Source organism: Lolium perenne, chromosome 6 (genome assembly GCF_019359855.2).
Source record: "Lolium perenne isolate Kyuss_39 chromosome 6, Kyuss_2.0, whole genome shotgun sequence".
Lineage (NCBI taxonomy): Eukaryota > Viridiplantae > Streptophyta > Magnoliopsida > Poales > Poaceae > Lolium > Lolium perenne.
In genome coordinates, this window is record NC_067249.2 from 126,827,264 (window position 1) to 126,899,352 (window position 72,089).

At 44.4% G+C, this 72,089-nt stretch overlaps 1 long non-coding RNA gene across 20 annotated transcripts; it reads left to right on the plus strand.

Annotated features, from left to right (window-relative positions):
- The first annotated feature begins 34,085 nt into the window (after nucleotides 1-34,085).
- LOC127334597 (uncharacterized) lies at nucleotides 34,086-40,253 on the plus strand. 20 transcript variants are annotated; one of them, XR_011747233.1, is made up of 11 exons: nucleotides 34,086-34,128; nucleotides 34,228-34,270; nucleotides 34,541-35,733; nucleotides 35,862-36,013; nucleotides 36,121-36,269; nucleotides 36,700-37,129; nucleotides 37,247-37,418; nucleotides 38,289-38,450; nucleotides 39,641-39,858; nucleotides 39,962-40,028; nucleotides 40,118-40,253. It is a non-coding gene; the product is annotated as an uncharacterized lncRNA (long non-coding RNA). The 20 variants fall into 20 exon arrangements; XR_011747241.1 differs by having other exon boundaries at nucleotides 39,641-39,794; XR_011747243.1 differs by having other exon boundaries at nucleotides 39,641-39,781.
- Nucleotides 40,254-72,089: the final 31,836 nt, after the last annotated feature.

Consider the following 72,089-nt stretch of genomic DNA (forward strand, 5'->3'; position numbering starts at 1 on the left):
TCATCGAGTTCTACTTTTCTTCCAGTCACTTCTTTAGTGATAAATTCTTTCTCAAGAAAGGTTCCGTTCTTAGCAACAAAGATTTTGCCTTCGGATCTGTGATAGAAAGTGTACCCTATAGTTTCCTTAGGGTATCCTATGAAGACGCATTTCTCCGCTTTGGGTTCTAGCTTGTCCGGTTGTAACTTCTTTACATAGGCTTCGCAACCCCAAACTTTCAGAACGACACTTAGGTTTCTTATTAAACCATAATTCATACGGTGTCGTTTCTACGGATTTTGATGGTGCTCTATTTAAAGTGAATGCGGCTGTCTCTAATGCATAACTCCAAAATGATAACGGCAAATCAGTAAGAGACATCATACTACGAACCATATCTAAGAGAGTTCGATTACGACGTTCGGACACACCGTTTCGTTGTGGTGTTCCTGGCGGTGTCAATTGTGAAAGTATTCCGCATTTCTTTAAATGCATGCCAAACTCATAACTCAAATATTCACCTCCACGATCAGATCGTAGAAATTTGATCTTCTTGTTACGTTGATTTTCTACTTCACTTTGAAATTCCTTAAACTTCTCGAAAGTTTCGGATTTATGTTTCATGAAATAGATATACCCATATCTACTCAGATCATCTGTGAAGGTTAGAACATAACGATAACCACCGCGCGATGCTACGCTCATTGGTCCATATACATCTGTATGTATGATTTCCAATAAGTCAGTAGCTCGCTCCATCATACCAGAAAATGGAGTCTTTGTCATTTTACCCATTAGACATGCTTCGCATCTATCAAGTGACTCAAAGTCAAGTGATTCAAGTAATCCATCAGTATGGAGTTTCTTCATGCGTTTCACTCCAATATGACCAAGACGATTGCCACATATAAGTAGAATTATCATCAAGTTTAATTCGCTTAGCATCAATGTTATGTATATGCGTATCACTACTATCGAGATCTAATAGAAATAAGCCATTCTTTTGTGGTGCTCGACCATAAAAGATATTATTCATAAAAATAGAACAACCATTATTCTCAGACTTGAATGAATAACCGTCTTGCATTAAACAAGATCCAGATATAATGTTCATGCTCAACGCAGGTACATAATAGCAATTATTTAGGCTTAAAACTAATCCCGAAGGTAGATGTAGAGGAAGTGTGCCGACTGCGATCACATTGACCTTGGATCCGTTTCCAACGCGCATCGTCACTTCATCTTTCAGCAGTTGTCGTTTATTCTTTAGTTCCTGTTTCGAGTTACAAATATGAGCAACCGAACCAAGGTATCAAATACCTGTGTACTAGAACGAGAACCAATTGAAATGAACATCTATAACGTGTATATCAAATATACCTTCTTTCTTCTTCTTGACAAGGCCGCTCTTCAGATCAGCCAGATACTTTGATCAATTAATCTTCCAGTGTCCCTTCTCCTTGCGTAATAGCACTCAAGATCGTGCTTAGGGCCGTTCTTAGGTTTCATAGGAGGCGTGGCAGCTTTCTTGCCACCCTTCTTGAATTTTCCCTTAGACTTGCCCTATTTCTTAAAACTGGTGGTCTTGTTGACCATCAACACTTGGTGCTCTTTCTTGATCTCAATCTCAGCAGCTTTTAGCATGCCAAAAAGTTCAGGTAACTCCTTGTTCATGTTCTGCATATTGTAGTTCATCACAAAGTTCTTGTAACTTGGTGGCGGTGATTGAAGGACACGATTAATCCCTCTGTTAGGAATCACTATTCCCAAGTCATCGAGTTTCTTCGCATGCCCGGTCATGGCGAGCATGTGCTCACTAACGGAGCTGCCTTCTTCCATCATACAGCTGAAGAAATGTTTCGATGCTTCATAGCATTCCATGGCCGCATGAGTCTCGAATATAGCTTTCAGCTCATTCATCAACTCATGACGATCATGGTGCTCAAAAAGTTTTTGAAGATCGGATTCCAGATCGCACAGGATGGCACACTGAACTTGAGAGTACCGAGTTTTCCGAGTCGCGTAAACAGCTTTTACTTCATCGGATTCATCTTCTGCAGGAGGGTCACCTAGCGGTGCATCAAGCACAAATTGCAGATTTCCGCCAGAGAGGAAAATCCTCACATGACGGAACCAGTCGGTGAAGTTGCTACCGTTGCTCTTAAGTTTCTCTTTCTCTAGGAACTGATTAAAATTGATTGGGGACGCCATCTCTACAACATATATTTGCAATAGTTTAGACTAAGTTTATGACAAATTGAGTTCAAATTTTAATTCAACATAATTAAAAACCTAAGTGAACTCCCACTCAAAACAATATCCCTCGCATTGTCTTAGTGATCACACGAACCAAATCCACCGCACCTAAACCCGATCATCACGAGAAAAGGTGTGATTTCAATGGCGAACACTCAAAGTGTTCATCATATCAACCATATGATTCATGCTCTACCTTTCGGTATCACGTGTTCCGAGACCATGTCTGTACATGCTAGGCTCGTCAAGGCCACCTTAATATCCGCATGTGCAAAACTGTCTTGCACCCGTCATATGTACTTATTGAATCTATCACACCCGATCATCACGAGGTGCTTCGAAACGACAAGACTTGGTAACGGTGCTACTAAGGATGAACACTTTATTATCTTGAGATTTTAGTGAGGGATCATCTTATAATGCTACCGTCGCGATCTAAGCAAAATAAGATGCATAAAAAGGATTAACATCACATGCAGTTCATATGTGATATGATATGGCCCTTTTGTTCTTGCGCCTTTGATCTTCATCTCCAAAGCACGGATATGATCTCCATCATCTTCGGGCATGATCTCCATCATCGTCAGCGTAGCGTCAAGGTCAATGGCGCCGTCTTCATGATTGTCCTCCATGTAGCAACTATTACAACTACTTTGAAATACTACTCAACATGAAATTTAAAGACAACCATAAGGCTCTCGCGGTTGCCACAATACAATAATGATCATCTCATACATATTCATCATCACATTATGGCCATATCACATCACCAAACCCTGCAAAAACAAGTTAGACGTCTCTAATTTGGTTTGCATATTTTACGTGGTTTAGGGTTTTCGAGAGAGATCTAATCTACCTACGAACATGAACCACAACGTTGATACTAATGTTTTCAATAGAAGAGTAAATTGAATCTTTACTATAGTAGGAGAGACAGACACCCGCAAAGCCTCTTATGCAATACAAGTTGCATGTCGAACGAGGAACAAGTCTCATGAACGCGGTCATGTAAAGTTAGTCCGAGCCGCTTCATCCCACTATGCCATAAAGATGCAAAGTACTCAAACTAAAGATAACAAGAGCATCAACGCCCACAAACCATTGTGTTCTACTCGTGCAACCATCTATGCATAGACACGGCTCTGATACCACTGTAGGATAACGTTGCATAGAAAACAAAAATTTTCCTACCGCGAACACGCAATCCAAGCCAAGATGCAATCTAGAAGACGGTAGCAACGAGGGGGTATCGAGTCTCACCCTTGAAGAGATTCCAAAGCCTACAAGAGGAGGCTCTTGTTGCTGCGGTAGACGATCACTTGCCGCTTGCAAAAGCGCGTAGAAGATCTTGATCACGATCGGTTCCGGCGCCACGAACGGGCAGCACCTCCGTACTCGGTCACACGTTCGGTTGTTGATGAAGACGACGTCCACCTCCCCGTTCCAGCGGGCAGCGGAAGTAGTAGCTCCTCTTGAATCCGACAGCACGACGGCGTGGTGTCGGTGGCGGTGTAGAAGTCCGGCGGAGCTTCGCTAAGCTATGCGGGCAATATGGAGTGGAGGAGCTTGGCTAGGGTTTGGGAGGGGTGGCCGGCCACTCTATGGGGGGCGGCCAGCTTGTGGTCTTGGGGTGGCCGGCCCCCTCCCTTGGCCCCTCATTATATAGGTGGATCCCAAGTGTTGGTGTCCAAGTCTTCGAATAAGACCCGAAACCAAAACCTTCCATAGGAGGGGGAAACCTAGCCCAACTAGGACTCCCACCCAAAGGTGGGATTCCCACCTCCCATGTGGGGGGTGGCCGGCCCCCTATGGTGGAGTCCACTAGGGACTCCACCCCATCTAGGGCTGGCCGGCCATGGAGGTGGAGTCCCTTGTGGACTCCACCTTCCTTGGTGGTTTCTTCCGGACTTTTCTAGAACCTTCTAGAACCTTCCATAGAACCTTCCGCGACATTTTATTTCACATAAAATGACATCCTATATATGAATCTTATTTTCCGGACCATTCCGGAACTCCTCGTGATGTCCGGGATCTCATCCGGGACTCCGAACAAATATTCGAACTCCATTCCATATTTCAAGTGCTACCATTTCAACATCCAACTTTAAGTGTGTCACCCTACGGTTCGAGAACTATGCGGACATGGTTGAGTACTCACTCCGACCAATAACCAATAGCGGGATCTGGAGATCCATAATGGCTCCCACATATTCAACGATGACTTTAGTGATCGAATGAACCATTCACATATATTACCAATTCCCTTTGTCTCGCGATATTTTACTTGTCCGAGGTTTGATCTTCGGTATCACTCTATACCTTGTTCAACCTCGTCTCCTGACAAGTACTCTTTACTCGTACCGTGGTATGTGGTCTCTTATGAACTCATTCATATGCTTGCAAGACATTAGACGACATTCCACCGAGAGGGCCCAGAGTATATCTATCCATCATCGGGATGGACAAATCCCACTGTTGATCCATATGCCTCAACTCATACTTTCCGGATACTTAATCCCACCTTTATAGCCACCCATTTACGCAGTGGTGTTTGGTGTAATCAAAGTACCTTTCCGGTATAAGTGATTTACATGATCTCATGGTCATAAGGACTAGGTAACTATGTATCGAAAGCTTATAGCAAATAACTTAATGACGAGATCTTATGCTACGCTTAATTGGGTGTGTCCATTATATCATTCACACAATGACATAACCTTGTTATTAATATCATCCAATGTTCATGATTATGAAACTAATCATCCATTAATCAACAAGCTAGTTTAAGAGGTATACTAGGGACTTCTTGTTTGTCTACATATCACACATGTACTAATGTTTCGGTTAATACAATTCTAGCATGATATATAAACATTTATCATAAACATAAAGATATAAATAATAACCACTTTATTATTGCCTCTAGGGCATATCTCCTTCACTATTAGGCTCCAAAATTGGCCAGCGCCGTTTGGGGCGCGCCGGTGCGAGCCCATTTTCGCCCCCGGCTCCTAAAAAGCTATCGGAGCCGCTATCGGGGGCGCCGGTGAAGATGCTCTAACAAAGAATACCTGGCCAGCACGGGGTGCTATAGTTCCGACAGAGGGCGCCGAATAGTTTTTGTTTTAAGAAACTTAGCAGTTAGCGCTGGACGTTTCAAGCAGAAAGCTTTCCAATTGATATGCTAAAGAAAAAGGAGCAGTTGAACAATGTCGGTTATATAGTTGTTTTTCCGGACTTATGTATGAATTTTTTTTTGTCATGAATCATGGTCGGCCTGTTCATCAGTGCATGAACCGTCACCGTCGCGTACCTCATGAACTGCATCCGCATGGCGCGCAAAGAAAATGGTCAGTGCTGGTGACCTCAGTACTTGCACCTAAACCTGCACCGCCCTCTGCAAGAATAAATATTAGGATATTATTATCAACCCTTTTTAGTTTTAAAATAATTTATTTTTCTAATAACATCATTATTTTAGAAAATCTAGTTTTCTTCATGCTAAAGAGGGTAGAGGGTATTACAATGATGTCCACTATGATCTCTATATGCAGCAGAGGTCACCACCGCACAAAGAAATCAAGCAGAGCCTGATCTCTTCACCCAGCTGTTCCTGCCTTCTAGGCTGATGGGTCTCCCATGGTCTCCGAGTCGAGTCGGGGTGGTCATCAGTGTGTCGTGCCGCTGTTCGCATAGACGGTTTAGGCGTGCAGTCGATGCGTACGACAAACCCTACATATCGCTGACAACGTGCACTAATAGCGCACCCACGCACAGTTCTGGTGGGTTGGGCCGGCCCATTGCGCAGGCGACAAAGAACTTAGGGTGCGCGGTTGCAGGTGTTGGTGAGCTTTTCCTTTGTCCCTGGTCGTCGAGGAAGTTAGGGTTGAGGGTGTAGCTCTACATGAACATGCATGAGGGTAAAAGAATGTTTTTACCAGTACTTATGAGTAAAATGAGGATAGTGCATCACCTTAGGCTTAAATAAATGCACCAGGGAGGCATAATTTCAACCAGCAAGGGCTACAAGCTTGAATGTGCATCAAGGAGATTCCCCCTAACTCCACCCCTATGTGGGGAAGGGGGTAGGGTAGAGGGGAGGGGTGGGAGGCGGCAGACCGGCAACGGTGGTGTTTCGGCCAGGCTGCTGGTGACGGAAGCTGCTGGTTAACCCGACAACGGGTGAAGGCACATGTGGTGCTGAAGTCGGGGGGGGGGGGGGGGGTAGGGGAGAACATAGAGGTATCAGGAGGAACAAGATGGAGACGACCAACTGAAGAAAGGAGAGATATGACATGAGAAAGGAGATGGACCATCAATGGGTTAGTCTGTCAGCTTCTCCTCCAGACGGGGCACATTTCCTGCACATAGGCGCCTAGGGTTCAAAATTTTGAGAGGCCCCGAATTTTCAATTTAGCCTTGTAGGCTTGGAAGCCCATCTGGCTGCTCTACGAGTGTGTCATGCAGCGCAGAAAAAAGGCCGAGTCGTACCGGCCTCAGTTGAGCAATGGACTCCCGATGGGAGCGGGCAATGGGTACTCCTATACACAGACAGGGTCCGTCCGTAAGGGGTGCCACACACCCCCGACCCGGCGGTTGTATAGTGGGTTGGCCCAGCTTCTCTTTTTTCTTTCCATTTATTGCCTATTATTTTTAAAATTCGAATAATTATGATGTTGAACAATTTTTGAATCCGAACAATTTTTGAATTAGAATTTTTTCGAACTTGAACAATTTTAGAATTTAAACAATTTTATATTTGAGCATTTTTTAAAAAATTGAACATTTTTTAATTTGAACAAATTTCAAGATTTTTTTCAAAATTGTTTTTTATTTTTTCTTTAAATCTGCATATTTTCAGAAATATGATTTTTTTAATTCGAATATTTTTCAAAATCTTCACATTTTCCAAATTTTAGAATTTTAATTTTTAAAATATTTAAAGAAAAATAAACAGGAAAAAAACAGATTTTTTTTGAAAAAACAAACATAACAAAACTTGAAAAATGAACACCTAACTGGGCCAGCTCGTACCGCGTCCGGTACGCACCGACTTGGTCAGTGTATAGGATCCACCGCGGACGATTAGTGTAGGCCCTCCTAAATTATGTCGATTTGTTAACTAGCGGCCAACGAGGGCCCTTCCAGTTATTGAGTATACAGAAACGAGACCGGTCGGGGAGGAACCTGCGGTATTTTATTAAGAAGAAATTGCTGGGCACAACACCTGCGGAGCTGGGGCTCGAACGCGGGTCGCGGGCAGCGCGCGGTATAGCCGCACGACACTAGCCGCTAGCCATCTGGTCGACGCCCAGATCCCGTTATTAAAACAAGACCAACAAGGGAGGGGTCCTGCAGTATTTTATTAAGAAGAAACTGCTAGGCACAACATCTGCAGAGCTGGGGCTCGAACCCAGATCCCTCTTATTGAGTAGATGATTCAGTTCAAAAGAAAAAGCTATCAAGTAGACGGTTCAGTTCAAGAAAATGTGTCGGCGTGGTAAAGAGGGCTCATTAGGAGAGAAGGAAGATTGGTGCTGATTAACTCTGTGGTCGCAGCTAGAGCGGTACACCAAATGGTGGTGGTGGAGGCGCTAGTATGGCTACTGGAGGACATTGACAGGTGGATGAGAGCTTTCTTCTGGGCTGGCAAGGACGAGGTACAAGGGGGCTAGTGTCTAGTGGCATGGAGGAGTATCTGCAAGCCTGGAGGTTTGGGGGTGAAGGACTTGAGGTTAAGGCCTTGCACTGAGAGTGCGATGGATGTGGCTAAGACGCACAAATCCGGAGAGGCCTTGGCAGGTGACATAGGCATCCCCAATGGGTCTGCCGAAGATGGTACCCGAGGTTTACTGAAGACCCACGACCCGAAGTTTATGAAGCCCGAAAGCCCTATTAAGAGATAGTTTGGAAAGATAGTTGTATTAGGAATACTCGATTTGTAATTATTACGGGACGAACTCAGAGAGTCTCCCGGACTTTGTAAACTTGTACACTACGAAACCCTCGGCTCCGCCTCCTATATAAGGGGGAGTCGAGGGACAGAGAGGAGATCGATTTCATTGTCAATGTAACCCTAGTTTTCCAGCAGTCGAGTACTTTTCCGGCTGAACCCTCGAGATCTACTTGCGCTCTACTTCCAACTAAACCCTAGTCTACAATCCGTAGGCATTGACAGGTTAATACATTGTCAATTTTCGCTGTCTGTGGGAGTTAGAGGCGACAAGGAGCTGATCTCGATGGCACGTTCAAGATCGTTGACTTCTTCGGTGGCAAGCAACGTGATGGATAGAGGTAAACGGATCGAAACTGATCTAGTCGATTTTTTTCCTCACCCGCCCTCCCGTTTGGATGCATATGCGTATCTGGAGGAGCCTATGGAGATGACGTTCGTAAGGTTCCACTTCCGCGTCGGAAAAGAAGGATCGCATCGTCTCGAGATTCTGATTTCGTCCGGATCGTCAGCGGACGTTTCCGATCTTTCGGAATCTTCGTCATCGTTCGAGACAGGAGACGAGGAGATTTCGCCGCCACACTTCGTCTAATCTACGACAAGCGAAAAACTCGCCAAGATCTTCGGCAACATGTCCTTCGAGTCGTCTGCGGACTCCAGTATAAGCAGCGACTCAGACATCTTCGACAGCTTCAGCTTCATCGACAAATCTACTTCTATTGGAGAGGTCTTCACCGATCTATACGACGGTGTCACCAAACTCGACAAAGGTCAATGTTCAAAATAAAAAATATCATCAAATCTATGCAATTGGAGATACAAGTCGACCATAGGAGGAGACATCAGAGGCTTTCGATGATGCGGGAAATCCGTACATCGATCCCGCTGATCTTACGCGAGGTTTGGGAACCAAATATGTCGGACCTGCAACACGACAGATGGTGCAATTTCCGCAAGCAGTTTGGGACAGAGTCGCAAGAGCTATCGACGGCATGGAGCCGATGACTGTGGCCGCCACAGCTGAAGAGTTACAAGCATACCAATATAGACTCGCCCGTGCTAGGCGAGAACTTGAAAGGCAGAAAGTTGCGATGGATAGGAGGCAAGCCGCGGCTTCCGAGTCAAGCAGGCGAAGAGCTGAGTTGAGTCGACAATCAGGCACTTCGGGAGGAGATAGTCACAGAGCAGCTCGAAATAGGGCAAGGTCTCGGTTGCAGAATATACCTGAGGCCGAGAGGGAGAACCTAGTCCAAAACCTCGACATGTCCTTTATGTCGATAGACACAAGAGGGAACATTATCCCAAAGACACCAGAAGATGGATATTTGGCGACACAAGCTTTCATCCTGGCGTCCAGGCCACCTCCCGGAGATCCAAGAGAAGCATTGTATAACATGGCCATGGCAGGATGCGTAGTCATGGGAACAGCGTTCGCAGGAACAAGCACGCCTCCTGAAGGTTCTGCAAGGCAAAATAGTCCTCGACCTGCAGCAGTGGTGCAAGACCCCCCAAGAACAAGTGGGGCAAGAGATACAGCTACACAGGCAAGGGTCGACAGAGCGCGACAAGAAAGAAGGGAACGTCGGCACTCACCAGAGGTTGACGAGGAGGATTTGTGTGGGCTCCCATGCTTCACACGGCGAGTTCGTAAAACTCGGGTCCCGTCTGGTTTTAAGCTACCCGACAATTACAAAAAGTTCGATGGCTTGCATGATCCTGAGGATTGGTTAATCGACTACCTGGAGACTGTGAAGCTGATGGGCGGAACAAAAGCAATGGCCATGCAAAGCATGCAGGTACACTTGAGTGGAGCAGCTCGATCGTGGATAAAAAAGCTGCCTCCTAGTTCAATCGACAGCTGGGAAAATTTCGAGGACATATTCGTGAAGAATTTCTTGTCGACGTGCAAGAAACCCACGTCGTTGGAGCAGCTATGGGCCTGCAGATAAAAGCATGATGAATCAATGAGGATGTATATACAGAGGTGGAACATCATCAAAAACTCGGCATAAAACATATCCGACGAAAGAGCAATAGATGCATTTGTTGCTGGAATCCGAAGGAGGGACTTCTTCGAGGATTTGGGAAGAACCAACCCGAAAACAATAGCAGCACTCATGGAAATAGCGAACCATTGGACAGATGGAGAAGATGCTGTTCATAACAAACGACACAGGTTGCCTGAGGATGAGCGCAACCAAAACTTTCAAAATAGGCGACGATTTTCTCGACATTTCTATGATTATGATGCTCCCGGCCAGATATCGGCTGGTTTCCGAGGAAACAACGGGGGGAACAATCGAGATGATTATCAAAAGAGTGGCGAGCAGCGAAACGATTACAAGGACGGTTCCCGTCCCAACAGACAAAATAATGGACCAAGATTTCAGAGGCCGTATGTATCACCCGAGGATCTCTTAAACGGACCATGCCGAATGCACTTTTTCCTCGACAACAATGGAAAGAGGCAGTCAGGGCATCTGCAGAAGGACTGCCGAACTTTTCTAGCACTACATCGATATGCAGGGCATACCAGCACGCAGGTAGTAAATAGAAACCCACAGGGGCCGAGGAGTGAAATTCACCTTCCACCTCCACCCGCAATCATGGACGAAAATAGGCACCAGTTACAATTGGTGGCAACTCCACAACCAGGTCCTTATATCGACACCAGTGGTGCGGTCTCGATGATTCAGAAAGGCAGGCCATCTAACAGAGCTCAGAAAGTAATTTCGTGACAAGTTTTTATGGCAGAGAAGATGCCTCCACCAATAATCGAGTACCTGAACTGGTCAGGGCAAGATATCGGCTTCACTATAGCTGACCACCCGCAACAAGTTCCACGACCAGGACAATCTGCTTTAATCTTACTAGCGGTGATCGTAGGATTCGATGTTTCACGAGTGTTCATTGATGGCGGGAGCAGTTTAAACCTCATGTACGCAGGTACATTGAGGAAGATGAACATATCTCTGGCAAACTTATTACCAACTGATACGCGTTTCCATGGTATCGCACCAGAGAAGCCGAGCTACCAATTGGGAAAGATCAATCTCGACGTTCAGTTTGGAACCCGAGAAAATTACAGAAGAGAGAGAGAGGTTGGAGTTTGAAGTCGTGGATTTCCCATCACAATATCATGCTTTGTTGGGACGACCTTCCTATGCTAGGTTTATGGCGGTACCTCACTACACATACTTGTTGTGGAGACTCCCTGGACCCAAGGGCCCAATCACACTAAAAGGCAGTTTCACGCTAGCTGATAAGTGTGACAAGGATTTTCATCGACTGTCAGAGACTTTCGGGATGCAAGCAGAATATATGGCGTCAAGGCTAACAACTGATTATGATGTGTTGCCAGACGTAGGGAGGCCGCTCAAGGAGCCCACCTTTGACACTACTAAAGATTCCAAGAAAGTGCAGATCCACCCGACAGATCCCAAGAAAACAACATTCATTGCAACAAACATGGACCTCGCATAGGAAAGTGCGCTCGTCGAGTTCCTCCGTGAGCGCTGGGAAATCTTCGCATGGTGTCGAGCTGACATGCCAGGAGTACCCAGGGAACTTGCCGAGCACCACCTCAACTTGGATCCAGTGGCGAGACCAATCAAACATCCTTTGCGGCATTTTTCGGAACCAAATCGCAAAGCTATGTTGTCAGAAATCAATCGACTCAGAGAAGCTGGTTTTATCAAAGAGTTACATACAGAGGTCACGTGGGTAGCTAACCCAGTGTTGGTCCCGAAGAAAAACACAAAGGTCCTTCGCATGTGCGTCGACTTCACGTGTCTCAATAAACATTGTCCAAAGGATCACTTTCCCCTCCCAAGGATCGATCAAATCATCGACTCCACGGCAGGTTGTGAACGTCTTTCCTTCCTGGACGCATATTCTGGTTATAATCAGATCCGATTAAAAGAGGAAGATGAGGTCAAAACAGCTTTTATAACACCTTATGGCGTGTTCTGCTATAGAACAATGCCCTTCGGGTTAAAAAACACGGGAGCAACATATCAGTGGATGATGCAGAAGTGCCTTGCCACATGGATTGGAAAGAACGTCCAAGTGTATATTGACGATGTCTTCATAACAACAAAGAAGGGGTCAACCTTGATCGAGGATCTGAAGGAAAACTTTCGTCAACCTCGACAAGTTCTGCCTCAAGCTGAACCCGACAAATTGCTCTTTTGGCGTTCCTGCAGGGGAACTTCTCGGCTTTCTGGTTTCAGCAAGAGGAATCGAGGCCAACCCAGAGAAAATCCAAGCCATCGTGACGATGCGGAAGCCAACAAAGTTGAAGGAAATACAACAGCTGAATGGGCGAGTCGCAACTTTAAGTAGATTCATCGATAGGGTGGGAGAAAAGGCGTTGCCGTTCTACGCTTTGATCAAACAAGGAGAAAAGTTCGAGTGGAACGAAGAAGCAGACATAGCTTTTGAGGACCTCGAGCGCACAATCTCGACACCGCCAATCTTGGTGGTGCCAAAGGAAAAGGAACCTCTCCTATTATACATCGCAGCCACGCCTCAAGTGGTTAGCATAGTACTTGTGGTCGAAAGAGAAGAAGAAGGAAAACTCCATGGAGTACAGCGGCCGGTATACTTCATCAGTGAAGTTTTATCGCCTTCAAAACAGTGGTACCCGCAATACCAGAAGTTAGCATATGGAGTGTTCACAACTGCAAGAAAACTGCGACACTATTTTTGGCGCATCAGATAATAGTGGTCAATGAGGCGCCTTTATCCAATATATTAAACAACCCAGAAGCTACGGGTCGGTCTCCCTTTGGGGAATAGAGCTTTCCCCTCGGGACATCACATATGAGAAGAGAAAAGAAATAAAGTCGCAAATTTTACCAGACTTCGTCGCAGAATGGATGGAGCTACAAAATACGGGACCTCCAGATTTGTCGATAACTTGGACTATGAACTTCGACGGGTCCAAGAGACTAGAAGGAGCTGGAGCAGGCGTGATACTAGTGTCACCTCAAGGCGACAAGTTGAAATACGTGCTACGGATGACGTTTCCAAACGCATCTAACAACGAGGCGGAGTACGAAGCACTTATACACGGGATGAAGATGTCGAAGGCCTGTGGAGCAACCCGATTAAAAATCATTGGTGATTCACAACTGGTGGCTCAACAGGTGATGAATCAATGTGACGCAGTCAATGATAGTATGATAGCATACAAGGAAGTATATAATGAACTCGAGAAGCTGTTCGACGGGTGTGAAGTAAATCATATCAGCAGGGTCAACAATGATGAAGCCGACGTTCTTGCAAACATCGGGTCGCAGTGTTTAGCAATACCACCTGGCGTATTCTGGGAAGAGATAAATGAAAGATCAACCAAGGCGAAGAAACAACAGAAGAAGAAGGAGAAGGTTGAGAAAGCCTCGGGAGCTCCAGCAGTACCAGAAGCAAACACATCGGAAGATGAGGAGGAACCGCACGTGATAATGATGGTACAAATTCCTTGGATGCAGGCTTACGTAACATATATCCTAAGAAAAGAACTACCTGAAGATCCAGTGGAAGCAAGGCGAGTTATCAGACATTCCAAAGCCTTACTGTGATCAAAGGAGAGCTATACAAACGAAGTATTTCGGGAGTACAACAGAGATGTGTCACACCCGAAGAGGGAAGGCTTATTCTGAAGGATGTACACGAGCGGGTGTGCGGAAATCATGCAAGCAGTCGAGCTATAGCAGCCAAGGTTTTCAGGGCAGGATTTTACTGGTTGACAGCAATAGAAGATGCAAAGGACGTAGTACGTACTTGTGACGCGTGTCAGAGATTTGCGGCAAAACCTCATTCTCCAGCAGCAGGGAACTGATGCCAATACCCTTGTCGTGGCCTTTTGCTCAGTGGGGCCTTGATATGGTGGGAAAGCTACACAAGGCATGACCAGGAGGTTACGAGTATATGCTGGTGGCTGTTGACAAGTTTACCAAGTGGATTGAGGGAAAACCAATAAACTCGCTAGACGCGGCTTCAATGGTCAGTTTCGTCAAAGGCATTGTCTTCCGATTCGGCGTTCCCAATAGCATTGTCACAGACAACGGCAGCAATTTTATTTCCAAGGAGTTCAAAGCATACTGCGCAGAGGTAGGCATCAAACTACACTTTGCATCGGTAGCGCATCCGCAAATCAATGGTCAAGTCGAGAAAGCAAACGGTATCATATGCAATGGTATCAAGAAACGATTGATAACACCTCTGGATAAAGCTCGACATACCAGGCTAGAAGAGTTGCCAAATGTCTTATGGAGCATAGTAACAACACCCAATACAGCAACACAAGAAACCCCGTTTTTTCGGTCCATGGAGCCGAGGCAGTGCTCCCGATAGAAATAGAACACAATTCCCCGAGAGTGGTGGGGTATGATGAACAAACTTCGAGAAAGGCGCTAGAAGACGATGTCGATACACTTGATGAAGCTAGAGACGAGGTGTTGTCAAGAGTTACCAAGTACCAGCAAGATTTGAAAAATTACCACAGTCGATGTTTGCGACCAAGGTCTTTTCAAGTGGGAGATTTGGTTCTTCGGCTCTCCCAGGACAGCCATGGAAAGTTCGAGTCGCCATGGGTCGGACCATACATCGTCACAGAAGTAATCGCAGGAGGAGCATACAGGATAAAGGACAAGATGACAGGAGTGCTAGAGAAGAATCTGTGGAACTTGGCGCAACTTCGACGCTTTTACGCGTAGAAGTCAACATAGAAACATACATGTAAACATACATTGTACTGAAACGCCCGCGAGTTTTTAGACGCACTCTTTTCCTTTCAGGGCACCGAGTAGGGCTGGAAGGTTTTTAATGAGGCGGACTCGCGGTGCTGCAATATAATAAAGATATTGGTGATATACATCTTTTTCTTCGATAGGCATGGGGGCTTGCAACCCGCAAAAACAATATATATACATAAATCTTCGCAATATACAGTCTACAAGATATTTGCCTTGGTTCAAAACACCTCACAAACCAATAAAGATAAAAACACTGGCCACCAAAAAAGCTCGGGGGCTAGATGAAAGAAAAACGTATAAGTTGTTTTACAATATACATAGTGCTTACAATACATAAGTTTTCACTATCAAGAAAATTTCGACAGAAAGAAGCAAACTTTCAGTCATGTCTTATCAGGTCGTCTATGTCCACTCTTTCATTGTCAGCAGTGCCACTCATATGCTCAACATAATTACCCTTCACGAAGAATTCAGCATCCAGTCGAAGTAACTCATCCATCATTTCCTCAGCTACAGGGGTTACAACATCGTTGATTTTGTCGATACTTCTCCTCCTTTTCGTCAGTTTGGCTTGAAAAATTTCAACAATTTTGGTCATATCTAACTTCGGGTAGCAGACCTGCAACATGATCATAGAAAACCTAGCTCCAGCAGTCAATTGGGCCTTCACAAACTCGTGAATTCGAGGAGCATCCCGGAATTTATTCATCAAGTCAGGAAGAGTCTTCAGTTGGAAGTTGCGAGGAAACATGGTGTTGTAAACCAAGGCTAGCGTCCTTGCGCAGAAATCAAGAAAATCACGGACTTGACCTGCGCGGTCTTGAAATCTGACGATTCGTCAGGTACGATCAGGCGTAGCCCAAAAATTAGAGCCATGTTCCAGAGCAAGTTTGATAAGCACATTTGACCTGGCTTCAACTCGTTGGTCTTCGGCAGTAGCATCCATAAAAGAGCCTACTCAGCGGAAGCATCAGTGAGAGATGGAAAACAAGTAAAATAAAGTAGAAAAGTTCAAACTCATGAAGCTGAAGCATATAATCTTCTCGTGAAGTAGCTTGTGCAGCTTCAGTAATCATAGCTTCTTTTAAAGCCAAGGCTTCCTGGGCCTGTTGAAGAGCAATTTTCTCCCTCTCAGACGATTTTCGAGATTGTTCCATTAGCACGAGTGCTTGTTTCTTCATCGACTGGAGTTGTTGTCGAAGTTCGTTCAAATCTTGTACCGGATCAGTATTTGATCAATCTTCAATGAAATCATCAGCGGAAGTTTTTATCGAGTAGGAGGAAGCGGGCAAAGCATCCGAGGAACGAGGTATCGCGGTATAGTTGTCAAAAACCAACTGGAGAGAAAATTCTGACATCAATCACTTCGCAAAATAGCATTCTATTAATCATTCGGATATTTACACGTTCATTACAAGAAAAGGTTCCTATTGAACCAATGGCAAGCTGCCGCAAGACAGTGCTAAGGCGACAGCATCAAAAGAAGCAGAAAAAGGAAAAACAAAGACATGATGGTCTACTTGACCTTCGGCTTGGCAGAACTGGCAGGAGTAGCAGGCTTGTATCCGAGGAAGGAAATGATCTTTTTCGAATGAGGTTTGGCAGCCTTGATCAATGATTGCCACCTCTCCTTGCTGATCTTCTTCGTGTCGCCAGCTTTTGCCCAGTCGACGTTTTGCTGGCTCTCGGCAACCAAAGCTATGGTGCCTTCAATGCCAATCTTCAGGTTCTCCTGCCGGAAAGCCAGTCCAAGGTCTTCTTCGGGAATGTAGTGCTTCACAAGATCGACAAAAGGTTCTGGTGCGCTTTTCTTCGGAAAGAAACATGCGCGTGAATGCAGTACGCGCATCAGCAATATTGCGGCGCGCCCGGTCCCCATGAATCTCAAGGAGAGAAAGGGCGTCGAGAAGACGGTCCCCTTCAGGCCTTGCAAGTTCAAAGTCTTGAACCATCTTTCTTGCTGAAGCAAATTTCAGGTGATCAACAAATACAGGGAGAGCTAATTTTGGGAGGGATCCGAAGAAAGGGATTAATTAACTTACTAACAAAGCGCCGATTCTACGACTCCAGGCGACCAATGACATCTTCTTCGCGAGCAGTTTGCTGAGATATATTCTCGCTTAAGGCAGTTTCAGCTTGATGGAGTCTCTTCCGTAGATCTCCAACTGAGGCAGCATCTTGTTCGGCCTTCTCGCGAGCTTTTTCGCTCTTTTCAAGCTTGCTGGCGAGGTTATCGGCTCGCTTATTGGCTTTGGCGAGAGCCTCTGGCAAAGGGAACATGGTATAAGTGTTATGATATACCGCAAGATAGATCATTGTGTGAAAACTAAAGACAATAGAAAGGCCAACCTTTCAAACCTTCGACAGTATCTCGGTACCCAAAAAAGAGAGTTCAAAAAACAAATAAAAACGGGAAAAATTTGACAGAAGACAAAATAGCTGCAAGGGTACTTACGTCATCCAAAGAAGGCGTAGTCGAGCTCTCGACCAGGAGGCCCTGCTCTTTGCCAAGCTCAACCCTCGTTCTCTTCGGCGAAGGGGCTCGGGGGCTGGTGGCAGGAGTCGACAATTCCAAATTTGTTGAGAAGGGGAACTTTCCTCTGTTGCACGATGAGTGTCCGAAAGAACCAAAGTTTGTGACGTGCTCGTGGGAGCAGTCACATTGGCAGTAGGCTCTTCTTCTTCTTCGTCATTATCGACAAAAATAGTATGGGAAAATGCACAAGTAATACGCAAAAAATAAAAATGAGGCAGGGTAGCTTATGAGCTAACGAGGTCCTACTCGTAAGGATTGAAGGTTTCCTCCTCCTCCTCGAGAGCAGGTTGTTCAGCAGGTGATTCGCCGGCTTTGGAGGCACTGGAGTCTTCGACATCACCCCTCTTCCTCTTGCTCCGGGGGGAAACAGCGGAAGGGAGAGAATGTGCTGACTCGGAAGCCTCCGATTTAGTATCACTTTCAGAGGAACCCGCGGATTTGTGAGATCCAGCGTTTTCACTCTCAGGGCGAGAAGTACCTTGTGCATCGTCGGCAACGACGGCTCGATCATCGACCTCCCCACCTTCAGGTAAGGGAGGCAAAGAAGAGGTGACTTGATGGTTCTGCAAAAGGAGAAACAATAACAAGAGACAGTTGAGGACATAAGCCAACATCAAAATAACAAGATAGCTGTCGAAGTTTAAATCGAAGTCGAGGAAGCAGAGTAAGCGATATGGGAATCAAAAAAGTCGAGAGGCAGGTTACTTACTTGGGGGAGCGCGTGGGTACCACTGTATGGTTCCACGCGACAGGAGCTTGGCACTGAATCCTTTTTGCTCAACGATGAAACACGCCGAACAAGCTTCTCCAAATCCTTCACAGAGAGATCTTTGGATAGGCGGTCGACATCTTTCTCGCCAGCATATAGCCACATAGGGTTTTTGCGAGCCTGTAGAGGCTGCACCCTAATCCTAAAGAAATAGGCAGTGATTTGGATACCCGACAATTCTTTGCCTCGGGTATTTTGCAGCTCAAGGATACGCTTCATCAGCGTCTGTGTCGCCATTTTCTCTTCTTCGGTGGCCTCTGCATCCCAGGATCGGCGGCGAAGGATTTTTGCGCTACCGTCAAAGGGGCGATGTTGTATTCCAGCGAGTCGGGGCACTCCTCGCGGACGTATAGCCATCTTCTGCGCCACCCTTGGATGGAGTCGGGGAATTTGACGTCGAAATACTCGACGTCAGGGCGGATACAGATAACAACACCACCTATGTTGTAGGCGATATTGTGGGAGCCGTTGCGGCGAAGGCAGAAAATGCGTTTCCACATGGCCCAATTTGGTTGGGTCCCGAGAAAGCACTCGTAGAGGGTGATAAAGATAGAAATATGAAGGATGGAATTGGGAGTCAGCTGGTGCAGCTGCAACCCATAAACAAAGAGTAATCCACGAAGAAAATCATGGATAGGAGCGGAGTGACCGCGGATGAGGTGGTCAACGAAGCTAACCCGATATTGGATGGGAGGCGTCGGGAAGCTCTCCTCGTTGGGGAAGATCAGCGCCTCCTTCTTCTTCATCAGGCCAAGTTTCTTCATCAGGTTCGCGTCTTGATTCGAGATCTTAGATCTCTCCCATTCGGACACGCCCAAATCTTGCGCCGCCATGCTTGCCTCGGGGGTGCTGTTCCTTGTGAGTCTCGTCCGCGGTGGCATCAACAATAGCGTTGGAGAGATTGAGGATGAGCGCAAGAGATTTTGTGGTGGCACTGGAGGTTTTTGGCAGAGAGAGGATATGAGCGTGACGCAGCGAAGCGGGTTTCTGAGGAAGAAGAAGATTATTTATGACCACGCCAGTGAAACGCCGCGTCGTTGGATGATGAGAGAATGGATCTGATGAATTACACCTATGCCCAGGGGTAAAAAAGTATTTTCATTTGGAGGTAACTAAACAGGCGTCACAGTGCGCGTGCCAGAAAAAGCGGAGGGCGTGTGTCCCCCACTTGCGTAACGTGTCAAAAACCGGAGACTTTCGGCCCCACAGGTCAGTGACATGACGGGACTCGCGTTCTCCCGATACAACGATCGTGGCCATCGTCAGCACTGATGTCACTTGAAGGGAAAATTTCGACTACGGTCTTTTAAAGATTGGTGGTAGAGGAGCATCATAAGTAACTTCGAGAGACTTTGATCAAATACAAGTTTTGGATCAAACGCTCGGGGGCTACTTTTATTAGGAGTTTGATAAAGAGACGACTCAAAAAAAAACAAAATAATTGAGCCTACATCCAAGTATAAATACTCGACTATAGCCTCGGGGGCTACTCCCATCGGGAGCACTGGTCGCGCACCCGATAAAAATGACATTACTGAAAAAGATTAACAATATAGCGACAAAGCTACTAAAGAGGTGAGCCTACAACCAAGTATAAGCACTTGGCTGTAGCCTCGGGGGCTACTCCCATCGGAAACACTGGTCGCGTATCCGATGAAATTGATAAATTTATGAGGAGCATATTTCGAGTTACCATATAACTCTTCATATACTCCCATCGGGAGGACAAGATAAACAATACAAGTCATCTGTTGACTCAGATAAATGTGCAATTCCAGCATCCGAAAAAGGCACTCGACAATATATTCTCAGAGCGCTTCAGTGGCGATTTAATCTCTGAATGCCGCAGAACTTTGCGAAGGTAAGACCCCGGGATCCGTCATGTGCGGCGTGGCACCGCCTCTGAATGCGAGTTGCAACTTTTTACATATCAACAGATGCAAAGAAAAATCCTAACGGACGCGTTAGGTACCCGATAAAACATAACTGGAATTCGGCATCTGGTAAGACCTTAAGCGACACATATCGAATTACGCTAGTATCCTGAGATCATGTCCAGGGACGTGATCTTGAAGTAGGTTTTTGCGGGATTGCCACAAGAGCAGTTAACTGGTACCTGATCCGTCAGATGAACCAGCCCCAATTACTGTTATCCCTGTACAATATATGATTGATGTATGAAAGTTATTTGCTAACTCGAAGAAATCATATGATAATTGTAAAGATGGAGATTTTCCTTGATTCTTCGATTCAAGCAAAATCTCGGGGGCTAATGACATAGGCATTCCCAATGGGCCTACCGAAGATGGTACCCGGGGTTTACTGAAGGCCCACAACCCGAAGTTTATGAAGCCCGGAAGCCCTATTAAGAGATAGTTTGGAAAGATAGTTGTATTAGAAATACTCGATTTGTAATTATTACGGGACGAACTCAGAGAGTCTCCCGGACTTTGTAAACTTGTACACTACGAAACCTTCGGCTCCACCTCCTATATAAGGGGGAGTCGAGGGACAGAGAGGGGATCGATTTCATTGTCAACGTAACCCTAGTTTTCCAGCAGTCGAGTACTTTTCCGGCTGAACCCTCGAGATCTACTTGCCATCTACTTCCAATTAAACCCTAGTCTACAATCATTAGGCATTGACAAGTTAATACCTTGTCAGCAGGGGCTACTAGGGTTGAGCGCTCCAGCCGTGGCGGGAGTGTTCCAGAGCTTGGCCCGCTTTAGTGTGGGGGATGGGCGGTTGACCTATTTCTGGAGAGACCGGTGGATCAGTGGATACACTGCAGAGGAGCTGGCGCTGGGGGTCTTTGCCAAGGTAACCTCCAGGAGGAAAAACACTCGCTTGGTGGCGGAGGCTTTAGATGGGGATGTTTGGATAGATGACATACCCGGAGAGATTATGGTGGAGTTTTGGAGGGAATGTCTAATACTCTAGGAGGCGGCCGAGACAGTGGATAGGGATGCCTCTAGGCCAGACCATTATTCTGGAAAGGTATTGAGTCGGGAGAATACTCGGCAAAGTGCACATACGAGATGCTTTGCTAAGGGAGTATGAGATGGAGTATGGCCAAGCCGGTATGGGGTTCCTTCACGCCCATAAAATGAAAGATCTTCATATGGCTGGCTTTGAAATATCGTCTGTGGACCTTAGACAGGAAAGCGAGACACGGTCTGCAGGAGCACCCGGATGCCTGTTACACATGCCTGCAAGATGAGGATAGTGTGGATCATCTTCTTGTCCTTTGCCCTTATGCGAGACAGGTTTGGTGTAGGGTACTCCACAATGCGGGGTTACAGATCGCTGATCCAGGATTCGCCGGAAATCTGGAGAGATGGTGGACAGAGGCTCGTAAGAGATTGAGGAGAGTGGACATGAACCGTTTCGACTCTATGGTGATCAGCACGGCATGGACGCTCTGGAGACAGCGGAACGCGAGGGCTTTTGGCAACGACATGGAGCAGAAGACGGTGGACCAAATGGTGGACCAAATCAGGGATGAGTTCCACCTTTGAGAGAGGGCCAGGAGAAGAGGGAGGCTAGATCGAGAGAGTAGGCCTAGGCGGAGGGAGAGTGGTGTGTGTGTCCTCAGTATCTTGGTGTTGTTCTTGTAAATTACTACTCTCTTTTTCTTCTATAAAGATAAGGCACGTTTTACGCGTGCTCTTGAAAAAAAAAACTTCAAGAAAAATAAAGCTACCAAGTACTCCATCTGATCATGTTTAATTGACGTTACATCTGTACGCACGTACTAAGCTAGTATGTGTGTACCAATCGCGTTTATCTTTCCAGATCGGAGGCAGTAGACGGTTAGCAAATGGAAAGCAGCGGAATTGAACATAGCTCCTATTCGACACTAAAATGTGTGGGTTTACTCGTAGCTTCTTTTAGCTACTGTCTATTTGGCTCCACTAAAAAAAAGCTTCTGTCGATTCTGCATCTTTTTCTAGTTTGATTTACTTTTTCCATCGTTTCACCACAAGATAAACTAAAAAGTTCATCAAATTTAAGAATTAGACATATGAATTCAAAACATCAATTAATCTCACTAATTGTTTGAACTAGATATAACATTTAGAATTTGTCATGTTCTATTTTTCTTGCATGATAGAGGCTTATTTTTAGTTTGGCACCGGGTTTCGGATTTTGCCGGCTCAGCCCTGGAACTGGCCATGATGCCTTGGTGGCGCTTTAAACGTTTCCTATTTGATGCTCTCTATTTTTTTGGGGTGACCCTATATTTGATGCTTAACACGTCCGTTAAGAGCTGTGATGCTCACGTATGGAAGATGGCAGGCTGGCCCAGATACCAGTATTGGGCCGCCTATGCCAGTATTCCCTCACACGCCAATCGGCACCTCAGGGCATCTCCATCGGCGCGACGGAAATGGACACTCAGCGACCGTTTTCGTCCGCCGTGACCGAAAATGCATCTGGGGCCTGATCCAGCGGGGCGACGCAAAGTGATCGGGCCGTTCGCGTAGACGCAAACCTGGTCCAAATATGCGCTAGGTTTGCGTCTCCGCGGACGCTCGGCGGTCGCGCGGAGCGTCCTCCATTTCTTACCCGGTCCCGCATGTCAAGGACAGCGAAATCGACCGCTTCGATTTGCTTTTCTTTTTTCCCCGTCTTTGCTGCCCTAGTGCGACGCCACCGTCCCAACCCCACCCGCCGTCGTCCCACCGCAGCGCCGCAGAAGTCGCCGTCGGCTCCGTTCTCGCCGCGCGGGAGAGCAGGATCGTACTCGGGCTTAGCTCCGCCGCGTACCTGCCGGTTGTTTTCGGGCGAAACGCTCCCGGTTGCGCCGCCCTTCCGCGCCACCCATGACCTGTTCGGTCAATTGCGTCGGTAGGTTTCTTACTCGTGTTTTAGGCGCTATTGTGCGCGGTCATTGATCCGCAGTTTGTACCCACGCAGATGGACATGTGGCAGATGTTGGACAAGTACCGCGCGGAGGTCGTCGACTCATCTTCCGACGAGGAGTCCGATGAGTCGACGCAGACATTGGCAACTACTGCGGCCTCCATGGTCCACGAGTTCACCTCTAACCCGGGCCGCAGCACCGGGGCTCTGTGAAGGGGCGCTCCAAAAACCTGCCGCGCAACAGAGTGGAAGGGCAGGCCCGCCTCCACAAGGACTACTTCCACCTCACCTATCCGATCTTCCCGGAAAAACTGTTCCGGTGCCGATACAGGATGTCAAGGGACCTGTTCTTGGTCATTCTACGGGGCGTCAGAAACTACGACCCCTACTTCCAATGCAGGCCCGATGCAACAGGTGCGCTAGGCTTCACCTCCTACCAAAAATGCTCCGCGGCTATTCGCATGCTCTCATATGGAATGGCTGCAGATATATTCGATGAGTATCTTCGAATGGGTGAGAGCACCTGCCTTGAGTCCATGTACATGTTTTGCCGAGCCGTGATTGCCGTGTTCGGAGAGTATTACTGTAGGGAGCCAACTGTTGAGGATACAAGGCGGCTCCTGTCTATCAACGAGTCTAGAGGGTTCTCAGGAATGATTGGCAGCATAGATTGTATGCACTGGGAGTGGAAAAACTGTCTATTTGGATGGCAGGGTGCGTACAGCGGGCATGAGGAGGGAAAAACTGTCATTCTTGAAGCTGTCATATCTCAAGATTTATGGATTTGGCATTCGTTCTTTGGCATGGCCGGTTCCAACAATGACATCAATGTGTTGCACTGATCATCGGTTTTCAACCGGCTCATGCAAGGCAAAGCTCCCCGGGTGAGCTATGAGATCAATGGAAATGCATATGACAAGCCATATTATCTTGTTGATGGCATCTACCCTGACTGGGCCACATTGGTGAAGACTGACTGTAATCCAAACTCCGAGAAGACGAGGAGGTTTGCCAAGATGCAAGAGGCTTGCAGGAAAGATGTGGAGCGCGGATTTGGTGTGCTCCAAGCTCGGTGGGCAATTGTCCGTCACCCGGCAAGAACATGGTCCCTGAAGACCATGCATGAGGTAATGACATGCTGCGTGATCATGCACAACATGATCGTTGAGAACGAGCGTCCTGATGGCCGCAATGAGAACCACTGGGAATTTCAAGGTGAGCTGGTGGCGCCACTTCCTGCAGCTTCATCTTGGCAGCAGTATCTAAATATCAATGTAGAAGTCACTAACGAGAACGTCTCCAAACAGCTGCAGACGGATCTGATTGAGCATCAGTGGATATTGGCTGGCCATGAAGATCATGCCTAGAGAAATACTATCTTATTTTCATATAGACTTTTAAAAATTTAAATGTAATAACTATGACTTCGTTGATTTCCTTATTTTATTGTTTGAAAACTTCATAAATTCATGCAAGCGCGGAAATGCGCCGGGCCGCTGGAGCCACCCCCAGGTGCAAACAGACGCGCGGACAAAAACGGTCTGTCTCGCGTCCGCCGCGCGACACAAACGGATATTTCGGACGTCCGAAATGCGTCGCGCCGCTGGAGATGCCCTCATGCTCCCTCCTCCACTGGTGTCTTGGGAGACCATGCCGATCCTCCGTTGTTGCCGACACATGTGGAAGCATCAGTTTTTTCGCGAGGTTGCGCCGTCCCTCACCCTTAGAGTAAGTACAATAAAATCTAATCAACTGGCTATAAAAAATAAAATAATATATTTATGTCTAGTTGGAGGAGAGAGAAGAGGAGGGAGAATGTAACTGGGCTCTTATGCAAGAGCTAGCTCTAGCACGTGCTCCTAGACAAGATGTGTGAATGAAAGGTGGGCCATCCATTGAAAAGGTAGTATATTCTTATAACCAACTATTGTACTTGTTGGCTACATATTGACTATAGATGATATGACATCTTGCTTATAGTCAACAACCGGCTATACTATTATAGTTGCTCTTACCAGGCTGCCGTGATGACTGTGCTATGGCGGGCACGCCTTGTCTCTCTACCCAACTAGTTTTCCCGCTCTCGTTTAATCTTGAGGCCCCTTCCTTTCTATGTTGTAACAAAAACTCTCTACCTGGTGTCTGCACCTTTTTTTATCAATATATATTTTGGTGGGGCGTCTTGCCCCTGTTGAATTTTTTTAAAAAATATTTGGACATACACAACTATGTACATTATAAACGTGCAAATTTTTAAAGTGAAATACCTTATATTTAGGCTCACCAATGACAAATTGGACATATTTTAGAAGATCTAAGAGTGGCTCTATTCATGCTCTCAGATATGTAATTTTGCAGAAACTCAATTCGGCACATGGGAGCATATGCTCCTGCCATCGGAAAAACATTTTGAAATGTCAAAAAAATTCGAACAAAAATTTCCACGCTTACGTATGGACATTTTACATACGTACATCAAGTTTTGCAAGAACCAACATTTTTGATGACTTGCGTGAAAAAGACAAAAAAAACGTCACGTACAGTGCCTTTTTTTCCACCAAAATTTGTCTTTTTTACAAACGACTATAAAATGTCGGTTTTCCGTGGAATCACTTTGTAAACCTGTAGAACTTCGAGATGTACCTATTAAATTTTATGTCCTAACTTTTCAATATTTTGAAAGTGTATTTAAAATAAAATTTAAAAACTGGAAGCATATGTTGCCGGGTGCCAAAACACCATTCCCATAATTTTGTCATTTTTGCTGAGGATAGGACATATAACATATTTTGTACTGACAATTTACACAACTTGGAGTACTACTAGAAATCAATGATGTCATTTTGCCAGCCGTAGGCAATAAATTGACATATTTACACGCAGGCAATAATTAGTCGCCACGTCACACATTCACAGTCGCCACTAGAAATCAGTACTTCTCCAATTGTATTCCAGCAAAAAAAATGTTTGGAAGTACTTCTAGTATAAAATTTAAAAGTATGGAGGAAGTACTTGCATTTCACTGGACTACGACCAGAAACATTATGTACTTCACATTGTGGGCCTCTTTGATGGATTCTCTGGCGCGCAAACTCAAATATTACTTCAAAAGATTGTGTGCCTCAGTGGTCAGTGCTCTGAAACCCGTACGGCAAGGTTAATCACAGCACCAAGAGTCCACTGGGCAGAAAAGAGTTACTGGATTTCTGGATTGAATAAATTGCAATTTTGTAACTTTATGATATCATACTGATTTTGAAAGAACAATACATCGGATTCAGTAAGTCGTTACTAAAATCTTGGGTCATGGTATCAAATACTTTTGTCTGGGTTTGTTAGTCGTTACTAACAGCTTGGTTCATGGTATAACCAATTTTAAGTGTTAAGAATGACGATAAATGCCACCCATTTCCTGTAAGTGAGATTTATTTCATTTTCCTAACAATACTGGACAAAGTAAGTAGATTAGGTTGGTTTGTGTCCCAATACTTTGCAGAAATTAAGAATGATGGTTGCCCTGTCTGTGTGTTATTTTCAGCTGTTTGACGATTACTACAGCAGTACCTATTTCAGTCCATTGGATTACTTGATAAGAACTGTAGCATTACATGTATATATGCTTGTGCTTTTTGATTCTTTTATCGGCAGCATGCTTGCATTGACATAAAAGGTTGTGCTGTCGAATGGTGGGCAGTAACCATTCGTGTTTCTGGATTTTTTTCTCTTGCATTCAGTAAGTTCCATATGAATGTGATCGACATAGACATAACTCCCAGACCGTCAATGTTGAACTGACGTGTGTTAAATGCTCTTTACTAGGTGTTCATGTGTTCAGCCATTTTTCTTTCCCTGAGCAGCTATGTTTGAAAAGGGACTGTCGGCAAAGTGTGAGAAGAAGCTGATATTGCATCTTCCTTTCTGATATGCATTGGAAGTTTATGCAGTACAAGATATTTATAGCTTTAAGCACCCAGGCCTGGATGGGTGATACTAGTACTATTCTGGATGTGCTCACCGTAGAGATATGTGCTTTGATCTCATAATCTCTCGCTGTTTAAGTAGGCTGTACTACCAGAAACCAGCGTCCTTAACATTTCATTTATTTGCATGTGTATGTGTGTTCCATCCAGGTTCCATTTGAAGGACTGGAATGCTGTCTTCACAAGTGATAGTGAAGTAATGCATACACTGTTTGCGAATTCACAATATCAGTGGAGATAGTCTGATTGGCGAAGATGGGCGTCCACTCATTTGGACATTGTTCTCTTGCGGTTATTGTGGGTGCATAAGCACGGTTTTGTTGGGATTTAGTTCATCTCCAAGAACTTCAGGGAATCTGTATTTTCTCATCTGGACGAGCTGTAGATTAGCTTTTTATGAACATTACGTGGGAAACTACAGTTTGCAACTGGATAGAATTGGATGCAGTTTAGTGGAGCAATTTTTTTTTTTTTTTGAGAATTCGGCAGTTGAGCTGCTCGATATATTACTAGAAGAAGATTTGGCTCAGTTAATCAGGGAAACCGGGCCCAAAAACCATACAGAGTGGCCGAGTTTATGAGGGAAACCGGCTGAAAAAACCGCACAAAAGTCGGGGCCTCATCGCCCACACGAAACGAGACCACCGACGACCAAACACACACCACCAAACCCGGAGCCGCCGCTCCGACGTCCCCTGCTCGGAGGCGAGCCGCAACGCCGCACGGCGTGGACGACCTGTAGCCCAAGCTACCAAGGCGACCACCCGCAGACCACGAACGCCGCGCCAAAAGGTCCGGGGCCGCCGCCCCGACTTGCCAGCCACACCGACCACCCCGTCGCGTAGGCCGGGCCGACGAGCTCGCTACCCACGTAGCACGAACACGTCACCCATGCCTTGCAAGACCATGACCACACCCCATGGAGTCATCGCTGCAAGACCACCCGAGGCCGCCGCCTCGGCGCACGCCAACCGTCCGGGGCCGCCGCCCCGGCATCCACCACCCTCGGCGACAAGGCGACCAAGCACAACTACCGCACAACTACCACACCACGAGGACTACGGACTCCAAAAGCAGCGCCTTCAAGAAGGTAACGGCACAGTGTGTCGCCGCCGCCCGCTCCAAGGAGCAGAGGTTTTCACCCGGAGAACGCAAGAACTCGCGACAGGAGACGAAGCCCCCCGATGAAGCCCTCAACAGGGAGAACGGTACCCAAGGGCACCGCCAACATCGGCACCGAATGGTGCGAAGCTTTCGCCTGGAGTGTCGACGCTGTCGGCTGTCGTCAGGCCCAACGTATGCCCGGGCAGAAGAGGTGACCCGCCGAGCAGGGTGCCTTGTTGCCGTCCACCAAACAGAAAGCGGAGCTGGGAGGTGCCCATCGGGGCCCGCAGGGGCCCAACTGAGCCCGCAGGAGGCCGCCCAACAGAGCCCCGCGCGCGAGCGCCGGCGGCGCAGAAGGCAGCGCCGCGCCAGGCGGAGAACGCGGCCGCCCCAAACAGCAGGGGCCGGGCGACGAGCTGGCTCGACCAGAGGGCATGGCCCACACGTGCCCATCTAGGCCCGCACGAGCCCATCTAGGCCCGCTCGAGCCCATCCAGGCCTGCGTGCACACAGCCGCCGCCGGCGCAGCAAGCCGCCTCGCCCCAGCGACGCCACGCCTCCTCTGCACCGCGTCGCCGGCCACACAGCCTCCGGTCCCCAGCAGGGAGGCCTCCCTCCGAGCCGCCGCACTAGGAGCCGAGAGGGACTAGGTCCCCGCCGCCCCCTTCACCGGCGCCGCACGGCTTTGCCGGCCGGCCACCTTGGGGGGCGACGAGGAGAGGGAGGAGGGGAGGAGGGGCGGCGGCGGCTGGGAGTTGGGTTCGCCCCCCGAGTCGCCCGGAGGAGGCGACGCGAGGGACGCGAGTGCTGCTCCAGTGGAGCAATTTTAGTAGGACCCAACCAGCATATGAAACTAAAAGGGGTGCTTCTAGGTCCAGATGGGAAGAATCATGTAAATGAGTGTTCGAGAAGCACGAGTCCGTTTAGTCGTTACTAGCTGTTGTACATGCGGAAGTCTGCAAGCTCAGTCTTTTGTGAAATTAGCACTTTCGTAGTGTTTACTGAAACTTATAAAATACCAGAATCTTGGAGTCCTTCACATAAATGGCTTTTCTAGTAAAAAAAACTGAGCTTATATTTTGAAAGAGTTTAGGAATGGTAGTAAGTAGTAACCCTTCTAACGGGTTTTAGTTCTTCACACCCTAAACCTTTTCTAGACTCTGAACCTGATCATGAATGTTTCCAGGATGGTTCTCCCTATTTACTTCATATCCTTATGGGTCAGTGATAATTCTGTTTACAGTTTACTCAATCCGTACTGCAAGGTTAATCAGCACCAAGATAATTATACGAAGATGCCGTTATTTTCATTTGAATAAGCTTCATCAAGTCTTTTCCTATTGTAAAAGTTCAACCCTTGGGTAAGGGATTGGATGTATTCGGAGTATTGTTCTATAGGTGGTGCACGTTCGTTGCATCCATTTTTGCGTTAACTGGCGGATCTGAGCAGGGTTTTATATCAGCGGAGTGGCGGACAATTTTATCGAACTGCTGACTGACTGGAGTAACTGAGTAAGGTACTGTCACTTTGCTCACTGATGCTGCTCTACGACTGCATGTGCGAACCCACTTCAGGTCTTTCAGGTCAGGGAATCTGTATTGAGAATACTCAAGGTACTGTCAACTTCTTCGAGGTTACGACAAAGAGGTGTGCAGATAAACAATGCCATTAGGATCGTGGGAGCATGCATGCGCACGAGTGCGTGCATGTGCATGCACATTGTCTTAACATCAAGGAACATTTTACTCCTAGTACACTATCATGCAAGTAATAGTATTAGTATCCTGTAATATACTATTGTACTAGTGCATGTCTTGTCAAATGATTTCACCTTTTCAGCTGATAAAGTAAAGAGTGATTGCGTGACTAAATCAAGTGATTAGGTTTGTGAGATGTGTGAACAATGTCTATCTATTTTTCTAAATAATCATAGTCTATCAAGTAATCCCCATTTCTTAAGTTTGGATACATCCAAATGCAATTTTTTGCTAGTGCTAATATCCTAATAGGCACACAGCCTTTTGCTTAGAAAAGTAGAGCTTATTTTTTCAAAAAGGAGGATAACCCGCTCGTAGCATTCTATTATTAAAAGTCAGGCAAACCCGACAAACGTAACCAAACAAAAAGGAAAAAAACAATAATTCAGGTGCCTCATTTCAATAGCTCGATCTTTTCTATAAGCCGTGGAATATTGGAACCTTTAATCATGTTATACATATAGTACGTACTAATAAGGTCATTCAGAGATGTAGCCAGGCTACCGGAGTAAAGAAGCGAACTCACAAGGTTTTGTCGTAAACACCAGCTAATCCCAATTAATACGCACTACTGGCATTAGTACTCAACTGTTGTGGTTTTGTAAAAAAATCATCATTGGTTTTTCAGCTGTGACATTCCATATTATCACTAGTGGCGTTGATGTCCAGAGTGTTTCCCTGCGGTTCTGGTTCAGGCCGTATTCTGCTCCCCTATTCTCAGACTCTATGAAATTAGCAGCCTCCGGTCGACACAACTACGAGATTTCCAGGCCCCCGCGTCGTCCCGCTCGGGCGACTCGGGTGGCGAAACCCTAGCCGCCAGGCTCGCCCCCTCCCCCTCCGCCTCCCCTCCCCTTCGCCGCCGCCGGAGCGCTCCGGCGGGCAAAGCTCGTGCGGCTGTGGGCGGCGGCGGGGAGCTCGTCTCGCGTCGCGGCGCGGGGGCAGGCGCTCGGCTCGGCGGCGGCGTCTTCTGGTCCTCGGCGGCGGGAGCTGCGGGGCTGGCTGGGGTCGGCGTGGCCGGATCTGGCGCGGACGCCGGGGCGGCAGCCCCGGGAAGGCGGTCCTGCGGCGCTCCCTTGCGCGCGCAGCGAGCTTTTGTCGGCGGGGCGGGCCGCTGCTGGCAGTTGTTGGTGGCCGCCCCGGGCGGCCACGGTGGCGCGGCGGCGGCGGGCGAAGCTGCGTGCGGCGGTGGGCGTGCTGCTGGGTGCGACGGCGGCTGGACGCGCGCCGGTTTGCCCAGGCCGGGCCGTTTCTGGGCCTTGGCGGGCCCAGACGGGGCTGCGCTGCTGCTCGTGTCGGGTGGAGGCGGAGGGGGTGCCCGGTGCTGGCATGCTCTCTGCCGGAGTTGGGGATGCCGGGGCGGCGGCCCCGGGTGCGCGTCGTCGCCTCGCCGTCTGCGGCGTCTGGACTGCGCGTGGGTGGTTGGCGGCCGGGCGGTGCCTCGACGCAGTGGTTGCGTGGAGGTCCATGGAGCAGGTGGGCGCCTCGGCGCGGCGGTCGCGTAGTGGTGGCCCCAGTTTTGCGGCGTCCCGGCGGTTGTGCCACCTGCCGGCCATGGTAGAGGTGTGCCTTGGTGGATGGAAGGCGGCGCGGCGGCGCCGCTTCTCTGGTGGTCGGGGTGCTGGCTGGCTCCCCGAGGCGAGCGACGAGTCGACTTGAGGTGTCTGCTCTGCTGCTGCGCTTGGAGGCCGGAGCGGCGGCTCCGGGACGTGGAGGTTTTCTGCTGCTCTGCCCTGGCCGTGCGGGCGGCAGGGCACGACTGCGTGAAGCGCCGTCGCAGGTTTGGCTTCGTGTGGTGGCGGCGGGCTGGAATGCAGGCATGCCTTTTCCTTCGCCTTCGTGGACAGGCTTCAACGACTTGGGTTTGGGTGAACTCCGCGCGAAAGCACCGCATCCACTTCGGTTGGTGCCGGCGATGTCGGCGTCCTCGGACGTCGCTTCCCTCGTTGGAGGCATTGTCGAGGAGCTCCTTCACCCCCCTGTCGTGCGAAGTCTCAGGCTCTCCGGGTGAAAACCTGAGCTTTGGCTTTCGCTAGAGCGGGCATCGTCGGCGCCATCGTCGTCTCCCCCTTGGGGGCGGTGCCTTGGAGGTCTGGTACTCCGCTGGGCAAGGTTTGGCATGCTTTGCATGGCAGCAGCTTCGTCGGCTAGGTGGGTGCGCGGTCTCGGGACCGGTGTGGAAGTCGGAGCGGCGGCTCCGGTGCTTTGGGTCTTCGAGCGTCGTCTCTTCTTGCTTGGGCTGAAGTGTCGTCGGCTCGTAGCGTGCGCGGCCTCGGGGCCGGTGTGTTGTGTTTGGGCGGTTCTCGCTAGTGTGCGCGGTCTCGGGACCGGTGTGGACGTCTGAGCGGCGGCTCCGGGTGCTTCTGTTTTGAGCGTTGACACTTCTTGCTACGGCGGGAGTGTTGTCGGCTCGTGTGGTGCGCGGCCTCGGGGTCGGTGTGTGGTGTTTGGGTTGTACGGTTTTCGGCCAGTTTCCCTTATAAACTGGTCAAATTTCCCTCTTCTTAATGAATAGGCAGTGCTCCTGCCGGTTGCTCAAAAAAAAAATTCTCAGACTCTATGTAACACGGACCACAGAGCGTATCGGCCGTGGGAGGCCCACGTGTCAGCAGTGTGGGAGCACCATGAGAGGAGAACGGAGAGAAGCCATCATGGTTCATTCTTGCTCCAGATGGGTTTTATGCTTTGCCTGTCAAGTTCGGGGAGCATTGTAAAAATAATGAGCTGTGCAATAGGGCAATAGTTCGGGAGCACTGTGGTTGTTAATCACTCTTCTAGGTGTAGTTAAGTGCAGTGGTAAATCATACTGTATGACACAGAGTTGATCATTTGTTATCAGAATCAAATAAAAGAGAAGATTGATCCTCTGAAGAACTGCGGTGATCGATCTGACTCTGCCTTGAAGGCCTGCACCACGCTCCAACGAACCCTCGTCAAGTTAATTGAGTTGAGCCTGGGAGGCAAAATCTTTACCTGGGGATTGCATTGCCAATCCATCAATGCTCTACGGCGAGCTTAGAGTCTACGTACTACTAGATGATGTACTATCAGCATCAGGACGCTTGAATGCCGCGGTAATTGCTCACATGTGTAAAAAGTCAATAGACCATGGCAGGAGCCAGGGAGGGCATCTGAAGGTATAATAGCTGCCCCCCCATGGGGGCTTCACAGCGATCCTCGCACGTGAGCCGTTAGATCTTTCCATCAGCTAATCTCGGCCGTTCATTGTTGGCTCAGAATCTGCTAGATAAAGCCATGCAACAGACGTATCCTACCCGCCTCAGGCTGCTCAAGGGTCCCACCATCGTTTGGGCCCGCCCGTCAGTAGCTGCGGGTGAGGTTGGGTTCGGTCGGCCGCGTCGCACTCGCGCGTGAAAAGATCTCCACTCGCGCTGCTCTCCTGCTGGTCCACCGGCTAGATAAATCCGTGCAATTGTCGTGTGTTACCCGGCTGAGGCTGCTTGTGGGACCCACCATTGTTCAGGTCCACTCGTCGGTCGCTGCGAGAGAGGCAGCTTCGGTCGGGCATGTCATCATGGGCATAGGGGTCCGCCGCCCACCCAATCGCCGATCCCATCCTCTCCCCCAATCCCCAGTCCCATTTCTCTCCCCTAGAAACCCTAGGCCAGTCTCCACCACGCGATCCACGGCCGCCGCATCCCCTCGCCGAACCAGCAGGGGCGAGCAGCATCAGATGGAGCAGCAACTGCCGGGAAGATGCGCGTGGTCGCCGGCGGCGGGAGGGCGCGGAGGAGCGTGGGCTGTAGCGGTGCTTCACCTCGCCATGCCCTCTGCGATTGGGTTGACGTCGATGGCGGACGGGGCTCAGCTGGAGGTGGTGCGGCCCGGGAAGATGCGCGCGCGGGGCCGACAGCGCGAGGGCGCTGAGGAGCGTGGCCTCCCCTTCCTTCCACTTCTCCCCCATCCTGTCTGGTTCTTCTCCTCCTCTCCCTCATGCCCCCATCCCTGCCGCTGCGCGCATCTCCTCCTCCCCTTCACGGATGCCTCAGCAGTAGCAGCTGGAGGTCGACGGGTTCCTTCTCCTCCTATCTCCCTTGCGCCCCCATCCTGGCCGCTACCTCGTGCACATCTCCTCCTCCCCATCGCGTCTGCCTCAAGAAGAATAGAAGTTCAGCCCAGAGGAACTGCATGAACGCCGACCGCCACATGTTTGTCCCTCCCTCCCTCCCTATCCCCATAGATCCTTATCTTTTTGCATGTTTCTCTCTTTCTCCAATCCCTACGTATCCTCATTTTTGTTTGTGCAGGTCTCACTTTATCTATGCCTACAAGGTGCTTGACAAAATACCTGTAAGTGTTGTTTAGAATTTCGTTTTTTTTCTTAAATTTATCCCAAGTCTATAGTAAATCAAGTTGTTGGTACTTTGTTTAATTTCGTTTTTTATCATTGAATCTAATTTCTGATGTCTCTTATTGAGTATTGTCTAGACAGTCATAGTAAAAAAGATAAGAGAACATTACTGATACAATATTGTGGGATTTTTAGGTTCTTTTTGTTCATAGATAGGCTCACATATCTCCCTTTTTTGATTTCTACCTTACGATGGAGACTTCTTAAAGGACTGTGAAGAGATGATTGCTTGGACTGTTCTGGAAAGTGGCGGTAGGAGGTACCGAAACCATGAAAAAATGCAATTTTAATAGAAACATGGAATGAGTTCTGATTCTTCTCATTTTAGTTACAATCATCTTTTTGAATCTTATTTTTTGGTATTCATGCTTCATACATTATATTTATCCTTAATCCATGGCGGTCTCACTGCTCTTATGCATGTCCTGCAGTTTCGTCAAGTATTTGATACCCTAATTTGTACTCTAATGACTTCTGGTGGTATAATATGCTCAAGGTTTGCATACCGTATACAAGTCAAGCATATTACTCCAATATCATTCTACAAGTACCTACAATTTTATACAGATGATAAAAGCATGTTGCCATTACAATAAAAATATACTCTGTTTTAGAGTATGGTCCACTAAACTGTCATGCATTTTACTTATTTTTAGGATTTCGATCCACCTAATCAAACTGCATATTTAGATGAGTTCTAGATTTTGGCAAAACTCTAACTTTGTGCTGCTTCAGTTATTCTGTTAAATTTTCCAGGTTTACATATGAATATGCTCAATTCTGCATTAGTTTTGTGTACTTTTATTTCTATTACACCACAACTACTATTTTGCTACACCTCTACTTTTTAGTCATCCACTGGCTCTAATTCATTCAGCTCCCCTCCATTGCTTTTTAACAACTTACAGCAGCATTCTGGAATGTGAGGAAACCTTGCCTGTATGTGGCATTGTTTTCTCTTTATGCTCCTAAACCGCATGAAATATTTCTTTCTTACTTTTCAGTTTATTTAACACCGCTTTCCCAAATAGGCTACAACTATATGTTTAGATAGGACCACATCATTGCAAGGAACTAAAGACTAAGATGTATTTTTAACTACCTTTGTTTAATTTATACCACATATTAGAATTTCACTACAAGGTACAATCACAGTTGCCAGTCCCAGAACACAGCCCTATGATGATAGGTAGTTTTTTTTTCCCAATTCAGTTCAGTTTAGTCTGATGCCTATAGTATGCCAGTCTGATGCCTATAGCATGCCATATCTTACGATTCTGTTGATTGCAGAATATGTTGCTTGGTGACTGTATCAGTGATAGATTGAGCAAGCTTGGCTTACATGTCGTGTTGATTTCAGACTTGGAAGGAGAAGCTAATTGAGCATCGTTCTCCAGTTCAGGTTTATGCTCCGCCTTTGCCTTTTTCTTTTCTTGGTTGCATTACTACACAAATATATACTGTGACTGCATGGATGCGATAAATTACTAATGCGTGCGCGTGGCGATCGATTTGGTTTGTGATTTTCAGGCAACCACGTTCTGGAGCTACCTGTCAGACTACTACTTGAACACGATGATTGAAGTGGCGCGATAGTACACATGCTCAAGAGCTACCTTAACATGTTCAGCTAACAATCATATAGGCACCGCGTGCCTAGACAATCAGAGTTGTACGTTCAGGTATTGCTTTGTTTCCATAAGTTGTAACTGATGTGTCCATAAGTTGTTTCTTAATTTTCTCTGCTAATGAATTTGGTAGATTCACAGTTTCCCCATTGCTTGACCAGGCAAGAGGACTGCGGCAAAATCTTCGCCGCTGCTCGATGGAGGAGGGGGATCGCGATCTGCAAAAGGAGGTGCAGTGTTGGGGGCTTATGATGTGTCGCCACTACCTGGAGTCACTTTGTCGCCGTGACCATTACCATTGCCTAACAAGGTACCTTCCCAAATAACAACCCATGCTCTCCTTATAGTTGCTTGTTGTGTGCGACCTGTGTGCTTGGTACTATGCATGCATGCTTGCCTAGCTATCTGCCTATTTGATTACTTGTGTGGTGATGCAGTTCAACAATGGATTTCGATCCTGTGAATCAATGTAACGATTTTTTTTTCAATATCTAACTGCTTGTTCTACCTTTATTTCAGGTGATTTATCTATTGTATATCACTCTGTCTGCTGATGCACATTTGAAATTTTCTGAAATTTATGGGAACTGAAGGAAAATATGGATGCAAGCAACATGCACTTTTATGCTTTTTTCTATGCCATATATAGTTGGTTACAGTTTTCTGAAAGTAAAGTGAGCTAAATATATGTTCTTTCTAGCAAAATCTAACTGGCATTGCTGTTATCGCATTTATTTCAGGTGACTTTCCTATTGCACATCACAATTTCTGGTGACACATATGTGAAGTTTGTTGCAGATTTTTGAAGTGAAGGAAAATATGGACACAACCAACATGCCGGTTACTTCACTTTCTCTATTCCACCTTTTATAATTAGAAACTTTTTGTAGAGATCTATCCATCTATGCAAGGATCAGAATGAATGGTAGAAGGAGGTGTTGTCCGCATACAATCAAATAGAAGGGTCGAGAATTGTTTTATGGTCTTTTTATTTGCGGGGTTCCTTTCCTTGTGGATGCCTGTTCCATGATTTCTTTGCCTTTCGCCTTGCCCGCTGACGTGTTTATGTTGCCTCTGTGTTCTGTCTTTGCATGTTTGGCGCCTTGTTGGGATTGTCGTGTCGGTTCGCTGTGGCTGCTCCCGTTCGTCTGTTGTCCGGTTACGTTCTTGGTGAGTATGCTCTGTTTCAGCTATTTCTGCATCGCTTGGCAGCACTAGTGTTTAATCTTTCGTGCTTGTATTATTGGTTTGATTACCTGAAATCCTTCCCTCACTGTGGTTGCGCAGGGTCAGGATTAAAATTTGTCGACAATTCTTTTCGTCTAGCAAATGCATCCTACTTACTAATGGTGGCCCAGATTACTGTGTGTCCATAAGCTATGTTTGTAAGACCAGCCAATGGGACTGCACCTGCTGCCAATGAGTGTGTCGTTGTGCCCGATGAATTGGTATATAGCAGGTTAGCAAGAAACTATCCTAGATGCTCATGGTGGTTTAGATTAGCTTGGAAACCCAGCTTGATAATTAGCGTTTCTCTACGACCACTGTTAATTAGTGAATTAGTATGTCATTTGAATTAGCCCCAGCTTGATAATTTCTTAATTAATATATCCTGCGAGAAGAGCAAGACCACTGTTATTAGCAATGGAAGTGTTTCATCTTTGATTCCACATCATAGGATGTACCACCAGTTGTTTATTAAGATGAATCTCGAATGTGTATTGTTTTCGATATCACGAAATTTGCCAATGCAACTATCCTAGATGCTTTAGATTTCAGAGCATTTAGGTTGTTATGCCTGCATGAAAGTTTTCTCTTTATGTTGTGTGCATTTCAACTGTGGTAATTTGGAGTGTGCTTGTTTATTTAGCTCCATATGCTTGGCAAGTTATGAAAGAACTAAATATATTCTTCAAAATCAAGATCTGGGCATGCTTCTTTTGCTTGTATCAGCACACATTTGTTCTAATTATATTTTGTTGTGCTTTCTACTGCTTTTAGTTGGAAGATGCAGTTTAATTTCATAGAAAGTAAGCACAGTTAAGCATGTTAACCTCTTCTTTTTCTTAGATGCATCTTACATCACTACAAAAATGTGATATGGTGTCTGTGTTGCTTTGTTCTTTCATTCTCTGTCAATTTTGGTATATTGCAAAGCTACTAATTCTTTGGCGTAGCTCCTGAGATGAGACTTTTGTTCTTTAGTTTCTTAATATGTTTGGGAGCACCCAGCTCTGATGCCTCATTTATCTTTCACGTCATCCTATGTTATGGTGGTTAAATCTGTAGCTGATCAGTTTGACAGTCAATGTAAAATGCTACATTGCAGGGGTGGAGCCAACCTGATGATAGAGCCTAAGTAAAAATAAATAAAGTCTGACTTACGTTTGCCCATGGAAATAGAGGATTAGTTCGTTTCCCTTCAAGAATCAATAGTTGCAATACCTTGAAGAATAATGAAGAAATTATGATGTGTACGGATTAGTGAAAGGTAATTCTCATAATCATAGGCCCTTTTAATTGTTCATCATATTCCTCTGATATATTCTCCATGTTTGTGAGATTATGTTTCCTAAGCAGTTGTATTTACTTCCATGTGGGTTAGCTACAAGTGTTTAGTATTGATGCACCTCTTTCTTTGTTGTCTGTTTTTTCTTAACTGTATCCTACTCATATTCTGGAAATATTTGGAGTAAACTTGCGGACAGAAAATGTTAGTTTATATTTAGGATGGTGCACTTCTCAAAATAAAATCAATATTCTTTACTTAGTGGTTGCGTTTCCAACATGTGGTCATGTGGACTCAATAGTGCAGAGTACTGTGATCGTAGGCTGATACACATAAAGTTTTTAGATGCAGCATTAGAGCCTATTCCGTTTACATTGGTTTCTATTTCTAGAGATCTGCATGATGTGGTGTTTCCTTATAATTCTGTTTTTCCATTGAAACATTTAGTTCTAATCAGAATTACAATATATCTATTTTAGGATCTAAGAGTCTTTTAATAGAGTAGTACTGATATATTTTTTAAAGTGTCTTTTACCCATGAATATTCTCCTTCAAACAAGTGAAAGTGCCAATGATCTGCGAGCAGTTCATTCTTTTATACATATCATTACGCATAGTTTTTCCAGATGGGCTCACTTGCCACTTGATATCAGAGTTTAAAGTGGAAAGCCTTTTTTACCGCTATGTTGGATCTCAAGTAATACTAACATACAATAGACATGTTGTAGTTATGACCATCTACCTTTTATAAAATACATCTGCCCCTTTTTTTAATGGTAGATTTCTTTTTCTTAAAAATGGAAATACTGCTTAGGTCATCCTATTGACCCCCAACGTTTTCTTTGCTCTACATAGTTTGGTTTCTTCTCAAATTTATTTTGTACGGTCGCATTGTTCAGTTAAGGAATAACTCGAGCAACATGTACATGTTCAGGCAATGGAACCTGTGATGGCTTGCTGAGAGCAGGAGAAAAACATTTATAGAGCCCCTTACAGGTGGCTGTATGATTATACTTTTGCTTGGATACTATATGAAGAAACTTAAAAATGTATATTTAAATTTGGCGCACCATCTTTCTTCTCTTTTCTTATACTTAACAGTTCAGGAAATCATTTTTCCTTTTTATATGGTCATACTTTGTCCATGACAGCAGGTATGATTTGTGTCGCAGGCGTTGAGAAAATCCTCTTGACCCACTAAATATCCAAGGGTTCCTTATTTAAAGTCCATGGCTACTGATCTGGTGAAACTGATATTGGTAGCAAGTTGAACTGTACCTCATGGATGACAAGATATAGTTATGTCGCTTCAGGTTGTAGGATAAGGTCATTTGCCCATTTCACTTCCAAACTAAAAACGTTGAATACAATTTAATTGGTTCATTCCTGAGTATGTGCTTTCTTCCCATCTATTATTAGATTGTACGCCTTTTAATTTGAATCCTCTTTGATGTGTGCATACATGAAATATTTTCAATCGCTTCGTACTTCAGAAAGCAGATCCCCTCTTGATGTATTGCCGTGGGACTAATCAAGGACCTGATCGAGGGTGGCATTAAGGTGTGTGAGCAATTAATTATAAGGTGTTAGCTTGGAATGGCAAATGTAGTTTTCGATTCCTAAATGTACATTTCGATTCCTAAATGTAGATTTCCAACATTCATGAATGTTGATTTCCGTTCATTTCCGTTGTCTTCAAGAGCCTTGAATTCCAGCAAGTTCATTTCCAACAACAAATGTTGATTTCAATATCTAAATATGATAAGAAACTGAATATATACTACATTTCCGTTCTGTATTATGTGACTATTTGCGCCAGTGTTGTACATATTAGCAGCTACAATCAAGACATAATTGAACACATGTTATCTGATTCTTTATGAATATGCTGATTTTGAAATAGGATTTTATCATCGATTTGTACAAATGCTAAGAGACCGAAGTTTGTTAATTCTGGAGCTTTTGTAATTCTCAAATTTTTTTGTTTTAGTATTTTTTTATTACCGTTATATAAAATATACATTGGCAAGAGCTCTACGGGGTCGTGCGCCAAGGCGCACATCTAAATCTAGTTTAACTAGAGCGTCGTGTTATGGTGCAAGCTGGAGTAGCTGCTAAGCATTTGTTATTGGTAAGCGACAAGTGACACTTCATTAGGGATGGGCGGATGGGGTTATGCGCGTCAGAACAAAAGCGCATCAATGTATACTTACAACATGGTCGTCTGATGAATCAAAAAAATGAAGAAGAATGCTAGTATTGTTTGTCGTGGTAGGTACCTTTGGTTGCATTTGCCTCCTCGTCGATGGAGTTGTCGTGGTTACGTTGTTCTTAGATCTAGAATGGGCGTGGCCCTATGAAATATACCCTCGTCATTCTGCGGAAATGGTGAATGGAACCTGGGTGCGCGCGCATCCATTTACGAAAAGTTCAAAAAAATGCTATTTAAAAGTTTCAAAAAAATGTGAAGTAAATTTTTGCATGTATATATTATGTTGATACTTACTCGTGTGTGTTTTCACGGAAAAATACCATTGTGTGTGACCTACACAAAAATGACAAAATGCAAATTCCTATTCCTGTGAATAGTAAAATTCCTATTCACTATTCTCATTTGGACAATTTGTCATTTTTATGCAGGCCACACACAATGGTATTTTTTCGTGAAAACTCACACGAGTAAGTATCAACATAATATGTACATGCAAAATTTTACTTCACATTTTTTTGAAATTTTTAAATAGCATTTTTTTTGAACTTTTCGTAAATGGGTGCGCGCACCCAGGTTCCAAACGTCCGGGTCGCGTCATTCTGCTTCTAAATTCACTTGAGCATCGGGGCAATGTTCATGAGTTGCGTATATAGGATCCCCATACCCGAACTCCAACAGTTTATAGACAGTTGCCCAATCGACTATATGGTACTTCCCTATTTGTCCCATTTTTTCCGAAAAGAAGTGAGACCCTGCCTTATGGAAAATCGCATGGTGAACACCAGAAGGCTAGAGATGCAAGAGTTGGTGAGTTCCAACTTCCCTGCTGAAGCCACGAAGTGCCCTTGCCAAGGGTCAACCCTATGTCTCATCTTACCGGTTAGAAAATCCCAATCCGATACTAGGAGTGTCCTGTCACTCACCGGGAGCCCCATGTATGTGATGGGGAAGTTTCCAAGTTTTCAGTAAAGCAAATTGGCCATCCAGATTTTCTCAAGTTGAATAGTGCCAACTACTATAACCTCTCTCTTGTGAAAGTTGATCTTTAGACCCAACAAATTCTCAAAGCTTAACATGAGAAGCTTGTGGTTAGCTATTCCCACATCGGTCCGTTCAGTGAGGAACTATAGATGTGTCACTCCCCTAGAAATGAGGAGGGGTACCACCCCTCGGACGTGACCCGTCACATTTGCATGGGAGATAATCGCTGCCCTCGATTCTACCATGAAGTTAAAAAGGATCTTAGAGAGCATGTGTTATAAATGTGATGAGCAAATAACAAAGAACGAACAAGAATACATGTAGGGGACACAAGATTTTAACCTGGAAAAAACCTCTCTAACACAGAGAGGAAAAAAATCAAAGGCGCCAACCAGCGAAACTTTACTATATATAGGGAAAGTATTTACAATTGTCGTGGGTCATCTTATGAAGCGATCAACCTTAGTCGGAGGCTTACAAGAGGTATAAATAGGTGGCGATGACGACCCGTACCACCAGCGATGAGCCTTACTCCACTCGTCAGAAGTTAACCTCCATTTTATATGATTTTGGATCACAACATAAGAAATTCCACATTGAGAGAAATTCCATCTTGTAGCTAGAGTATAAACAATATCCTAAACAACAAAGAAAACACTTTTGGCGCCAAACATCCATTAGGGATAAACAGTTATAAAAATTGTCCTTGTCATCGTGTCAGGATGATTATCATGAGTACTTATCTTGCAAACCTTCAGTTTACCTTGTGCAACAATGTTGCTAACATAATGGTATTTGACATTAATGTGCATTTTATTATCCTGAAACATTTGATCTTTAGTACGGTATATGGCACTTTGACTGTCATAAAACAAGTTAATGCAAGAATCATCTCTACAAAGCTCACCATACAAACCATTCAACGAAACAGAGTATTTCCAAGCTTCAAAAATAGCCATATATTCTGTTTTATTTGTAGATTTGGCAACAACAGGAATGTTGCCTTTCAACTCACATCACATCCACCAACAGTGAACACGTACATAACCTATGAGGGACCTTCTCTTATCCAAATTGGCAGCGAAAACTGAATCCAAAGAGCCAGCGAGTCCCTCAACGGTCTTGCCAAACTTCAAGCAAGTTTTAGATGTGCCACGAAGGTACCTAAAATACACTCAAACGATTTCCAATGTTCTTTACTAGGATTGGTCATGTATTGACTGACCAAACTCATAGCATATCAAATCAGGTTGGATTGGTCATGTATCGACTGACCAAACTCATAGCATATGATAAGTCAGGTTGAGAACAAACCATGGCATACATCTAGGAAGCAACAAAACAAGAATATGGAACTCGTGGCATTTACTCAATATTTTCATCGGTACTAGGAAATTGCAATGTTGAAAACTTGAAGTGTGGAGCAGTAGTAGTACTAACATACTTTGCATCATGCATATTAAAGCGAAGAAGAACTTTGTGGTGACCCAGCATACCACTGCATGGTGTAGTATGCAAGTCTGATATAACACCAATGAAACACCGTTCCACTAGTATTATATCGCTCAGAGTGGTACAACAGAAACATATGCGGGTCCAAGGTATGTCTATAGAATTACAACATCGACTCTGTTACATAAGATCATCACAGCCTCCTACTTTACAATGAGGTAAATCTGCAAATAAACTCCAGAAGAACGACTCGTAGTCTAATCTATTACGAACTCTATTTGTAGAGTATTTGACTAGCTATAGAGGCTATGAATAGATTCTAGCTAAGTAGGAGCTAGGTTTAGGAAGCTAGTTCCATTCTAGGGCTAAACTAGGTTTTCTCCTTGTTGGATGTGGTATCTGACTCCTCTGACAGGATCCTGTCTCGTGAAGTAGTTGTTGACTCCTCGGCCTTCGAGTTGCACTGTAGATCCTCCTTCGATGCTTCCAAATCTAAGCAGGGGATTTAAGAGTGGGATGAGTACGAGCGTACTCAACAAGTTCATTATAGGAAAGAGGTGTTTAATGCACTAGCTACGACATTAGACCAGAAAGTCTAATACCAATGCAGGTTTTCATAATCATTTCTTCAAGAGGTTGCTTTTATTCAGAAGAACTATGTCCGTCAGCCTTCACCGGTTTACTAGAACTTCATGGAGCTCCTTTCCGGCCGCGTTCGCAGTTCCATATCCCGGAACAGGGAGTGACAGGTCACGATTCATTACACTCTGCAGAGGTGTGTTGCTTTACCCATAAGATATCTTAACCTTGGTGCCAACCAAGCTGCAGGCTTGTCCACACTTCCTATGGTGTGAGGCCCGGTATAAGGTCTAGCCAATCATGTTCCTCCGCTACCTCGCACACCCACCCTTTGTTGCATACCCCGACCCTGGGTCCTCGTCGGTCCTCTTACACCAATTAAGGATGGACCCCGACCACGACAACAGTTTGGGACTCGTTAACCAAACTCCTTCGCCGGTAGCTGCAACCCATCATAGACCACTTACCGTGGGGAATTAGAATGGGATCCCCACCCCACCGCTTGCCCAACCTGGGTCAAGTGTCTACGGTAAGCGCATCCGTTGATGTACGAGAGGTGGAAACACTTTTGACTACTCCGTCCCACTCCAGATCTTATGGTTAACACGGGTATTACGGCACAAGAATCACTGGCGACATTTGTTGTTTAATCCTAGATGGATATTAACCCTTGCAATGGAACCTCCACCATATCAACACAATCCATGGTTCCATTGCCCACCACATAGTCATATTCATAGTTATGAAAGTAGTGGTTTTGGGTTTTTATGCAATAGTGATAATCATAGTACTTTGCAAGTAATTTGATAAAGATACTCAAATGACATGAGCAAGTGATGAACTTGCCTTTCTTGACTGCAAGATTATGCAGACAAGGTCTTCGATACGCAATAACTCCAAATTCTGAAATAGCATCATCGTCCGGTAAGGACGATGTTTAAAAGATTGCCAAGGATGCAATAATATGCATAAGTATGAGATGCAATCGCTCTAAGCGTGGCCTAACCCCGATGATATAGGATTAGTGAGTTAAAATGATTTGTTTTAGGGTGTGTTACACTTTTAGAGTGATTCAAAGATTCACAAACAAGATTCTTATTAAGGTTTGTGTTGTTTTAGAACCATAAGGAAATGGTAAAATGCATAGTAACAATCATACACCAAGGAATAGTAGTTGCTTAAAAAGTACTGAGAGCTTGTCAATTTTAAGTCCTATAATGCATAGTTGATGATTATTTAGTATATAATTCAAAAGAATAACTTTTGAAGAACATGTTCTTTAATGAAGAGAAAGTATGATAATTAGGTTTGTGGGGTTCTATGGTATTCTATGGTTCTAATTGGTTTCTGGAGTAAGTAGTAGATGGATCCTAACCTGGTTGGATCATCAGCTACTAGGCTTGTATTGTTGAATTAAGCCTAAACATCTTAATTACCAATAGTTGCTATCAAGGTGGTATACCTTGTTGGTGATAGCTGGCTAGGGTTTATAGGTCCTTATAAGGCATGGTTGCTGGCTACTCTTTGTTTTCTTCAAAAGAATAACTTTTGAAGAACATACTTCTTAAGTAATAAGAAGTATCACCATTTTGAGTTGAGATTATCTAGGGTTTATTATTGGATCCACTAAAATAGGAATGGTGTTTTCCTAAATAGGATGCTTAATATTTATCTAACACTAGTAGGTTTTAGTGGAGTATGGAATGTAATGATAAATATTGGGCATAAATGCTATTAGAGTTCATCATAGTGGTGTGATGCTAATTAAGGATGGTTACTTAAAGATGATGGTTTTGGTAGTGTAAGCTAGGGTTTAGACTTGGTTAACCCTACTTGATTATTTAGGTCTGCTGAATATGAACACATGGGATACCCATATATTAGTGATGGGTCTTCTACATTTTAGGTGGCCAAGACAAGTATTTATTTGCTACTCTGGTTCTATGATTTGAAAGAAGATACCATGATCACATGTGCTAACCTAGGGTTTAGGTTACAAGCATTTAGGTTTCACATGTAATAATGGAACTAGGGTTTTAGTGAATTAGGGTTTTGGGTTTATACATGAAATGATGAGTTCCTAGTTTTCTTCCTTATGGAACTAGGGTTGCATAATTACTATTTAGTTCATAACTTAATAACTTCATTGATAAAGTTGAAGTTATTAATAACTTTGAAATAATAATATTAGATTTGGTATTTTATTAATTTTCAATAATTAATAATTAAGGTAATTATTAATCAGGGTTTAAATTCCAATAATAAGGATTTAACAAATTAACAAATAAAGAAAGTTAGTTTTAATGTTTTCTTTATTTATTTACTGGTTTTTGTTTAATTTGGAAAGTTTTCCTAATTATTGAATTTTAATTGAATTTAGAATTAATAATTAGGCTTAAATAACAAGTATAAAATAATTGGATTTTTATTAAAAATAAAAATCTCATGTTATATTTTTATTGGATAGATCTTATTTTTAGGATTATTTTGATATCTCATTTGTATTTTTTTGAGTTATAATGAATTTTCTAAATTCATGTGAAGTTACAGCAATATTCTGAGTTTTAAATTTAAAACGGAATTACTAAATGTACCCGGGCAGAACACACCCACAGTCAATGACTGGTGGGCCGTGTCCACGCTGGCGGCCACGTGGTGCCGACGTGGCAACCATGTGCCTCACCGGCGGCCAGTGGTGGTCGCCGCCGGCGATTTCGGGTTCCCGCGGGGGCATGCGCGTGCTCGTTGGAATCAGGAAGTCTAGACAGATCGAATGGTGGCGGCGCCGCTCCGGTTTGGTCACCGGAGCGTGCCCGACGGCGAGGTGCTGCGGCGGGGTTTCACGGGCTAGCGACGTGGTGGCGCTACGGCGAGCAATCGAGCGAGCTAGGTATGCTGGGGGACTTAGGAGCTCACCAGGATCACGACGCGCGTGACGGCGAGGCTTGCCGGGGCCTGGTTCGCCGGAATCGCCTGCTCCCGTCGTCGGAGAAGACGAGCTCGACGGCGGCGCTACGGTTCGTTCGGGGTCGATTCCTCTTGCAGGCAGAGCATGTCGAGGACGGCGGTCTCGGCGGTGGTAACGGCGAAGCTCAGGGATGCTCCAAACGGCGGCGATGGTCGACGTCTGAGCGGCTAGGGTTTCGGTAGGATGGGGAAAATCGGGGAGAGGGGAAAGAACTGGGGCTAGGGTTCGTCGCGAGGATTTATACGGTGCCAGGACGCGCCTCGTCACGCCTTCGGTCGAGGAGGAGCCGCCAGCGAGAGACGAAGGCGAGCACGCCGTCGTGCTGGCGCTCATGCACGGTGGAGAGGATGAGGATGAGCTCCTCACCTCTGTTTTTGACGAAGGGGTATCTCGGGCCGATCCTGGGCTGTGCTGGCCCGTGCTTGCTGGGCTGCTGGTGGGGCTTTGTTGCTGGGCTGCTGGTGGGTTGACACGACCAGGTAAGGTCCAGGTGGGTTTTTCTCTGCTTTTCTTTTTTCTGTTTTTATTTTCTGTTTTATACTTCCTATTTGAATTCATTTTTGAATTCAATACTGTTTGCAAATATTTCAATTATGTTGATTCAATCAAGATGTAATGCAATGACTATCTCACCACTATTTCATTTGAAATAATTATTTGGTATTAGATTATATTGCATATTGGTGTCTTATTCAAAATAGCAATTAGACATGAATTGATATTTTCACTTCATTTTCCTTTTTGTTATTAATTCCATTCAATTTAGAAATCTAAAAGTTACTACTTTCTTCTCAAAGTATTTCAGAAGTTTTGGTTATGTCTTATTTTCTATTTAGGGAATTAATCACTTGCATATGATTTTATGTGAGCGCATATTTATTAAGGTTTTATCATTTCTAGTATAACCCCCTTGTTAAGGTTAATACTATCACTACATTTGAAAGTATCTCAGCAGGGATTGTTTCCATCATGGTTTATCTTGTTTACAAGGATAAATGGTTGATCACTACACATATGGTTTAATTATAGAACTTAGCATTAGGTGGCTCTTATGTTTTATAATTGAAACATTGGATTTAATTAATGAACCATTAGGGTTCCAATGATATTTACCTAATGACACATGGTTTGAATCTTAATTATGACTTAGGTTTTAGTTGTGATCACCCAAGTGATGCACAGGTTTTGGTTTGAGTTATATTTCTAGGTTATAGAGATGAGATGACTCCATATTGCATGTGCTAGGGTTTAATCTCCCCTAACCATGATAAAGTGATTACTTGCTTAATATGTCATGTGCCTCTCTAATTACTTAGGATTTGGGAATTGGTTTTATCTTCTACCAATTAACTTCTATTATTATCCTCAATTAATTATTAAGGTAACTACATTGGTTATAGTTCTTTTTATAGTTAACTTTGGTCATATGAATGGATGATTTCTCACCATTTAAGTATGGAGTTTTACTCTAAAGTTTTTCTTATGTTTCTTAAATGAAGAATAAGTGGAATGTATATGTGGTAGAATTCTACTTGTGATCACCAAGTGGTTCACAAGTTAAGGTTGGGATCTAAGTCTAGGTTTGTTTACTAGTTACCTCCCTATGATTTCATGTGGGGAATAATATCTACTAATCATATAAGTGTTAGCATTTGAATTATTCTCCTATTTCTCCAAAGCATGGTCATGGATTAGGCATGATCCACCTGTTATTAATATCTCTACCTCAAGTTCTTAGGGTTTATGATCATCACTCAATTTATAATGATCAAGGTTTGGATTCCTAGGGATCTCTCATTAAATGAGTTCTCTCTTCCATGATCTAGTATTGTCTTGATCAATCAAGGTATAGCACTTCTATTTTACTTTCTTGGATGGGACCACTATGGTTGCCAATAAATTAAATCCCAGGGGAATTCCTGAGGTGATTACTTAGATCTCTCTCAAGGATTGATGGTTTAACCTCTTGAATATAGAATAGGTCTCTCCCTTGAATCCAAGTGTTTTCTCAACTAACTTGAGGGTAACCCATATCTTGAGTTCTCTCATACAGGAATAGTTATTCTAGGGTTTATGGTATACTCACAATATCTCAATAGGTATTAAGTCTAAAACTCCACTTGGCTATCTTGATTGAGTTAATCTCCTCCTTACTTCATCAATTCATGGATATGGTATTATTCCATGTGATATTAGGTTATCTCACCACTTCAAGGGAAATGGTTTACAACCTAATACTTTAGTTCAAAGGTTGTCCTTTGTTCATTACTAGGTAAGGCTAGGTTTAGAATAAATGGTCTCTCTCATATGGGAAGGCTTGAATAATACTCTAGGGTTCCTCTTGAAGATAATGTTGTGATCATATGGATGTTTATATCCAAGGTTTGCCTCAAGGTTTGTCATTGCTTCCCTAAATAAAATAGGACTCTCACCTCTTTAGGTTTGATGTAAAACTATTTGGAATAGAGAAGAGTATATATATTTCTAAAGTTGATCTCCTTGTCATGATTCCATGTTTTAAGTGGAATCAATACCATGAGGTGTATGGTAGGATCATGGATAGTTTTAAGACATGGAGAAGATGAGTGAAGAATAGTTTCTCCAATTGTTGTTACTTGATTTCCAATTAAATGGATGTTCTTGTGTTATGACAATGATTACCATATTATGATCTTTTATAAGATCAAGCATTTGATCATTGAGTAAAGTGTTGTTGTGTTGATTATTAGTTCCATTTGATCTAACCCCTTAGATCAAATCATCTCTACCCAAAACAAGATTTTAACAAAGTCACATTGAGGTTTATAGCGCTTGACTTGATGAGCTACTTCAATTCCACCAAGGTCAAGTGAAACTTCGCCATCGTGGATCGTTTTACTTTAAAGCGCGAAAATTCCCCAGATTTTCTATGCATGAATGCAATGCACACATCTGTTTCCTCTATTTTTGTAACCCCATTACCTGGGATATTACAGTCTCTACCCCTTAAACTAAACTTCGTCCTCGAAGTTTGATATCTCTCACGTTTCGGAGTGTGGATCTGACTTGTGCAGACTATATCTTTTCTCAAACTCCTTGGTGATCTCATTGGATATAATTGAATATATCCTTTGTCCAGATTCTTCCTGGAATCCATTAGGGTTTGTCTCTGAACCATGGTTCTTAACTTGATTCATTGATTTCTTCCAACTCTATAAGCTTGTTTCCTTTCTCATTGAAGAATCAATGATTAGGACTTATTCTGGTGCTGCTAGTCTTATCTGAAGACTAATTTGATAATACACTCCTAATTGATACATAGGTCTTTGTTTTCCCTTACTACCAAAACTGCAATAATGGTACTAGTAAGGTATTTATCATGGGAATGTTCGTGATGGTTTATTTCCCTAGGAATGGATTAGACTCATTTAGTCCATCCAATCATGGTTTATAATTGATACCTATAACTATTTTGGGTTATTTAGGTTCCATGAAGGAATCTTTCACACAGACTTTAGTTTTGGTATGGTCAATCTCCTTCGGTCTTTGGCCATTTTGAGCTTTATTGGGTCTATGATATTTTCTTCGTCCAACTTCTTTATGCTTGACTTACTTGAGCTTCCGTACTTCTGAGTAAATACTACTCACTTTCTCAAGCTACAGTCCACTTCTTACTTCCTCGAAGTATAAACCTTGGCTTCTGGTCTTACATCCTTCTGAAAGTAATGTCCAACAATCTTATGAAAATAAGATCGAACTTCCTCTCAGTTCAGACCTTCTTCATTTATCTTGCTCAAAGTATTGAGTCATTGTACATCCAACTCAATATTTTACTCTACCCCTTAGAGTTTTCTTATGGTCTTCAACTCCTTTTCTTCCAACTATTGGACTTATGGTTGGAATATTGGTCTGGTTCTAACTTATGGGTTGTACTCTTCTAAGGTCTTACGAAGAATATCACTGGTGTATCCACTCAATTGTGGACCTCCAATGTGAATCCTTCGACTAAATGTTTATAGGTCATTGTTATTTAGCTAATAAGGTTTTATTTGTTCACAAACCTTTGTTACAAATAATTAAATCGTGGACTATTTGTAATACCAACTACTGTGGTTATTATACCAATTGTGGCTATTTGATATCTAAAAATGGATTCTATTATAGGTTTTGACCAATTGGTCGGGACATCTTCTACTTTATCCCGCAGTATTGATCTTATACCACAACTGTGGTCTTCTGATACCAACTGTGTCCTTCTTATATTTGCTATGGTTTCATAGGTTATCTTCCTTCCTTCAGGGTTTATTTTGCAAGAAAACCACTAGCTGACACTATGAATATAGTATCCTAAGTGATTTCCCATGCATTCCCTCTTCTATGTTGACTATGGATCAACTTCAGCTTCACCATAATCACCAGATTTCTCACCTTCATGCTTCTTCCGTACTAAAGTACTCCTCTGTTGAAGCTAAGCATGAGTTTTGATTGATACTTTCTTCAGAGTATTGTGGTTACTTCCCACAACTTTACTTCCTTTTTCTGATGCACCTTCATCTTGTCTTCGGAATCTTCCAGAATTCGTCACTTCCTCACACGTTTACCATTACCCTCTAGATCTATAGCATCAAGTAATGACTTGATATTGCAACATGCATTTGCATATCAAAGTCAAACTTCATGTATGGATCTAGTCAAACAATGAAAATCCAATAAAATCCAAGAAGATTCAGCTTTGTGCTTATAATACACACCATCATAAGCCTGAATAAAATAGTTGAGTAAGACATCTCTAAACATCAGGCTCTGATGTGTAGTATATAACACCATATAAGATAGGTTTATATCGTGATACTTAGCACGAATATATGGGATTCTACTATTTGTCTCAACCTTTACCTTAATTGCACATTTGCAATGAGATAAACTTGAAACAAAGTGGTCTAGGATAGTTAAGGTTAACCTAATTTTCTTTGGAAGTACTACTTACTTCCATTTTGTTGAGGACTACTTCACATGATATGTCTAGGTGCTAACATTGCTACTCTAAACACATAACTATGGAAATATAGCTCTTATACTTCCAAGTGTTTGTACTATCATAAGACTATGGACATGATGTGCTTGGCACACCACTCATGAATTTGAAACACAATCCTACACTATTGTTGAATAACTGGCTTCTTATTGTACTCATCTTAATTATTTATGATGTTCTAGTCCATCACATACTGATTCTCATGTGAATCTTATATGATTAGTAACTCTACCATGGAAGTAGATATATATTATTCCTATCACTCTTCCTTTCCTCCCATGATTGACTCATCATGGTTTATACTACCTCGTATAACTTATATTCATCCCTTACTATCAGTTGTTTTACAAGTTTGGACAATTTACTTACCCATTACTTGTATTAGTTTACACCTTCTAATAGGATATTTTTCTTACATACTTATCTTTATCACTTGATATCACTCCTATTATAGGTCTGGATATTCTTACTTAACCATAACATGTGTTGGTACACATCTTCCAATAGGATATCTTCCTTATGGTTGTATCCTCTCTTTGGACTACCATGTGTTGTATACCAACTGTGATCTACTCATATATTGTTTTAGGGACTTAATAATGTGCTACATGTTTAGGATTAACTAACTAACTTCACTTTAGGAAAGATAGGTAGGAAATGTTGACTCAAGTGTTTCAGGATTATTCTCAAGTGAATATCCATCTCAAGTCATAAGAAGTATTTGGTTTAACTAAGACAACTTCTTATAGACACTACCAATCCTATAGGTCTCCTTTAAAGGATTTTAATCCTAAGGTCAAAGCATTTGCTCTGATACCAACTGTGGTGACCCAGCATACCACTGCATGGTGTAGTATGCAAGTCTGATATAACACCAATGAAACACCGTTCCACTAGTATTATATCGCTCAGAGTGGTACAACAGAAACATATGCGGGTCCAAGGTATGTCTATAGAATTACAACATCGACTCTGTTACATAAGATCATCACAGCCTCCTACTTTACAATGAGGTAAATCTGCAAATAAACTCCAGAAGAACGACTCGTAGTCTAATCTATTACGAACTCTATTTGTAGAGTATTTGACTAGCTATAGAGGCTATGAATATATTCTAGCTAAGTAGGAGCTAGGTTTAGGAAGCTAGTTCCATTCTAGGGCTAAACTAGGTTTTCTCCTTGTTGGATGTGGTATCTGACTCCTCTGACAGGGTCCTGTCTCGTGAAGTAGTTGTTGACTCCTCGGCCTTCGAGTTGCACTGTAGATCCTCCTTCGATGCTTCCAAATCTAAGCAGGGGATTTAAGAGTGGGATGAGTACGAGCGTACTCAACAAGTTCATTATAGGAAAGAGGTGTTTAATGCACTAGCTACGACATTAGACCAGAAAGTCTAATACCAATGCAGGTTTTCATAATCATTTCTTCAAGAGGTTGCTTTTATTCAGAAGAACTATGTCCGTCAGCCTTCACCGGTTTACTAGAACTTCATGGAGCTCCTTTCCGGCCGCGTTCGTAGTTCCATATCCCGAAACAGGGAGTGACAGGTCACGATTCATTACACTCTGCAGAGGTGTGTTGCTTTACCCATAAGAGATCTTAACCTTGGTGCCAACCAAGCTGCAGGCTTGTCCACACTTCCTATGGTGTGAGGCCCGGTATAAGGTCTAGCCAATCATGTTCCTCCGCTACCTCGCACACCCACCCTTTGTTGCATACCCCGACCCTGGGTCCTCGTCGGTCCTCTTACACCAATTAAGGATGGACCCCGACCACGACAACAGTTTGGGACTCGTTAACCAAACTCCTTCGCCGGTAGCTGCAACCCATCATAGACCACTTACCGTGGGGAATTAGAATGGGATCCCCACCCCACCGCTTGCCCAACCTGGGTCAAGTGTCTACGGTAAGCGCATCCGTTGATGTACGAGAGGTGGAAACACTTTTGACTACTCCGTCCCACTCCAGATCTTATGGTTAACACGGGTATTACGGCACAAGAATCACTGGCGACATTTGTTGTTTAATCCTAGATGGATATTAACCCTTGCAATGGAACCTCCACCATATCAACACAATCCATGGTTCCATTGCCCACCACATAGTCATATTCATAGTTATGAAAGTAGTGGTTTTGGGTTTTTATGCAATAGTGATAATCATAGTACTTTGCAAGTAATTTGATAAAGATACTCAAATGACATGAGCAAGTGATGAACTTGCCTTTCTTGACTGCAAGATTATGCAGACAAGGTCTTCGATACGCAATAACTCCAAATTCTGAAATAGCATCATCGTCCGGTAAGGACGATGTTTAAAAGATTGCCAAGGATGCAATAATATGCATAAGTATGAGATGCAATCGCTCTAAGCGTGGCCTAACCCCGATGATATAGGATTAGTGAGTTAAAATGATTTGTTTTAGGGTGTGTTACACTTTTAGAGTGATTCAAAGATTCACAAACAAGATTCTTATTAAGGTTTGTGTTGTTTTAGAACCATAAGGAAATGGTAAAATGCATAGTAACAATCATACACCAAGGAATAGTAGTTGCTTAATAAGTACAGAGCAGTTGTCAATTTTAAGTCCTATAATGCATAGTTGATGATTATTTAGTATATAATTCAAAAGAATAACTTTTGAAGAACATGTTCTTTAATGAAGAGAAAGTATGATAATTAGGTTTGTGGGGTTCTATGGTATTCTATGGTTCTAATTGGTTTCTGGAGTAAGTAGTAGATGGATCCTAACCTGGTTGGATCATCAGCTACTAGGCTTGTATTGTTGAATTAAGCCTAAACATCTTAATTACCAATAGTTGCTATCAAGGTGGTATACCTTGTTGGTGATAGCTGGCTAGGGTTTATAGGTCCTTATAAGGCATGGTTGCTGGCTACTCTTTGTTTTCTTCAAAAGAATAACTTTTGAAGAACATACTTCTTAAGTAATAAGAAGTATCACCATTTTGAGTTGAGATTATCTAGGGTTTATTATTGGATCCACTAAAATAGGAATGGTGTTTTCCTAAATAGGATGCTTAATATTTATCTAACACTAGTAGGTTTTAGTGGAGTATGGAATGTAATGATAAATATTGGGCATAAATGCTATTAGAGTTCATCATAGTGGTGTGATGCTAATTAAGGATGGTTACTTAAAGATGATGGTTTTGGTAGTGTAAGCTAGGGTTTAGACTTGGTTAACCCTACTTGATTATTTAGGTCTGCTGAATATGAACACATGGGATACCCATATATTAGTGATGGGTCTTCTACATTTTAGGTGGCCAAGACAAGTATTTATTTGCTACTCTGGTTCTATGATTTGAAAGAAGATACCATGATCACATGTGCTAACCTAGGGTTTAGGTTACAAGCATTTAGGTTTCACATGTAATAATGGAACTAGGGTTTTAGTGAATTAGGGTTTTGGGTTTATACATGAAATGATGAGTTCCTAGTTTTCTTCCTTATGGAACTAGGGTTGCATAATTACTATTTAGTTCATAACTTAATAACTTCATTGATAAAGTTGAAGTTATTAATAACTTTGAAATAATAATATTAGATTTGGTATTTTATTAATTTTCAATAATTAATAATTAAGGTAATTATTAATCAGGGTTTAAATTCCAATAATAAGGATTTAACAAATTAACAAATAAAGAAAGTTAGTTTTAATGTTTTCTTTATTTATTTACTGGTTTTTGTTTAATTTGGAAAGTTTTCCTAATTATTGAATTTTAATTGAATTTAGAATTAATAATTAGGCTTAAATAACAAGTATAAAATAATTGAATTTTTATTAAAAATAAAAATCTCATGTTATATTTTTATTGGATAGATCTTATTTTTAGGATTATTTTGATATCTCATTTGTATTTTTTTGAGTTATAATGAATTTTCTAAATTCATGTGAAGTTACAGCAATATTCTGAGTTTTAAATTTAAAACGGAATTACTAAATGTACCCGGGCAGAACACACCCACAGTCAATGACTGGTGGGCCGTGTCCACGCTGGCGGCCACGTGGTGCCGACGTGGCAACCATGTGCCTCACCGGCGGCCAGTGGTGGTCGCCGCCGGCGATTCCGGGTTCCCGCGGGGGCATGCGCGTGCTCGTTGGAATCAGGAAGTCTAGACAGATCGAATGGTGGCGGCGCCGCTCCGGTTTGGTCACCGGAGCGTGCCCGACGGCGAGGTGCTGCGGCGGGGTTTCACGGGCTAGCGACGTGGTGGCGCTACGGCGAGCAATCGAGCGAGCTAGGTATGCTGGGGGACTTAGGAGCTCACCAGGATCACGACGCGCGTGACGGCGAGGCTTGCCGGGGCCTGGTTCGCCGGAATCGCCTGCTCCCATCGTCGGAGAAGACGAGCTCGACGGCGGCGCTACGGTTCGTTCGGGGTCGATTCCTCTTGCAGGCAGAGCATGTCGAGGACGGCGGTCTCGGCGGTGGTAACGGCGAAGCTCAGGGATGCTCCAAACGGCGGCGATGGTCGACGTCTGAGCGGCTAGGGTTTCGGTAGGGTGGGAAAAATCGGGGAGAGGGGAAAGAACTGGGGCTAGGGTTCGTCGCGAGGATTTATACGGTGCCAGGACGCGCCTCGTCACGCCTTCGGTCGAGGAGGAGCCGCCAGCGAGAGACGAAGGCGAGCACGCCGTCGTGCTGGCGCTCATGCACGGTGGAGAGGATGAGGACGAGCTCCTCACCTCTGTTTTTGACGAAGGGGTATCTCGGGCCGATCCTGGGCTGTGCTGGCCCGTGCTTGCTAGGCTGCTGGTGGGGCTTTGTTGCTGGGCTGCTGGTGGGTTGACACGACCAGGTAAGGTCCAGGTGGGTTTTTCTCTGCTTTTCTTTTTTCTGTTTTTATTTTCTGTTTTATACTTCCTATTTGAATTCATTTTTGAATTCAATACTGTTTGCAAATATTTCAATTATGTTGATTCAATCAAGATGTAATGCAATGACTATCTCACCACTATTTCATTTGAAATAATTATTTGGTATTAGATTATATTGCATATTGGTGTCTTATTCAAAATAGCAATTAGACATGAATTGATATTTTCACTTCATTTTCCTTTTTGTTATTAATTCCATTCAATTTAGAAATCTAAAAGTTACTACTTTCTTCTCAAAGTATTTCAGAAGTTTTGGTTATGTCTTATTTTCTATTTAGGGAATTAATCACTTGCATATGATTTTATGTGAGCGCATATTTATTAAGGTTTTATCATTTCTAGTATAACCCCCTTGTTAAGGTTAATACTATCACTACATTTGAAAGTATCTCAGCAGGGATTGTTTCCATCATGGTTTATCTTGTTTACAAGGATAAATGGTTGATCACTACACATATGGTTTAATTATAGAACTTAGCATTAGGTGGCTCTTATGTTTTATAATTGAAACATTGGATTTAATTAATGAACCATTAGGGTTCCAATGATATTTACCTAATGACACATGGTTTGAATCTTAATTATGACTTAGGTTTTAGTTGTGATCACCCAAGTGATGCACAGGTTTTGGTTTGAGTTATATTTCTAGGTTATAGAGATGAGATGACTCCATATTGCATGTGCTAGGGTTTAATCTCCCCTAACCATGATAAAGTGATTACTTGCTTAATATGTCATGTGCCTCTCTAATTACTTAGGATTTGGGAATTGGTTTTATCTTCTACCAATTAACTTCTATTATTATCCTCAATTAATTATTAAGGTAACTACATTGGTTATAGTTCTTTTTATAGTTAACTTTGGTCATATGAATGGATGATTTCTCACCATTTAAGTATGGAGTTTTACTCTAAAGTTTTTCTTATGTTTCTTAAATGAAGAATAAGTGGAATGTATATGTGGTAGAATTCTACTTGTGATCACCAAGTGGTTCACAAGTTAAGGTTGGGATCTAAGTCTAGGTTTGTTTACTAGTTACCTCCCTATGATTTCATGTGGGGAATAATATCTACTAATCATATAAGTGTTAGCATTTGAATTATTCTCCTATTTCTCCAAAGCATGGTCATGGATTAGGCATGATCCACCTGTTATTAATATCTCTACCTCAAGTTCTTAGGGTTTATGATCATCACTCAATTTATAATGATCAAGGTTTGGATTCCTAGGGATCTCTCATTAAATGAGTTCTCTCTTCCATGATCTAGTATTGTCTTGATCAATCAAGGTATAGCACTTCTATTTTACTTTCTTGGATGGGACCACTATGGTTGCCAATAAATTAAATCCCAGGGGAATTCCTGAGGTGATTACTTAGATCTCTCTCAAGGATTGATGGTTTAACCTCTTGAATATAGAATAGGTCTCTCCCTTGAATCCAAGTGTTTTCTCAACTAACTTGAGGGTAACCCATATCTTGAGTTCTCTCATACAGGAATAGTTATTCTAGGGTTTATGGTATACTCACAATATCTCAATAGGTATTAAGTCTAAAACTCCACTTGGCTATCTTGATTGAGTTAATCTCCTCCTTACTTCATCAATTCATGGATATGGTATTATTCCATGTGATATTAGGTTATCTCACCACTTCAAGGGAAATGGTTTACAACCTAATACTTTAGTTCAAAGGTTGTCCTTTGTTCATTACTAGGTAAGGCTAGGTTTAGAATAAATGGTCTCTCTCATATGGGAAGGCTTGAATAATACTCTAGGGTTCCTCTTGAAGATAATGTTGTGATCATATGGATGTTTATATCCAAGGTTTGCCTCAAGGTTTGTCATTGCTTCCCTAAATAAAATAGGACTCTCACCTCTTTAGGTTTGATGTAAAACTATTTGGAATAGAGAAGAGTATATATATTTCTAAAGTTGATCTCCTTGTCATGATTCCATGTTTTAAGTGGAATCAATACCATGAGGTGTATGGTAGGATCATGGATAGTTTTAAGACATGGAGAAGATGAGTGAAGAATAGTTTATCCAATTGTTGTTACTTGATTTCCAATTAAATGGATGTTCTTGTGTTATGACAATGATTACCATATTATGATCTTTTATAAGATCAAGCATTTGATCATTGAGTAAAGTGTTGTTGTGTTGATTATTAGTTCCATTTGATCTAACCCCTTAGATCAAATCATCTCTACCCAAAACAAGATTTTAACAAAGTCACATTGAGGTTTATAGCGCTTGACTTGATGAGCTACTTCAATTCCACCAAGGTCAAGTGAAACTTCAGTTACTGTGACTGTTTTACTTTAAAGCGCGAAAATTCCCCAGATTTTCTATGCATGAATGCAATGCACACATCTGTTTCCTCTATTTTTGTAACCCCATTACCTGGGATATTACAAACTTTCTCAATGTAATTTTGCTGACTAAGAAATAAAAAACTAGATTTTGTCTTTTGTAATTTACATACCTATTATTTTCTTAGTAGCACCAAGATCATTTATCTCAAACTCACAACTTAATTGTGCTTGAAAGTAGTGATCTATTTCTTGCTCTTGAAAACAATCATCATAGCATCAATACATAATGGAAAGTATATAGGGGATATATGAACAAATTTGATGTAAAAGCAAAACTATTATACTGAGATCTCTTAAAATTATGTCCAACCATAAATGAATCAAACCTTTTATAACATTATATTAGGGACTATTTCAGACCATAAAGGGACCACTTTAAATTGAATACAAGATCCTCCTTACCAGGTACAAAAAAATCTTCAGGTTGGTCCATTTATATTTCCTCCTTATATTCTCCATGCAAAAAAGCAATTTTCACATCTAACTACTCAAGCTCAAGATCATGCATCGCCACAATACCAAAGAGTACACGAATGGAACTATCCTTCACAACATGAGATAATACATCATTGTAATCAATACCTAGAATGTGGTTGAAACCTTTTACTACTAACATTACCTTAAACCTTGGAGGCTCATTAGAAGACACACCTTCCTTTCTCTTGAAGCTCTACTTACAGCAGACAGCCTTCTTTTATTTAGGCAAATACACAACATCCCAAAATGTGCCATTTTTCTCAAGGGATTGCATCTCCTCTTGCATAGCAGAAATCTACTTCTCACGGTCAACGAATGCAACAACTTTAATATATGTAGACGGTTCAGAATCGTGCTCCACCTATTCAGTACAACTCAAAGCATAATAAACAAGATTACACTCTTCAATTAAATAAAAACTTGGAACTTTGTTAGGCCCCGTCCTATCAACAAAAATGAAATTATTTATTTGCTGCAAAACATGTGATAAGTGTGAACAACAGTGTTGTCATTTTCAGAAAATTTATTTTATTTCTCCTTTCTGTGTGCTCCAACTGCACCCTAATCTTGTGTTTCTCATTATCAGCAATATCAATAGCATCATAAAATATGTTGATTGACTATCATTAAACATAACTACATCACTAAAAACAACATTCATGCTCATCAAAACCTTCTTAGTTTCATGATTCCATAACTTATACTCCCTCCCTTCCTAAATATAAGTCATATAGTGTTTTGAGAAAAATTCCAGAATATAAGGTTTACGAGGTTGCCCCACTTGTATGGAAAATAGTTTTAGTGATTTGATTATGTTTTCTTAGCTTATGCAAAGTCCTCTATTAGCTCACGTTAATTGCCTAGGGTTAATCCTAGCCAAACATGGTGTAATTTTTCCAAAATGTGTGTTTCTTAATTTCCGTGCCAAAAACTATATGGCTTATATTTAGGACTGGAGGGAGTATGTCTTAACTCTTGAACCATGACCAAGAAAAACATACTTAACAACTCTAGGCTCTAACTTTCCATTATCAACGTGTGCATAAGCGGTGAAACTGAAAACTGTGAGGGTATTTTACCCTTATCCATTATTTTGGTAACTATGACACCGTGCTAGAGTATTTGGTCTAATACATGTCTACAAGATGATTCCCAGGTATTAGCCAAAGAGATATAATGGTGTATCAATGGAACAAGAAGGCAATGGGAGACCCCCCACTTCGATGAAAAATCAACAAGGGAGTTTCAGCACCTGGCCGGCCAGTGGCCCGGTTAGACCGGCCTTGGCACCGGCCAGCCCGGCGCAGACCGGCCCGAGGACCGGTGCCAACCTGGCGATGTCCAGTAAGCTCGGAGAGGTCGTCCGGTCAGGGTCCGGTCGCCGACCAGGTTTGGACCGGCCGGTCCGGTCCCAGGCCTGGTCGTTCCGGGTGGAGGACCGGGCGCCAACCGCCCCCCATGCTTGAGCCAGCCGGGGATGTCTAGTATGTCCCAGAACTCGTCCGTTCATGGTCCAGCCCCCACTCCGATTTGGACCGGCTGGCCCGGTCCCTGGCCCGGTCTGACCGGGCCCTGCGCTGGACGGCCCGGCCCCAGATCCGGTTGACCGGGTGCCTCGAGGAAAATGCTGATGTGGCAAGTCATCAACGGCCATATTTCAAGTGACATTGTATATACCCCTTCTCCTACCTCTGAAGGGGTAGGCACTACACTACAAGCTGTTCTTGAGCTCTCTCTCTCATACTCCATTATTAGAAACACCAAAAGCCTCAGATCTCCCTCCTCCTCCACCCAAACTCAAATCCCTCCGAGGAAACGATAGAGGAGGTATCTACCGTTCTACCAAGCCAAATCTCATTCCCCCTTGTATTCATCAATAAGCTTGCTCTCTAGGGTTACTTGGAAACCCTAGGTGGGCAAGAGTGGTCCGGAAGCATCCGGACTGCGGATTTGCTCCTGACAAGATTGTGAAGGTTTGGAGGCTACCTCAAAGTCTACCACAAGTGAGTGAGCTATTCCTTTGTGGGATAGGCTCCGGAGAATAGGGTGAGCCTTCGTGGCGTGGGGAATCCTTCGTGGGACCTCCACCCCTCCAAACGTGACGTACCTTCTTGCAAAGGAAGGGAACACGTGAATAAACCCTCGTCTCCGCGTGCTATCGGTTATCTCTAACCGAACTCCTTACTTGTGATATAACTGCCTGTGAGAGCCTTCGTGCTTGAGTTACTTGTATCCTCATATAGGTTGCTTCACCTAGTTTGCATTAGGCTCATCTTTATATTCCGCAAAGCCTAATATTGCAAAGAAAGAATTAAGATATGTAGAAACCTATTCACCCCCCCTCTAGGTTTACCATATCTGAACTTTCAGTTGGTATCAGAGCCTGGACTCTTATTAAGGGCTTCACAGCCTTCAGAGTGAGATGGATAAACTATTCGAGGGTCTGGATAAAGACTCTAACCTTTCGGTTAGAGAAATGAAATCTAGATTCTTGGCCTATGATGCTGAGAAAAAGAAAAGGAGGATGAAGTACAAAGCCAAATGGCACAAATGACTGTCATGCTTAAGAACCTGACTAGTGGAATCTCTAGTAGGACTTCGGTTCCTCCGGAAAGTTTCCATCAAGTCAATCATGACTATCCCAAAAACACTTCACCCATGCCTCATATAAACCATAGCGGGAATGTTCCCCATTTTGATGGAAATCACTTTCCTTTTTGGAAATCTTCTATGGAATCTAATATTCGCAGTTGCAGTGTGGAGTTATGGGAGATCATTGTTGATGGATACCGGAAGCCACATGATCACGATCGGTTGACCTCCACCGAATTCTACAACCGTCAATTCAATGCCTCCGCACGTGACAAGATTAGGAGTGGCATCAACCGCAAGCTCCTTGATCAAGTCAATGACATTGACTTCGCTAAAGAGTTGTGGGATCGGATCGTAGTACTCCAAGAGGGAACCGATCTAAGCCAATAAGCTATTTATGAGACCGCAAAGCTAGAGGCAACTATGTTCATGATTAGACAAGGAGAATTCGTGGCCAATGCCTATGGAAGGCTTGGTGCTCTAAGAGTGAGGGTCAAGGGACTTGTATGTGAGAAATGCAACGATGGTTTTGAAATGAATGAAGAATTCATAAAGTCCAAGGTCATCGCCATGATTGCAGTCAAGCAAAAGGACACCAATCTAGCACTCAACTTGCAAATCATCACCAAGAGTGCTTATTTGAATGCAGATGATCTAGTCTCCTATGTGGCCGCCAATGAGAACATGGCCAAAGCAGGAGAAAGGCTCATGGCAATGAACCGTGTTGATGAAGACTCACACAACCTTGCCCTGAAGGCTAGAGTTGATTATGAAAGAGAAGAAGACTATGAGATTGAAGAGGATGAAGAGATGACATCAACTAGTGACATAGCGACCGACTTTGCTTTCTTTGCCAAGAAGTACAAGGCAAAGTTTCCAATGCTCCTCAATGAGAAGAAGAAGAGGAGAACTTGCTACAACTGTGATGAAGATGGTCACTTTGCAAATGAGTGACGTTATGAGAAAATGGTAGACAAGCCAAAGTTTGTCAAAGGGATCAAGCCAAGATTGAAGCCAAACCCTATCAACGATCGATACAAGAAAAACAAGGGAAGCACCTTTGTTGGGGCCGAGTACATTTCCGATGAAGAAGAGGAAGATGAGGAGAAGGAGGCCGGAGTAGCCGTGACGTGGGCATTACCCTTCGAGTAACTGTTATTTCCCTATCCTGTACAACCCAACTAGAGGCCCATGAAGACACCCGATGGCACGGTGGGCCACTACGACGGTGCCGAAGAAGATTCCATGAAGAACAAGACAAAGAGGAACCGAACAAGGAAAGTTTAGAGCTACGGTCTTCTGTAACCTAGTCGTACCCGGACAGATCTCTTGAGATCTGGCCCCCTATATAAGGGCCAGGAGAGGGGCTGCCGGGGGACACAATCAATCTTAGCAACTTTAGCCACCATAAGTCCAGAGCTAGGTTCCTGTAGCACTTAGCCTCTCGACGAGATCACAGCCGAAACCTTCGGCACCCCATTGTAACCCGATATTTTCATAATCAAGATCAGACAGGCATGGTGTAAGGGTTTTACCTCATCGAGGGCCCCGAACCTGGGTAAATCGCTCTCCCCGCTTGTCTGTTAACCGATGTCTCGTGTCAGCCTACATGATTCCATCAACCCTAATCCCCAATCGGAGGGCATTGCCGAGGAGTACCCTCGACAATTGGCACCGTCTGTGGGAAGCCTGTCGGCACAAGGCAGGTCATCAGCAGTACCGGTCACGTCTGCAGCGTTCGTGCTAGAGTCACCAACGCCATCAGATCTGAGAGATTCAGTTCGTTGCGGATCCTTCGAGTTCGTACCGCACATCGAGGCATCGCATTCGATCTCCGCAGAATCACGCGGCAACAAGGATACTACTTTCGGTGGTGTTCACTTCATCATCGATTCCAGAGGGTTTCTTCGCCTCCCTAGTTCAAATGCATCAAGCCCAAGAACTTCGGTTCCAGAAGATATCACGCCAGCAGCAGCTTTGGCAGTCCTATCCAAGAGTGCGGGAGAAAGCAGCCGAAGCAGCTTCGGCGCCATAGTGGAGCAAAGGAAAAGACAAAGGGACTCACGTCGTGAAGAAGAAGAGCAAATCGCGACTCGCCCCCGACAGTATGAACGAGGATGCCACAACACGCAGCCGAACAAGAATAGCCTTCGCACACCTTACCTATCGGCCACGGAGCAACTTGAAGCACCGTGTTATATACATTCTTACATCGACCCAAAGGATAGCCTTGTAAAATTTAGTCATCTGCTCAGAAATTGTTGGCAGTTCCTCGAAATTCGGCAGTTCTGATACTACTCAATGGAGAGAAGAGCGGCATCCTACAGTTATCCGCCAGAACCATACATACCAGAACCATACGTACCAGCAGGAGGAGACAAGTACGTACCAACCGAGGTGTTTCCAGAATCTCGCGGACAGGTCAGCATGATCCATAAAACCAGTTTTTCAAAGAGAGAAGTCAAGAAGTTTTCACGGGAAGTAAAGTACGCAGAAGTTGCTATGGTCGACACAACTGAATACATCGACTGGTCAGACCAAAGCGTATCTTTTAGCAAGGCAGATCACCCGAAGGCCGTTCCAAGGCCTCGCCACGCTGCCCTGGTCCTTGAAGCACAGATCGGAGGGTACAACATGAGCAAGGTATTCATGGATGGAGGAAGCGGTCTGAATCTGTTATTCGCCAGCACAATAAAAGCAATGGGCCTAACAGTCAACATGCTAAGAGACTCCGACACAGGATTCCACAACATCATACCGACTCGACCCGCTTATTCCCTTGGTAAAATATCACTGGACGTAGTTTTCGGCACACCTAGCAACTTCAGAAAGGAGAAAATCGAATTTGAAGTGGTTGATTGGGAATCTCAGTACCATGCCATCCTCGGCAGACCAGAGTTCGCCAAATTCATGGCGGTACCCCATTACGCGTATCTGAAGCTGAAGATGCCGGGCAATAATGGGACAGCAATAACCATCCACGGGAGCTTTTCCCGTTCAGACAGCTGCGACAGGGATTTCCAGAAGATCGCCTCGAAGTTTGGGGCTAAGGAAGAACTCAATGCAATCGACGCTATCACAGACCTCACAAAGCCACTAGCCGATAATCGGAACGTGAGATCTGATGAATTCGACGTTGCAAAGGAAGCAAAGAAACAGCAGGTGCATCCCTCTGACCCGAAGAAGACAGTCAATACTTCGGCAGACCTTGCTGTCGCATAGGAAAGTGCGCTCATCGAGTTCCTCCGTGAGCGCTGGGAAATATTTGCATGGGAACCATCCGACATGCCAGGTATTCCCAGGGAACTCGTTGAGCACGCCCTCAATGTTGACCCAAAAGCCAAACCAGTACAGCAGTCGATGCGCCCGTTTTCAGAGCCGAAGAGAAAAGCAATTGGCGAAGAAGTTAGTCGGCTCCGCAAGGCTAGATTCATTCGGGAGCTTAAGGAAGCCGAGTGGGTAGACAATCCAGTCATGGTACCGAAGAAAGACACAACAGCTCTTCACATGTGTATCGATTACACAAGTCTCAATAAGCATTGCCCTAAGGATCACTTCCCGCTGCCTCGTATCGACCAGATAGTCAACTCTACAGCAGGATGTGATCGTCTCTCTTTTCTCGATGCATACTCCGGGTATAACCAGATCAAGCTCAAGAAGGAGGACCAAGTGTTGACCGTGTTCATCACCCCGCACGGCGTTTTCTGTTACAACGTCACGACCTTCGGGTTGAAAAACGCAGGAGCAACCTATCAGCGATGTATGCAAGCCTGTCTTGGAGAGCAGATCGGAGGGAATATCGAAGTCTACATTGATGATATCGTGGTAAAAACCAAACACGCAGCCACTCTCATCGATGATTTGCGTGAAACCTTCGACAACCTCGACAGGTACAAAATCAAGCTGAACCCGAAGAAATGTTTCTTCGGGGTGCCAGGAGGACAAGTACTCGGGTACTTCATCTCAGCCAGAGGGATAGAGGCCAATCCTTTGAAGATCAAAGCTATTCTCGACATGGAGCCGCCAAAGAATTTGCACCAAGTGCAGCAATTGGCAGGACGGCTGGCAGCACTCAGCAGATTCATCGCCAAGCTAGGAGAGAAAGCTTTGCCCTTCTATAGTCTGATGAAGAAATCAGAAAAATTCGAGTGGACAAACGAGGCGCAGGAATCTTTTGATAATTTGAAGAAGATCTTGTCGACGTCCCCAGTACTCGTAACCCCACATGAAAAAGAAACACTGCTCATGTACATAGCAGCAACGGTAAAAGTCTTCAGCAGCGTCCTAGTTGTTGAACGAGAGGAGGCGGGAAGAGTTCATGGCGTGCAAAGACCCGTTTACTACCTTAGCGAAGTGCACACGCCAGCAAAATAGAGATACCCTCATCACCAGAAGCGGTATGGAGAACAGCTCGCAAGTTGCGCCATTATTTCACGGAGCACCCGATTATTGTGGTAAGCGAAGCACCGTTGAAGAACATTCTTACTAACCCAGAAGCTACGGGTCGAGTGTCCCAATGGGCCATCGAGATAGCACCACACGACATAACCTATGTCAACCGAACGGCGATCAAATCTCAAGTCCTCCCAGATTTCGTGGCAGACTGGATTCAGTCGCAAACACCGGCAGCACCCGACATGTCTGGCTCATGGACAATGTATTTTGACGGATCAAAGCGGAGTACAGGTGCAGGAGCAGGGGTGATATTGATATCGCCACAAGGAGACAAGATGAAGTATATCCTACGTATGAATTTCTCCCTGCCGACAAATAATGAAGCGGAATAAGAAGCACTGTTGCACGGAATGAAGATGGCAAAGGCATGCGGAGCAACTCGCCTGGAAATTTATGGAGATTCGAACCTGGTGGTACAGCAGTCGATGAATTTATGCGACGCAGTCAACGATAATATGATCGCCTACTGTCAATTATACCAGAATATGGAAGCCAAATTTGAAGGGTGCGAACTTAAGCACATCGGCATTGCCAGCAATGAGGAAGCCGACGCTTTGGCAAACATTGGATCCATGTGTTCTCCCATTCCAGACGGAGTATTTTACGAAGTTATCTTTCAACGGTCGATAAAGGAGAAAGCATCGGCACCTCCAAAATCATCGGCTGATGATTCAGAAGCAAGCTTGCAGCAAACTGTCGAAGAATCTCCATCTCGATCCGCAGAGCAGGTCCTCCTCCTCGAACCCCTGTGGACCAAACCTTTTTTAGCATACCTAATAGAGCAGCAACTACCGGAGGATCCGGTGGAAGCCAGGCGAATTGTGAGACGGTCAAAAGCCTTCACTGTGGTAAACGGAGAACTCTACAAGCGTAGTATCTCTGGCATCTTTCAAAGGTGCATTGCCATCGACGATGGAAAGACTCTGCTACGCGAGATACACGAAGGAACTTGTGGACACCACGCAAGCAGCAGGGCCCTTGTGGCGAAAGCTTTCAGAGCAGGATTTTACTGGCCAACGGCAGCATCGGATGCTCGGGACCTGGTTCTGAAGTGCGACCCTTGTCAGCGTTTTGCACCAAAACCGCACGCTCCCGCAACAGATCTGATGACGATACCTCTCGCGTGGCCCTTTGCACAATGGGGACTCGACCAAGTTGGACCGTTCACAAGATCGTCGCCTGGGGGTCACACATATCTACTGGTTGCAGTCGACAAGTTTACCAAGTGGATCGAGGCTGTACTTGTTCAAAATCAGAAAGCCGAAACCGCCGTCCAGTTCTTCAGGAGAATAACTTGTCGATTTGGCATGCCTCACAATATCGTCACAGACAATGGAACTAACTTTGATTCCAAAAAATTCCGGAAGCTTTGTGACGACGGTGGTATTAAACTAAAATTTGCTTCAGTGGCACATCCCCAAACCAACGGTCAGGTCGAAAGGATCAATGGTCTAATAGGAGATGGCCTCAAGAAACGCCTTACGGGTGCAGCTGGAGCTTGGGTCGAAGAATTGCCATCCGTACTTTGGAGTTTGCGTACTACACCCAACAGGTCAACTCAGTACACTCCGTTCTTCTTGCTATACGGAGCCGAAGCAGTTTTGCCAGCCGATGTTCAGTTCGAAGCCCCTCGGGTGACTGCGTACACGGAAGCAACTTCCAACAACGCGCTACAAGATGCCGTGGACCTCCTTGACGAAGCTTGGGACATCGCCTCGGCAAGAACAATGGTGTATCTGCAGGCGTTAAGAAATTACCACAGTCGACGAGTATGCAATCGAAGCTTCAGTGTTGGAGATATGGTACTGCGACTAAAGCAAGAAAGACCTCTGAAGCTCGAATCTCCATGGGAAGGGCCGTTCATCATCACCAAAGTGATACCAGGGGGAGGTTATCGTCTCAAGAATCCAGCTTCGGGTGAAGACGTTGAAAATCCATGGAATGTTGCACATTTGCGACGATTCTACGCATAGGATATAATTATCCTTTCCTTGTTATTTGGCAGCTCCTAAGCTCGTCTTATATTATGAATAAAATTTCTGATTGGGTTTCTACCTTTATTGTTCCAGGCCTCATTATCTGAACAAATTGTTCGGGGCCTTCGTCATTGGCTCTTACTCCCATCGGGAGCGCTGGCCAAAAACACGTTCATACAGTATCGTTAATTAAATACTCCCATCGGGAGCTACGATTAATGATACGCAACAACCCATCCAAGCCTCGAGAAAATACGTGAGCGCTGCAGTCGATGGACATATTATCACAAACAAGGCTCAAACCGGTGCACCGTGTGACGAAGCCAAGCGCGTAAATCCCTCGATTACTCGACGGGTGTCGCTCTTACAGAACTTACGCATCGACTCTGCAATAAACTTGCAATTACAATGGAGTCGTCGGGTGAGCAGGCTGACTTGATCACTCAGCCGCCCTCGACAAAAAATTATTAATCGAATTAGCAAATTCACCAAAAGTACATGATGTATAAAACACACATTAAGTTACATGTGAGATTATCCCTTGCGGGTACAAGGTCATTACATACATATGAATGCATAATTTCATGGCAGGTTTCCTTGGTCCTCTCGGGTCTTCAGATCCCTCTCAATACATGTTTCCATTCGAGAGATGATGACATATGCAGGATTTCTAGCAATGTCATAATATTGGTTGAAACTCCTGGTGGTATTTGCTATGGCCTCCAAATCTAAGGTCGGGTGACATGCTAAAACTGAAGCAAAAGCAAGCTCGGCGCCGGCCAGGAGTTCCTTCCGCACCAACAGTCGAATCCTTTCTGGAGTCTTGAATCGGGTAAACAAAGCAGATAAAGTATCGGGTGCCTGCTCTAAAGGAAACAAGGTTCTCCATACCATCGAGAGATGAGCGTGATACTTGTCAATGTAGTAGTGCACCTTCTCTGCTCGATGTTCAAATTTGGCCACGACAACAGCCTTCGGTCGATGGGACCATAATTCATGCTTTGGGTGAGCAACGTTGGTCATCGCTTCAATCTTTTCGTGGATCCTTTTGGTTTCCTCTGATTCATCAGAAGCCACGACTGTTGAAAAGCAAAAATCAGTCAAGGAATATTCAAGCTTCGGTAAAAATCGACAGATGGATAGACACTTACAGCTCAAGCTTTCAGTAGCAACACGGAGACAGTCAAGAGCATGTTGTTCGATTGCAGTCGCAATCTCACTCTTTCTTTTTACCAATGCTGCCATTGCGTGAAGGGTGGTCCTGTCTCTGTTTAATCGGGATATTTTGGTTACGTAGACGACGAACAAGGTCGGATTCATTGCTAGCCGAAGAATTTAAAGAAGGATCGGCATGAGAAGAAGACGAAGGAATCTGCAGCACAATTCTCAGTTCAGAACATCATTAATAAAAGCTCCCATCGGGAGCGCAGCAGTGTATATATTACATCCAAAAGATTGTTGATGCTGGCAACAGAGCCAGAATAAAACAGGACTAGGTTAAACTGTATCAGGCCTTAATTACAGCTGACAAAGCAAGAATTCGTTCAAGTAAGAGCTGATGATGAGCCAGGGGCAGCTTCAGGCGCAGTTTTGGTCTTCGCCTCGTCAACCAGCTTGAGGAGTTGATTAGCACATGTTACTGACGATTGTTTGAAGGGCTCAAGATTGACTAGGCAATTGTTGTCATCTACAGGCAATGCCTTAGACAACTTTTCTAGCTCAGAGCCCAGCCCATGCCCATTAGTAGCTGGAAAGTAAGAACCGCCCCAAACAAACGGGAACGACGCTTAAGTACCTCTACAGGCTCAGAAGGGTCGACGAAGAAAGCATCTGCCATCTCGCCAAGAGTCTTGTCCTGCTTCATCTTCGGGAATATCATCGAGAATAACTTCGACAATGCTCCCTTGATTTTTTGCAAGAGTCCAAGGACTTGGATATTGGACTCAGTAGCGAGTGACAAGGCGTCGAATATGGAATCCTCCTGAAGCTTGCGGGCTCGATTGATGGTCACATCGGCAGCACCTGGAAGAAAATAGATAAGCAATCTGGAGGAAATTATTGGAAAAATAACATTCACGGAGGAACTTACACAACAAGTTTGCAATGGATTCACGCATGACGCCTTCTTTTTCATCGGCTGCAATAGCAGCCTCGCGTCTAGCATCCTGCTCATCTTTCATCTTCTGCTTCAGCTTCTTCAGTTCATCTTTCAGCAAGATATTCTCATTTTGAGCATCAGCTGCAAGCTTGTTAGCCTCCAGCACTTGGTCAGCCGAAGTCTTGATTGTCTTTCGAAGATTACCATTCTCAGACTCCAGACGTGTGAATTGATCAGCAAAATCTGCCACAACGTCAACTGTGGCATAAATTGGCTGCAAGGCAAAGGTCAAGAAACCTCAGTCAAATATGGAAATCCACCGTAAAAGAAGAAAGCCAAGTTAAATAAATCGCTTACATGGTCGCGGGGAGCTGGTGGAATGGGGGAGTTGCCAGAAGGAATGACCTTCGACACCGGAATCTTCACCACGGCCGTCCTTGAGGGCGGCGTCAGTTCGGCAGGCGAAGGATTCGATTCCTTGGCTGACTCGGATTTCCCGGAGAATAACTTAGCCCTCTTTGCGAGAGGAACATCGTCATCATCGTCAGAGCTGCTTGAAAAGCAAGGACGTTCGTCATGCAGAATAAATAAAGCTAGTTACGAAGATAAAAATAGATACTCACAGGTCTAAGTCATCCTCGACAGCAAAAAAGCCTGTCAAACTTTTCGCAACAGGGGGAGGCGATGCAGTTTCGTCGGCATCATCATCTTGTCCGCTAGGACTCGATTCAGCCGTTGTGATCAGGTCCTCATTTATCCTCCTGCACCGCTTGCTCCTGGTGAGAACATCATCCTCGGGGGCTTCGTCCTCTTGGACATCGATGTCCTCAAGAACATGCTGAGCATCCTTAGTCTCCTCGGAGTCATCGTCGTCGTCCTCTAGTTCTACACCACTTTCGGGTGTGGGAGGATAACATTGAGCCACGGTGGAGGCCTGTCGACAGGTGAGAAGTTAGTGGAAGATTGAAGAACAACATGATAATCGTAATCGAAGCAAATGCAGTAAAGATTACCTTAGCCGGAAGGTGTTTGAGATCGTATGGAGAGCGGGCCGAAGTCAGGACAATGTTGTCCTTCATGCTGAAGCAAGTAAGACGCCGCACTTCGTCGCGAAGGTCGTCATCCGACAGGTCGGCCGAGCTGACTCTTGACTTGTCATCCTTCCCAATGTACATCCACAGCTGGTGAGGCTGGGACATCAGTGGCTGCACCCAACGTTTTAGGAACACTGAGACTACCTCAGTGCCGCACATCGTTAAGCCTCCTGTGTTCTTTAGGTCTACACCCTGTTTGAACAGCTTGTCAGCTATGGCGCTTTCTTCGGGAGATAGGATGTTCCGCCAGGATTTCTTTGGCTAGGCCACCAGAACGTCCTCAAATGGCGGAAGGTTGGAGCGCCGCCTAGATGCTGGGATGTCTCGCAGGTAGAACCATTATGACGCTAGCCCTGGACGGATTCTTTCATCGGGAAATTGAAGTAATCAACCTCCTTTCTAACAACAAAACCAACGCCACCAACAACGGGAGGGCCATTGTTGTCAT